We start from the raw sequence: 72,089 nt of genomic DNA, 5'->3' as shown, positions 1-72,089 counted from the left end.
GCATAGGGCATCTGTTTGAGGCCCTTGATCCTCTTGGTGAGGTACTTTTGGGGTCTCTCCAGTTGCTGCAGGTGTCGGGTAAGGTACATCCCAAAGGGGGCATTGTATTCAATTATGGGCTTGATGAGTGATGAGTAGAGGGGCACAATGACCTCTCTTAATCTAGATGTGAACCCTTTCATGATAAGGTGGGCTATATAGAAGGTCTTTCTAACCACTTTGGCAACGTGATTGTCAAAGGAGAGATTACTATCTTGGGTCCCCAAATCCCTAATTACTTCTTCCGTACTTAATGGATTACCATCTATGTGGTAATTTGTGGGCACTTTGTTTTTCCCAAAAGGGATGACTATGCATTTTTTGGCATTTAGCTTGAGTCCATGGATCTTGCACCAGGTATCCATCTCTGTGAGACCTTTTTGGAGGATGTTTGTGTCAGCCAGAGAGTCGATTATGGCTCCCAGTTTGCAGTCATCTGCGAACTTGGTCAGCCATAGTCCTCCCGTGTTAGCCTGTACCTCAGAGAAGTATATACCGAACAAGAGAGGTCCCAGGACTGAGCCTTGTGGGACTCCACTCAAATTACTAATTCTGCCTCATCTGTAGATGGATGACCTAGAACAATTTTGTAAATATTTCATTGAGCAGAGGACAACACAATGAACCACAAATATAAAAATATTTTGTAGAAGGTCTCAACAGTATGCACCTTTAACCCTTTTAGGAGGTAATTTCACGGCTCTTTTATCTCAGATGTTTCCTTACAATGAACCCTCACAAATGTTTCTATAAGTATTCAGTGTCTGTCAATACTCTAATTGGAAATGCCTTTAGAGTCAATGATTAGAGGCACTCATATTGGTTATGAATGCCCTTTCAAATCCAACACTTTTATCAACAACAAGAGTACAATGCCACTTGTGCCTAGTCAGGCTGGTGAAAAACAATGCACAACTGTTTTCAGGATAACCTAATTTTTATAAAGCAAACTAAGAGATCGCACATTTCTCTAAATGCCAATTACAGTGTAAGGTGAATCAGACAGATTTTGTTTTACATTAATATTAGCTTCGCCATGCCAAACAATGTCACAGATCTAGACTACCATTCAAGTCTGATGTCCAGCAAGCTCCAATCACCACTGAATGATTTCAGTAAATATATTTAGCTCTTTATTATAAACAGAGTCAGTGTATGTAGAAAAAAGGTCCAGAAAGAAGACTAATGGTGCATGAGATAAAAGTAGAAGACAGTCAGGTAATGTTATGAAAAAAGAATAATAATTCTGAGTAGTAGAAATGAAAGAATATCATTCAAATTTGTGAAAATTAATGTTGTGACAATAACAGGAAGACAGTAAAAATATCAGTATGGGATGCAAAAGAATGGAAGCACTTGGCAACCAGAAGAGAAATGAACTAAAATAAGAATGATAATTTGAAGTTGCCAAAACATTTGGAGAAGGGATAGGTTGCAGTTAGGGGAGAACTAGCTCTGCCAAATGCTTTCTAAAATTGTGTTGGGTTCCAGCGACAGAACATCTTATGCCAGCACATTTGTATGCCAACATGTTCTCTGTTGACCATCATTAGAGGAAATAAGATGAATAACCCATAGCAGGAAAGTGTTTACTACAGCATACATGAATATATCAGCTGATAGGTCTTGGATGGGAAATAAAATAATTCTAAAGGCTATGTTGCAGAATTGGATTTTGTAATTAATATTACAGTGATTAAAGTGAAAGAAATTCCAAAGTGTAGAAGGTAAGTATGTCTGAAAATGTCATAAAGACAATGGAAATGAAAAATAATTTAAAGGAACTAATGAATAAGAGAGTATTGAATCTAGAAATTAATGCCAAGGATTAAAGACAAGTAATACTGTGTAAAGATGGATGGGGATTTAGAAATATGCTAATATGCTGTAAACAGAGATGAGGTATGTAAGGTTAAAATAACACAAATTTTCCAAATAAAGTCTGTTATCGATAATAAAGCATACAGACAGCATTTTCTCAATTCATTTCTTAACTGACTTCTTCCCAGGTCCAGCAACTTATGACACGTGCTTTGTCTCTTAAATAGCCAATGCCTATGGCATCTGAGATAAAAAAAAAAAAATCAGCAAATGACTTGTGATTGCCTGATCATGGAATTTCACATAGATGTACTATTTTTGTATTAAGTTGATTAGGCAACAAGCCATGCATGCATGCCTGTAAAATTACGAAGTAACACGTTACTAATTTTTCTATTAAGGCAACATTGAAGACTGTTAAATGCTTTATAACCTCACCCTGTTTTTAACTAAATTCAAGTGTGGGTGTTTAGATAATTAGACCATTTGACTGAGCTGTTGCTACATATATTGGTATGCAATTCTTGCAAGTTATCTGTTAATGTATTTTTTATTTTATATCTTAGTTGTTTCATTATATTAAGAATGTCCATTTCATAAACCTTTCTGGTAAGCAAGTATATTTTGATAAAAATGGAGATGTACCAACTTTGTATGATATTGTTAACTGGCAGCTGACTTCTGAAAAATCCATGAGAAGTGTAACAGTTGGAAGGTTTGAATTACTCAGTGACCCAAGCCACGGCCTTATAATAAACTACAGTGCCATCATGTGGAGTGGAGGATATAGTGAGGTAAGACATGATAAGTGGTATCATGCAAATCAGTATCTTTATTGTTGAAGTATTTGAAACAGTACTCAAAAATATTATCCTGGAGATATATTCATCTGAACTTTAAAACACACACAAATTATATATTGTTTCATTCATACTGTGATTATGTCTCCAATCTTTCCTCATAATAGTCTCCATGTATTGTATGGAAGCCATCTGATACAATGGCAGTAATCTGAGGCAAAGTCCACTAGTGATTAAAACTTAGGCAGGAACCATATTGTGTGTGACCTATGAGAATTAAGTAACATTTCAGGTGTACAAAAGTTTCCAGAAAATGAGTGTATATCAGTTTAAAATCCTACTGTTGCCATATTTTCATAAAGGCAGTTCTTGTACTGGTTTTCTTGAAATACTGTGCTAATGATTTTGAACTGGTGGCAGGCATGGATGTCCAATTGCTACATAGGCTTTGCCCTTACCAAATGTATAGTGCATGGAGCACAGTGATTACTCTCTGACATCTGGATAAAGGCAAATCAGTTAGGTGCTGTTATAACACGAGACATGATCTAAACAAATGATAAGCACTTCTTGCTTAAATTGTTAAGATCAGGTCTCACACTAGTTAGTCACATCTGCCAGTATTGATACAAAAGGACCGTGGAAGAATAGAAAGATGTTTCCCTGCCTGATGTCTGTACCTGTAACATGTCCTCGACTTCCTTTTTAAGTAGTTAGAATTATAGGATGTGTGTTAACCTGTATTTTCTGAAGGATACAAAGTTTGAAACTCAAAGGTTTGCCTGTATGTCATTATTTTGTGAATTAAGTCCTTGGTAATTTGTCTGAAAAGCATATATTTTTTGAGGAACAAACCAAACATATGAGGCAAAAATGTGGACATTCTGTGAAAATCTGGACAGTTGACAAGTGTGCAAGGTGAGTATAAACATACAAGTCTATGTTACACTATCTTTCAGACAAGCACACTGCTTAAAAGTGAAATTTAGAATGCCACATACATTGATTGCATATAGGTTCATAGGTTCATACTAGGCTATCTGCCCGAGGGCATTTACAAGCCTAGCCCATAGTTTTGTGGCTTACGCCACCCCTTTAGTTTGGAGAAACTATGCCCATTATTTTGCTGTGCCTCTGTCGAGCAGTGACACTGAGGTAACCCCTGGGGTGTATCTGCGATCTCCCATCCATTGGTCAGGATTCCTCTTGAACAAGGCCAGCGAGGTGCTCTGCCTCACATAAACCGGGATTTTGTTCCACAGCATGGGGAGTCTCTGGGTGATGAATCTATCCCTCCAGCACGTCCTATTAATAACCGTGTTGAGGTTTAAGTCTCCCGCCCTTGTGGCTCTCAGGGATCTAGATTTTTTGAGATGAAGCATGTTCATCAAATCTGGGTTTGACATGGCCTTGTATGTCAGGCACAGGTCACCTCTGAGCAAGCGGTAAGCAACTGAATATAACTGGAGTTTTTTTAGTCGGGCAGCATAAGACAGATTTTTGAGACCCTTTATCCTTTTGGTGAGGAACTTTTGTGGCCTCTCCAGCTGCTGTAAGTGTCGGGTCAGATACATTCCGAATGGGGCATTGTACTCAATCATTGGTCTGATGAGTGATGAGTATAGGGAGACTATGACCTCCCTTGATCTAGATGTGAATCCCTTCATGATAAGGTTGGCAATGTAGAAGGTCTTCCTAACTACTTTAGCAATATGAGTGTCGAATGAAAGGCTACTGTCAACCTGGGTTCCCAGGTCCCTGATGACTTCTTCTGTGATCAGGGGATTGCCACCTATATGGTAGCTAGGGGTAACCTTGTTTTTCTCGAAGGGTATGACTATGCATTTCTTGGCATTTAACTTTAAGCCATGGCTCTGGCACCAGTTATCCGTTTCTGTGAGACCCTTCTGAAGGATATCTGTGTCAGATGTGTTTTCGACTACGGCACCCAGTTTGCAGTCATCTGCAAACTTTGTCAGCCATAACCCTCCTGTGTTTGCTTGTACTTCAGAAAAGTAGATGCCAAACAAGAGTGGGCCCAGGACTGAGCCCTGTGGGACACCACTTGTGACAGGCTTTGAGTCTGACATGGCGCCAGCAACTCTGACCCTGTGGGTTCTGTCACTCAGCCAGTTTGCAACCCATCTTGTAATGTATGGGTTTACATTTAAGTTGATGAGTTTTTCAATGATACCCGAGTGGGGTATTGTATCGAAAGCCTTCGCCAGGTCTAGGTAGGCTGTATGGACTGCCTTTCCCTCATCAATGGCCTTGGTGACTGTTTTGAAGAAGACAACCAAGTTTAAAAGGCATGATCTGCCTTTGACAAAGCCAAACTGGGTTGGATCCAAAGTCTGCAAATTCCCTGTGTCTTTATTTATGAGATCCATTATGATCCTCTCCATGGCTTTACAGATAAGGCTTGTCAAGCTAATGGGATGGTAATTTCCAGGGTCGGTGGAGGCACCGCCTTTGTGGAGAGGAACCACAGTCGCTGTGCACCACTCCCTGGGTACGTATCCGGAGGTGAGACTAAGATTAAACAGCTGTCCTAACTGTGGGTTTAATTCCTCGTTGAGTTCGTGGAGCACACAGCCGGGGACACCATCAGGTCCCATGGATGCTGTGTTCTTTGCCTTGGAGAGAGCAGTTCTCACCTGGGCATTAGAGATGTTTGGGGGGCTACAATCATTTGGTATAGATATCTCTCCTTTAGGGGGGGGAGAAGTTTGCACTGAACCTGTCAGCCAGTATGTTGGCAATGTCTGTAGGATCAGTAATCTTCACATCATTTTGAACTAATTCTGAGCATATCTGGGAGTTTCCTCCTAGGTTTCTGACATAGCTAAAGAACGCCTTATGGTTGTCTTTAGAGTCTTTAGCTATTTTTTTCTCAAAATTAGCTTTGGATGATTTTATGAGAGCTCTTAGCTTTTTACTTATAGTGATCAGCGGTGTATGAAAAGCTGCATTTTATTTTAACTTACTTACTTTTCTCCTCAGAAGTTCGGTATTAATTTATACTTACTTCTGAGTCCTGCAGGATTCGTGTGGCAATCTTGGTTATATTCCTTAAACTTGTGGATTTGTATATTTGCATCCTCAGGGACATTTTGACCCTCACAGGCAGTGTCATTGGTTTTTAAGAAAGCAGGAATTTGAAGGAATCTTGTGGAGCCAGTGGTTTTCAGCATGATCTTACTTGATTAAAATAATTTTTGGCTTACTCTTAATCTTATGCATCTTAGATTATTTTGTAACAGTACTTCACACGGGTTATTTTTTCTACTGTAATGTTTTCAGAAAATATAAGTTTGATTAATTTATTAATTCTCGGCTTATGGTATTTATTATCTGTTGCAAGTGGGTCTTATAGATCACTTTTTGATTGTAAACATTGAATGGCTAACTATACAACCACTACAATCACTACAATAACAAATAACACAAAAACAACAGAATTATACACAATGGTATATCAGCTTACACACAACAATTTAAGCTACATTGCAGTAAACTGTAGAAAGTTAATGCAAAGGAAAAGGCATTTTTTAAAAGATTTTCAAAATAATATTGATGTGCTATAACAGTAACATTCTTAAACATATGAAATTGATAGAAGTCTAAGAAAATCTTTTGCATAGGTGCATACAAATTTGTATAAAATTGTCCTTGAGAGTAAACTGGCATATTTCCATTGAGAAGCAATACACAGTTTTAGTCACAGCTGAAATGACAAAAATGAATCCTTGACTAGAGAGTGTAGTAATGCAGATTCTGTTGATTGGACAGTTAACCAGTTTAACAGGGTTAGAGAATATTGTTTACTACTAGCATATTTGGTTACATGCACTGTTTTTTGCAATAGCAGTCATAATGTAGGGACATTCCAAATACTTCTGAAAATTATCATATATTAAATGACAACAATTTGCAGAGGAGCTTTCTGTATTAAAGCCTAATTCCTTGGTCCTTGTCAGTGGCCATTACCTAGTATAAAGGAATTTAAATTGATGATCCAACAGGGAAGTAAAGTAGGATAAGAAACTGATAGACACAACATTAAGAACTGAACATATACTGAAAAATAACATCTATATGCATTTATTATTTTCTCTCATTGCAATACATTGTTATATACTACAGAGGCCTTCAAGCAAAGAGTACTGCACTGTGACGGATGTAGGTATGTTGAATGTATCACAGCTGAATGCAGCTTTGTCTCAGGCAAACTTTTTTTAGTTCATCCAGCACCACCTTGTAAACCACATAAACCAGTTAATCTGTTTGGTGCTCAGCTGCTTTTATTCTCACTACAGTACATCTAGCTGGTAATTTCGTATATATAGGTTCATAGGTTCATAGGTTCGTACTAGGCTATCTGCCCTAGGGCATTTATAAGCCTAGCCAGAGTGTATGTGGCTTATACCACCCCTTAGGATGAGAATACTACGCCCTTTTAGGGTTTAGTTTACTATGCCTCTGTCTAGTAGTGACACAGAGATGACCCACGGGGTAAACCTACGATCTCCCATCCACTCGTCGAGATTTCTCTTGAATAGAGTCAGTGAGGGGCTCTGCCTAACATGGACTGGGATTCTGTTCCAGAGTGTAGGGAGCCTCTGGGTTATGAATCTGTCCCTCCAGCATGTTATATTTATTTCTGTGTTGAGGTTTAAGTCACTTGTTCTCATGGCTCTGATGGATTTGGATTTTCTGAGGTGTCCATTAATTCAGGATTGGACATGGCCTTGTACGTCAGGCACAGATCACCTCTGAGTAGGCGGTATGCGACTGAATAGAGATGGAGTTTTTTCAGTCGGGCAGCATATGACATATGTTTAAGACCCTTTAACCTCTTGGTGAGGAACTTTTGGGGTCTTTCCAACTGCTGCAGGTGTCGGGTGAGATACATCCCAAATGGGGCATTGTACTCAATCATTGGCCTGATAAGAGAAGAGTACAGGGGCACAATGACCTCTCTTGATCTAGATGTGAAACCCTTCATGATAAGGTGGGCAATATAGAAGGTCTTCCTAACCACTTTGGCAATGTGAGTGTCAAATGAGAGGTTACTGTCAACCTGGGTCCCTAGGTCCCTGATTACCTCTTCCGTACTTAATGGATTACTGCCTATGTGGTAATTTGTTGGTACCTTGTTTTTCCCAAAGGGTATGACTATACATTTTTTGGCGTTCAGCTTAAGGCCATGGCTCTGGCACCAATTATCCATTTCTATGAGGCCTCTCTGAAGGATTTTTGTGTCCGCTGGAGTATCAATTATGGCGCCCAGTTTGCAGTCATCTGGGAACTTAGTCAGCCACAATCCTCCTATGTTTGCCTGTACCTCAGAAAAATAAATGCCGAACAAGAGGGGTCCCAGGACTGAGCCCTGTGGGACACCGCTTGTGACTGGCTTAGAGTCTGACATAGCTCCAGCAACTCTGACCCTGTGGGTTCTGTCCTTGAGCCAGTTTGCAACCCATCTTGTGACATATGGGTTTACATTTAAGCTGGTGAGTTTGTCTATGATGCCCGAGTGGGGTATTGTGTCAAAGGCTTTTGCAAGGTCAAGGTAGGCTGTGTGAACTGCCTTACCCTCATCAATGGCCTTAGTGACTGTTTCAAAAAAGTTGACCAAGTTCAAAAGGCAGGATCTGCCCTTGACAAAGCCAAATTGGGTAGGATCCAATGTGTGTAGGTCCCCAATGTCTTCGTTTATGAGTTCCATAATGATCCTCTCCATAGCTTTGTAGACCAGGCTCATCAAGCTTATGGGGCGGTAATTTCCAGGGTCCATAGAAGCACCGCCTTTGTGAAGTGGGACCACTGTTGCCATACGCCTCTCTTTGGGTACGTATCCTGTAGTAAGGCTAAGATTAAACAGCAACCTTATGTGTAGGTTTAGTTCCTCTTGGAGTTCATGTAGCACACAGCCCGGGACACCATCCGGTCCCATTGATGCTGTGTTTTTAGCTTTAGAGAGGGCGGCTCTCACCTGGGTATCTGAGATGTTAGGGAGGCTACACTCTGCTGGGATAGTTATTTCTCCTTTTGGGGGGGAGGGGAAATTTGCACTGAACCTGTCTGCCAGTATGTTGGCAATGTCAGTGGGTTCAGTGTATTTTGTGTCATTTTGGACTAACTCTGAGCATATCTGGGAGTTTCCACACAGGTTTCTAACATAGCTAAAGAAGGCCTTGTGATTGTCTTTTGTGTCTGTTGTGATTTTTCTCTCAAAGTTGGCCTTGGATGATTTTATGAGTAATCATAGATTTCTGCTAGTACTGATCAGAGATGCCTTCCCTTTTAGGGATTTTGCTCTGTCATGTAGTAGCTTCCTCCTCCTGTTGTAAAGTTTGTTTATGGCTGGGGTCCACCAGACCGGGCACCTGCCTTTGGGGGAATGGGTCTTGGTTTTATTTGGGATTGCATGATCCATGCATACTTGAAGGTACCCATAGAAGGCATTTGCAAAGGATTCAGCAGTGTGGGTTGTGGTTTCCACTGGCCCAGGGGCCTTGAAAGATACCACTTCAGTCTTAAGAAGTATGAAGTTTGCTTTTGAGAAGTTCTTCACTGTGGTCTTTTGTGCAGGGGGTGGGGGCGGGATGTGGATTTCCAGTGAGATTAATTTATGGTCTGATCTTACCAAAGAGAGATGTACTTCCGGTGTGGAGCATTTTGTCCCCATGTTTGTGATGATCAGGTCTAGTATATTGTCTCCTCTTGTGGGAATGGTGACTAGCTGTTCCATTGCATTTGAGTTTATGAATTCTAGGAACCTTTGGGCTAGGGTGTTGGGGCTTGAGTAATGTTCCCAGTCTATGTTTGGGTAGTTGAAGTCTCCCAAAATGATGGTATTTGGAGAGACATTCATACTCTCCAGTGTCTTCAGGAAGGCTGTGTGGGGTTCCTGAGTTTGAGAGGGTGGTCTGTAGCATGCTACAAACTGTAAGGCAGTTTTGCCTACGGTTAGTTGCACCTGGATAGTCTCCGATGCTTCGTTCGTTGCCACTAACTTGGAGGTGTGGGTATCTTTGATGAAAATGGATACTCCCCCTCCTTTTGTGGTTCGGTCCAAGTTTTGGGTCCGGAAAGCATGATATGAGGTAAAACCTGATAGTGCTGGGGTGCTCTCAGGAGCCTTGAACCAGGTTTCAGGCACTGCACAGACATCGATGTTCTCCATACTGAGGAGGGCTTCGAGGGCATGCATCTTGAGGTTTAGACTTCTGGCATTGAGCAGCATTACCCTTAGTTTTTTTCCACTTGTGTTTTCTAGGGAGGTAGGTTTGTCATTTGAGCCTTGCCTAAAAAAAGCACTATGGGGGTGGCAAGAGCCTTGGCCAATATCCGGAAGCCCAGGGGTGACAGGTGCAAGCCATCCCTTGCGAAGCAGCATGGCTTGTCAAGCATGTCATCCCAAGCAGACAGACATTGGATCCCCTTAGAATGACACCAGTAATTAAGCCAATTGTTAAAACTGATCATTTTATCTTTGTACTGTGGCATCATTCTTGGTGAGGGTAAGATGCTGCTCAGGGTCAGGGTCATACCGGCCTGGGCTACATAATCAGAGAGCTCCTCTATGTCTCTTTTCATGTAGTCCAGGGAGGTACGTCTCAGGTCATTCACACCGGCATGTACAATGACTGAGTCATATTTGTACTTGCTGTGGAGTGACATGAGTGCTTGTGTTATGTGGCGGATTCTAGCTCCCGACAGGCAGCTTACTGTGACCCTCTCCTTGTTCAGTCTGGTGAGCGGGACGTCAGTGTGCCTCACTATGGAGTCACCTATTACAAGTGTGTCTGGCATGTTATTTGGCCTTAAGGGCTGTGACTGTTTAGCACACTGACTTTGTGAACTATGTGTTGCATGTGCTATGTCTTGAGGTGGTGGTTGCTTGGTTGTCTGCTTTGGAGGCCTCTGTTGTTTTGGTAGATTTTTAATCAGCGCCTCCGAGTATGTTTTTGTGTGTTTATGTGTTTGGTTTGCAGTTGTGATAGTTCTATGTGAGACTGGGTTTGTGGTGTGCGTGGTTACCTTTTCCTCCTGACTGGTCTTGCAGGTACTGAATTGAGAGAGCTCAGCCTCCAGTTTGGCTATATAGTTGCATCTCTCGCATATATTTGTATTTGTTGGGAGGAGGAGAGGGTTGTCTGTGTACATGAGGCAATTGTAACATTGCCTCAAGATTCCCAGATTCACCAGCTGAACAGGAGAGGACGCCAGCAACTGACCCTTCGACATGCTAGAAATAGTGAAAAAGATTGCTGTCTAACTGAGTCAGAAAGGACCTATAGGGAAATGGGTACTCAACAGAATTTAGGTGGATGAAGTACTTTTGTTTGTTTAAGAGTGCTTTACCTGTATACAAAATGCTTTAGGAGCAAGTGCTGAGCTTTTCAGATAGAGTATAGGCTGTTTAGATTGCAAGTAGAACAGTTCTAAGGGAAAAATTGAAGAGCAGACTTGGCGGAGCCAGAAAAAGTTTAACCTTGTTTAACCAAGTTTAACCGGTGCTGCGCTATGCACACGACCGCGCAAAGCCGTGCAAACGTGGATTTTAAGCAGAGAACTAGAAAAGAGCTAGGAATGGTCCCACACAACCAATTACTAACAGCTTCTTGTGCTGAGGTCACTTCCCCCACGGACAGGTAGGCTGCTCAAGGCTCCCCACTCCCACTGGTGAGCAAAGAAACTTTCTTCTATCCAAGTAAGGTAATGGACAACACAGGAACTACACCACAGCCCAGAATACAGCAATGCCTGTATACTGGTCTAAACTAGTCGAGAAAGGCGGGAAAACAAGGATTATTTTTTTGTTTTTTTGGTTTTTTTTGTAGAAATACACAGAAAATGCAGAGACACTGATAAATTAGTTACACAGGCTAGCACACTTTAGTGGGCAGCCTCCACAGTTCAATTAAACAAATAAACAAGCAAACTTTCGACCAAATTCGACTAAATGTAACTTTAAGTGCAGATTTTAAAATAAATGCAGTAATCAGTAAAAAATACAGTTTGGGCTAGTTCAAAGTAAGCAGCAGAAGCTATTTTCAGTGAAAAAAAGCAAAGATACTTAAATCCAGAAGGTAGTCGCTTTTTCGAGTTCCTTGCTGCTAGGACCACTCTGTAAACCCACGTGGAGCTTGTCTGAGCAGTATAGCCAGAAGAAAATGCCCAGAGGTGGATTTTAAGCAGAGAACTTTAAAAGAGCTAGGAATGGTCCCAAACAACCAATTACTAACAGCTTCTTGTGCTGAGGTCACTTCTCCCAAGGACAGGTAGGCTGCTCAAGGCTCCCCACTCCCACTGGTGAGCAAAGAAACTTCCTTCTATCCAAGTAAGGTAATGGACAACACAGGAACTACACCACAGCCCAGAATACAGCAATGCCTGTATACTGGTCTAAACTAGTCGAGAAAGGCGGGAAAACAAGGATTATTTTTTTGTTTTTTTGTTTTTTTTGTAGAAATACACAGATAATGCAGAGACAGTGATAAGTTAGTTACACAGGCTAGCACACTTTAGTGAGCAGCCTCCACAGTTCAATTAAACAAACAAGCAAACTTTCGACTAAATTCAACTAAATGTAACTTTAAGTGCAGATTTTAAAATAAATGCAGTAATCAGTAAAAAAAAAACAGTTCAGGCTAGTTCAAAGTAAGCAGCACAAGCTATTTTCATTGAAAAAAAAAAGCAAAGATACTTAAATCCAGAAGGTAGTCACTTTTTCGAGTTCCTTGCTGCTAGGACCACTCTGTAAACCCACGTGGAGCTTGTCTGAGCAGTATAGCCAGAAAAAAATGCCCAGAGGTGGATTTTAAGCAGAGAACTACAAAAGAGCTAGGAATGGTCCCAAACAACCAATTACTAACAGCTTCTTATGCTGACGTCACTTCCCCCAAGGACAGGTAGGCTGCTCAAGGCTCCCCACTCCCACTGGTGAGCAAAGAAACTTCCTTCTATCCAAGTAAGGTAATGGACAACACAGGAACTACACCATAGCCCAGAATACAGCAATGCCTGTATACTGGTCTAAACTAGTCGAGAAAGGTGGGAAAACAAGGATTATTTTTTTTGTTTTTTTTTTTTTTTTTTTTGTAGAAATACACAGAAAATGCAGAGACAGTGATAAATTAGTTACACAGGCTAGCACATATATATATATATATATATATATATATATATATACACTATTACACTATTATATTATATTATATTTGTATTTGTTGTGATCTATTTTGACTATAATAATGAGGCTTTTCAATACTAGAAATCTCTGTCTGCTTCGTTCCCTATTGCATTCCTTGCATCTTGACCCAAAAGTGTCCCTCAAGTGTAGAGGGATACATATAGTGATGAACTATATGGCAGGGCTAGTAGGTGCCTCCATCGTACTTGCTCTGGTGAGGACTGGGGTTACTCAGTGCTGCCAAAGGTTGAAATGGGAAAAGGATCTGGTTCCTATTTGCTTTGTAATACTTCATCAGGTGCTAGATTTACATTTTGGGCCTGTAAGCAAACCTGCTCTATAAGCAAACTGCCTAGAGTTGCATTATGTAATGTGATATTTATCAGGAGTAAGGTGAGGATTTTTAGAGTTGTTGGCAGAGACTGAGATAGATGAGAATGCTGGGTAATCCCTATTTTGTTACATTTGTGGTAAACTAGTAACTAGTAATTCATACTTCCAAGCAAGAAACTTATATGATGGGATGGTTCTCTGTTTTCCATCTGTCCAGTTGTTGGCCATGTTTGCGTATTGTGCTACTCCTTTGAATTTTTCCTCGGCACAGTTATATGTAGATTTCTCTTCATATACCATCCATTAGGTTACAATAGATGTCTTCAGAAAAACCTTTAAAACTCCTACTTGATCTAGTTCATGGATGCCATAGCAGGTTAATTCTAGGATATTTTATTGCCTGTGCTAGTGACACCTGTAGATCAATATGTATCTCACATTCATAATGAAGATTATCAGCTTCATTTAATTTGTTTCTCTTGCAACCCACTAGTTTATACATTAATTTGACTCAATTTTCAGATAGGTGAAGAAACCATGGATTTGCTGGTGAATGCTGTCTCTTTCTCATATTATTATCTTCTCCACTACAGGCCTAGCCTTTCTCCACCCCAGTACCAAATATTGTACTGGAAATTTTACAGGCAAGGGAGTAGCTGGAGGCATCCTTTGATAGATTTCTGATTGGTTACTTGAGGGAATCAGTGCAGACGATCTGGTCTATGCTGTATTATGATCTGGCATCAAATGGTTTGTTAGATCATTGTCAGTCTGATTTCAGATCTAGGGATTGTATAGAGAAACACATTTTCATGTCATCAGTGGCATATTTTTGGCAAAAGATCAAAGTAAACAGTTAGTCTTAGTTCATTCTGCTCTCTCAAAAGCCTTTGATATCATCAATCTTTGATCTTTTTCAAATTTGTTCTTTATGAAATCTCTGAAGTTATACCGTAACTTAATTGGTAAGATCCTTGATTGTTTTTGGTCTTATTTTTCAGCTTATCCTCAGTGTGTGGTTTGTGTGCCAAGTTCCTCAGGCTCCTACATGGTGGACTGTTGCGTACCTCAGGGCTCAGTCTTGTCTGCTTTGTTACTCATGATGTACATGCTGCCACTAAGGAAAGGCATTGTTATTTTGTTGTTGTAACTAGAAGCTTGCTTTAATTCTGTCCTTTTCAGAATGATGCTTTACCAACTGAATCTCAACATGTCCAGGACTGAGGCAATGCTGCTTCATTCTACTATCCATCAATCCAAACAGTCCTTTGCTCTGCAGTCAATCAGATAAATTAGTTTCTCACATTCATAACTTGGACATTGTTCTCAGTGTCAGGTTGACACTTGGAGACAAAGTGTCAGTTATCCCCAAAACAATTTACTTACACCTGAGAGAGTAATAAATGCTTGACACCATCTTGATTACTGCAATGGTCTCTGCCTTGGCTTTCATATGATGACCTGGCCAACAGCAGCAGAGATTACAAAACTTTGTAACAATGTTGTTGACTGGTGTACCTACAGCATACAATATTACATGCATGCTGTTGGAACTAGACTGATTACCCACTGTGGTCAGATGTGTATTTACGGTTGTCACCATCCAGGACCAACATGATCATAGTCTTGCACGTCTAAAGGGGATACTGAGGCATTATTTCCATATTACACAGCTCAGGTCATCAGATGTGAGGCTACTAGCTATTCTGAAGGCCAATCAAAGGATATCTGGTGGGATTTAATTTCCTCTAGAGGACAGAAATTCTTTGGTAGCAGAACATCACCAACTAGCAGGTTCTGCTTTGTTGCAGTGGAGGTTCAAATTTAATTCACAGGTTTTTGTGGAATTACTGGCTTTGTGAACAAGGAGGGGATTATATGTGGTCTTATAAGGTTAGATAGAGGTTATACCATGTGAGTGTTTAAGACATTAAAGAGAGAGAGGGAGATTTAAAGTGTTCTGCTTAGCTAATGGAACTCAGACCACAGATTTTCTTAGTGTGGATACACTAGAATTTGTCAAATCAGATCACATTTTGGAAAGGTACACAGCACAGAAAAGTAGAGAGGTATGGTAACATCCTTAGACCTAGAAGATATACCTTTGGTAAGCAGTTGAGGAAGTTAGAAGGATTTTCTAAAGACAAAAGACAACACATATATAATGATCAAATTAGAGTTTATTATCAACAAAAATGTCCAAGTCCTTAATAAACATGCCAGCTCAGGCAGGTGGGGGGTACAATTTATGTGGCAGGTACAAGGATATTCATCTTTTCTAACTGAGGGCACTACACATTTTGGCACTTAGCTTTAGACCATGGCTCTGGAATGATTTTTTAGACAGCAACCCATTTTGTAGGATCTGGAAGTCCTCTGAGTAGCTGATGAAAGATCCAAGTTTTCAATCATTCGCAAACTTGGTCAGCTAAACATCCTTGATATTAGCATTGACAATACAGAAGTGAATACCAAACAGGAGAATCTTGCTACCAGTGCCTGGGGACACCACTAATAAAGACCTTGATAGATGGCAGAGTATCCCCAAACCTAGTTAGTTGGGCTCTGCCTTTGACATAATTTGCTATCCAGATGTTGCATATGGTTGTGCATTCAGTGTTTTAGTGTGGTATGGTATCAAAGATCTTAGCCAGGTTATTACAAGCTATGTGTACCCATTTGCTCTCATCTAGTGCCTCATTATCTTTCCAATGTCTACCAAGTCAAGCAGGCAGGCTCTTCCCTTTACTCAACCCAAATAATTCTGGTTGGGAGGCACTGAACTGCCAATATCTTTATGGTTTCCACACTACCACTTTCTATTATCTTACAACTAGGGCTACTAGCCTTATCTGTCTATATTTCCAGGATTAATGGTGGGGTCACCCTGGGGTAGCAGGAATGTCCACAAATGTTCTCCACACTTGCAGCACAAATGCAGTTAAGAGGCCAGAGGTGAATAAATTCAAAAGTGGGTTAGTAAGATAATTCTATAGATTGACAAGAGAGAAGCCAAAAACATTATCAGGGTCTACAGATCTGGTGCCTGTAAGATTATCTTTAGAACTTGCTGAGAGGTGCTCTTTGGAAGTGATGCGGATATAATGTTTGTGGCATACAGGATGAGGCATTTGAACTATGCTTACCTGCTAATATGTTGAGTATATCCTCAGGGTGGTAGTTTGTGGTGTGTATCATTTGCATGTAGTGCTACGTGCTGTTTCTAAGGATTCTGACTCAGATAAAGAAGGATATATGGTTGTTTTTGACAAAGGTGGTGATTTTCTTTCCATAGTCAACCTTGGGAGATTTGATTGTATTCCCATGTTCTCGGTTTTAATTCCTGAGTTCAGTTTTGATATTTGGATATTTCAGTTAATCCCTGTGGGGAGTATTGTTTTTCTTTGGCTATATAGCTTGCTTATACCATGGCTTTCATTGGGGTTTATTCCCAAACCTGATGTGATATTTATACTGTATTGAGACAAATGACTCAATGCAGGTGTTGTCATTTCAGCAGAAGGATGATGCAAATGCAGTGGCGCTGCCTACTGTTACCTGGCGGGGGGGGGCTTTTAAAAGGTATCAGGTAATCAGCTATTTGTAATAGCTTTGCACGCATTTTGGGTTGGTTCCTGAAATTGAAAAGACACAGAATGGTGATCAGATCTGATCACTGATGGGTGACTATAAGAGCAGTGCATATAATGTTATGTTGAGTAGACCAAGTTAAAAATTTAACTTCTGGTACTGGTGTTAAATATGCGTAATGCATAGTTTGCATTTATTTTTTTTCAATAATCCGTCTTTTATTCTTTTCAAATATACTAATACAACACTATTACATATATACAATATGTACATGAATGCTTCCAACAGTTACACAAAACATTGTAAATTAACATAAGTTATTGAATAGGTAATACAACAGGAAAAACATCAATCTGTAATATTAATACAACCTATATCTAATCTAAAATTGAATCTATACTACAAATATGCATCCTGAGAAAAAGTGGATAGGAACCTCTAGGCCAACACAATGTTAAAGATTTGCTCCCATATTTTTGTGTTATTTATACTTTTCTTGTGGTCCTTAATTAATAATTTGTGTGCTAGAATATGTCTTATTGCTAGTGTTTTAAAATTTTCCCAAGAAGTCTGGGCTGGGTTCAACCAGTTTGTTGCTATGTAAAGTTTCATTAATAAGCAAATATTTATAAGTATGATCCTTTGTGATTTATCTAAATTATTCAGGGGAATATGAAGGATCATAAATTCCCAAGAAAGTGTCGAGTGTTGGTAGCCCATTTTTTGTAATTGAAGCTTTAAAGAATTCCAAAGTTTAAAAATGCATTTACAACTCCAGAACATGTGTAAAAGGTCTGCCATCTGATCTATAAAGTACGGACATTTAGGAGAGTTCTTTGAGTTAAAATTATGAAGAGTAAGATGGGTATAATACGCATTATTAAAAATCATCAAATGAGTGAATAATAATTTTTATAGGGATACTGACTTTAGTGTTAAGTTAATTGCTTTCAAAATCCTACTGTCATCAACCAATATTAATTTTTCCTTCCAGTAATTAGATAGGAGAATGTGTTTGTTATATTTCATCTCTTTTATCAATTTATATGAGGCAGTTATATATTTACTGTCCTGTATCAGAGTTTGCCATAAATTGCGGCAAATGTTTAGGTCTTCTTCTCTAACTTTAAAGTTACTGAAATAACTTATAGCAAGATTTTTTAATTGCCTCATGATAATTAGATATTAAATAGGAAGATTTGTTTCTCTTAAAATATCTTGTATTGACACACCAAGAAAGAGGTATAAATCAAGTATAGTTAAATCATTTATTAGTGGGAATTTCTTTAAATCTATCAGTTGATTACCAATTGTTAAATTTGGGTTCTTGTGGAGTGGTTGAAATGTCATCATATACTGTAACAGGTTTAAAGAAGTAAAGAGATTTTGAACTGAAGTTACATATACCTTAACATGTTCCATCAAGTCGTATTTACTAAGAGTTCCTTTATTTAAAAAGGGTAATGCTTTACAATTAATTTCCACTCCAGTTACATGTTTATGAGTCAGGATCAACCACTTGGGTGACCATCTCAGACTGGATCTATCAAAGTGAATCACTCTTAAAATTCTGTTTGCATTTATTATTAAATAATAGGTTTCAAAATCCGGTAATTCTAAACCTCCCCTACTTTTCGGAGTCATCAGTTTCTCATACGTTATTCTTGTTTTCCTAGGTTCCCAAAGAAATCTCCCTAGTCCTATATGAAGTTGTTTAAAAAACTTCCTCGTAATTCTAAGTTGCGTAGCTCTGAAAATGTATAATATTCTGGGAAGAACATTCATTTTGATAATTGCGGTTCTTGCCATTATTGGTAATTTCCAGTTACTCCATCGTTTTAAGTCAGATGTTATCTGATCCCAAATTATTTTAACATTGTTCACAAAAAAGTCCCTATTGTCAGTTGAAAAAACAATGCCCAAGTATTTTGTTCTTTCCTCAGACTTTACCTGTCCTATCAGTGGTAACAATGAAAAAGGTGTAGGCATCTTTAACAGAAATATTTTGGTTTTTTTTAAATCAATTTTATAATTAGATATTTTCGCAAAGTCTTCCACTGCTTTTAATATTTTCTTAGTATCTGAAACAGGTGTGGTACAATATATATTTAAATCATCTGCAAAGGCAGCCATATTTATCCTCGTACCATATAATACCGGGGGATTATAATAAATATTTTGTTTGATGTGTAAAAATAATGGTTCCAAATATAGGTTAAATAAAATAAGAGATAACGGGCATCCTTGACGGGTACTGTTTTTAATTTGTATTCTTTTAGAGAAGTCTTTATTGATAAATAAATTAGTATAAGCGTTGTTGTATATTTTCCTTAATGTTAGAATGAAATCTTGAGGTATATTAAAGTATACTAAAATATCAAATAAATATTCCAAATTAACTCTATCAAATGCTTTTTGCGCATCAATTATAAGTGCATACATGTTAAGATTTTTATAATTGGCGTAGGAGATTAATGTGTGCAGTGTTAACGTATTATCAGTAGTCTGTCTCCCATTTATAAACCCAGCCTGTTCATCTGAGATTATTAAATTGACTACCCTCTTCAGTCTATTTGCCAGGATGGATGTCATAATTTTCATGTCCATATTCAAGAGTGAAATGGGTCTATAGTTGTCTGGGTTTTTACAATCAACATTCTCTTTAGGTATAAGAATTGTCTTTGAAGCATTAAAGTGGGGATCATTAATTTTATTCTGAATTATGTAGTTAAATATCTGTGGAAGTATTCTACTCAAAATCTCACTAAAAGTTTTGTAAAATTCAAAGGTCAAACCGTCCGGCCCTGGAGCTTTGTGGGGTTTCCAGTTCTTAATTATCTCTGTTATCTCCTCCGATGAAATTGGTTTAGTTAAATCCATATGGAACTCATTATCAATTCTCGGGAATGTAATCTTCTGTAAGTAATCCTTCTTAACTTTATTTAGTAAAAGTTCCTGCTGTTCACCATAGATATGATTAAATATTGTTTCAAAGGTATTCATGATGTCTTCCTTATTAGTATATGTTCTATTATTATGGTGTATTTCAGAGGTTAATAACAGTGTTTTCATTTGATTAATAATGCGTGCTAATGCTTTTGAGGGGGTCTGTATATGATTTGCATATTTTACTAAAGTTTTCTGTTCATAAAATGACAATTTACTATTATGTAATAAAAACAGATCTTTTTGATATTTTAATTATTCTGTTTCGGTTTGTTTATTATAGTTCCCCATTAACTTCTGATCTAGTAATTTAATTTTGGTTTCCAATTCTTGTATTTCCCTGATTTGTATTTTTTTATAGTAAGTAGCTTTTTGAAGAAAAATTCCTCTTATTTGCGCTTTAGTCGTAGCCCATTCAATATCAGCGGGGTGTCGGTGTTTGGGGAGATTATGAAGTAATTGTTTAAGCGTCTCTTTGACTTCTTTAAGTATATCTTCTTTGCTTAGTAAATATGGGTTTAGGGACCAATTGTACCCTCGAAGCCTCCTATTGTTCCTGTTACTCTTATTTAGTGATAATGTGATTTTAGAGTGATCCGACAACTGTCGAGCCTGAATGGAAACACATGGCTCAGATTACATCAATACATCTGAGATTAGAAAAAAGTAAATTCTGGACCACATTTTGTGACAACTTGAGTAAAAAGTAAAATTATCTGCATTCATTTGGTTATTTGTATGCTTAAATGGGTCATATAGTTTAATATCGGTTTTAAGTTCCTGTAATGCTATCACTGCCTGCTTATTAAAAAACTTATATGAACTTGATTTATCCAACTTGGGATCTTGATACGAATTCCAGTCACCTCCCATTATTATATAACAATTATTATATATGTGTAAGATGGAATAAAGTGAAGTTATAAAATAATGTTGGTTAGTACATGGGGCGTATATATTAATAAGTAACACAGGTTTGTCATAAGAATTGGATATAAGAATCACCAGACACCACCGTCCCTCTTTGTCTATTTTACAATCTAAAATTTTCTCTTGGTATTGTTTTTTAACAATAATTGCCACCCCTGCACTGTTTGTCGTCCCTTCCGCCGCCACTACCTCCCTAATCCATTTCTTGTCTTTCAATACAACCCACTGATCATTGGTCAAATGAGTTTCTTGTAATAAAATGAAACATGCTTTTGACTGGAAAAACAAATGTAAAAACAGTTTCCTTTTTTCATGTTCTGGAGTCCTTTAGTATTGCAAGATTCTATTATCCACATATTAAGATTCTCAAACGTATACCTATACTTCCGAAATTAAAAGACAACCTTAGATTGAAGTATATTAGCACAGTATACGTTGTTTGGAGGCAAACCTGACATCCCATCCCTAACCAGTGCCTATCCACTATTCCTCTGGACCAGGATGTACATAGGTTTTTCACATTCTTTAAACTTTTCTGGGTACCTAAACTTGCTCTAACTCTACCAATTAACACAAAAACCTCATGCAAAAAACCTACAACAACTATATCTAATTCTACAAAGCTTAATCCAAACATTCCCTAATAAACACTGCTAACTAACTACAGCTCTAGACATATTTTTATTTAGTCAAACAAATGTACTAATTGTCCTATTAGAATCCAGATTAACTGATACCTGACAAAATTCTTATTCAACAGTAACATTGATACATTTTAACTTATTTATCATATGAAATATTAATTAACAGAGAAAGGAAACACCTATTTAACATTGCAGAACAACATTAAGTCTGTTTTTAATTAACTGCTCTAACTGATTTAGTTATATATCATTATCAAAAGGCAAATGAAGATAACACTCTACTAAAGCTTGAGAAATAATGTAACTAACCTTATAAACTGTAATTACACAAAGCATTTCACTTAAGAGCTATAACCATATGAAAGTACATAGAAAGATAATCTTCAGATTTCAATAAAAAGGCGAGAGAAAGAAAAAAGAAAAGGGAAAAAATGTCACACATTAAACATTTCAGGACCATAGTCTATTATGTATCCTCACCTTAAAACCCCTTATTGTCTAAGCCCTTACAATGCTATTAGCACCATGTTACTATAATAAACAGAGCTCAACCATACATTGTTTTAATTAAGAAAGGGAAAACATGATACTTATCCTACCTGTATAACTGTATAGATCCCTTAACTAAACTGAAGCCATTTACCATTAAATAAGTCCAGGAAGCTTCGTTTTTGAGTCCAGTTAGTTTCTTCTAGTTCCCTGGTGTTCTTCCTGTTTGTTGAGCCTGATTTCTTCTTTTCGAGTTTGCGACGGGGGAACGAATACACGGACGGACCTCCGGATGTGCTACCTTGAAATCGGTCCCTCTGCATCCCCCAAAGGACTTCCTGCTACTTCGTGACTTGATTGAGTTCGTTGGAGCAATAAAACATCGGAAAATCCTCGTGGACGAACTGGAACTTCAAAAAAAAAGGTAAACAAGCAGTTTCCAAGGGCCTGTTGAAGAAAAAAGAACAAACAAAGGGTTATAAAGCCTCGGGTCGTCGTAAGTATGGGATCCCAGTCTGTCTGTTGTTGAAAAGAGCCTGGGTGCTCTGATCAAGCTTCCGAAGGTGGCAGGGACTTGAAAATCTTCAGAAAGGTAAGTCTTGCTTCTTTTTTTGTATTTACTGAGTATTTGGTGCCATCAACTGTGAAGATTAACGTATTAGGAAATTTCATTTGGAACTTGATGCTTTTTTCAATCAGAAACTTACAGTATGGAGCTAACATTTGCCTGGCTTGTCTTATTTGTATTGGCAAGTCCTGTACCATGGATATTCTGTTATCCTGCCACATAATATATCCACCCTTCTTTTTAATAGTTAGAAGTATTTTTCTTACATCTTGAGAATTCAATATTTTGGCATAGATTGGTCTAGGTGCATTTGAGGCTTGTGATTCTCTGAGTGCTCTATGGGCTCTTTCTATAACAATTTGTTTGATACCGTCAGAGTCCTTAAACATTATTTTGAGTATTTGTAAAATGGAAGTACTTAGATCATTGTATTGAATTGTTTCTGGAATTCCTCTAATAATTATATTATTCTGTCTGGATCTTGCTTCCAAGTCTAGAATTTTGTTTTGCATAGCTTGAATGTCCGCACCATGAGAGTCTGTTTTTTTAGTGAGCATTGTTGTTTTGTCCTCATTTTCAGATATTCTGGTTTCTGTCTTGTCCATCCTTTCCAGAATTTGATTGCATGTGGCACCAAATGTAAGCACCTGAGTTGATAAATCTTTTAAGGCTTCTTGAATGGGTAACAGCGCAGATTTAATTTCCTTCATGCTAGCTGGTTGATCCGGTTTGTTTGTCATTTCTGCTTTTGCGGGTTCCTGTTGTTTAAAAGTTTTCTGTCTTTTAATTAAAGATTCTTTTTCCGGAGACTGCAATGCAGATAATTTAGTTTTGGTAGTTGAGGTTTCCATATTTTTGTCTTCTCTTGACATTATAAGGCAAAATAAAACAGATTTATACCAAGGCTGAAACTTCAAATGACAGTTAGATAAATCCTTTGTTTGATGCTCTGTTCAGAGTCAGGCAGACAATCAATTCCAGTCCTGCTTTTTCTGTTTATTTTTTTCAGGTTCTTTCTCCTCAGAAGTGAAGTTTACTTCTAGTACCTTAGTTATTGCTGCCAATTAGTGTATTAAATCTTATAGTATATCCACAGGGTTGATTTTTAATTCTGGTATCTGGAGAGCTGTAGAACTGCAGTGATTATAGAATGGCGGCCATCTTTTCCAGATCATAGTTTGCATTTATGAACCTGAGCAGGCTTTGTGTTACTCAGTTTAATTAGTGTAGGCCTTCAAATGTGTGGATGGATGACTGACATACCCAAGAATAGTAGTGTCTTGTTTCTTGGATGAAGAATTCAAGCTTGTTTAGATATGGCTTCTGGGTTTTTGATGTTGTGGGTTCTGTAACTGGATAAGATATGATAATAGATCTTAATGATATTACTATACAAGACTGGATATGATGGAACTGCAGAAGAATATGAACAAACCACGACAAATAAGAGATAGAGATACCTCTTCCGGTAGAATGTGTGAGAGAGTAGTATACATTGAATCCAAGCAGGTAGTGAGTGTCGTCATGGCATTTGAACCATGTTTCAGTGATGACACTGCTGCCAATACTTAGCAGAGTCAGTATAGCTCCCATGGATGGTAGTTTCTAATCGAGTCTTCAAGCATTGAGAAGTTCTACTCTTATACAGTCCAGAGTTGGTATGGCAAGGTCGGTATATTAAGCAGACTGCCATTGCCTAAAAAGGTGCTTTGGGGTAGAGAATGTTTTGGCCAATACATGAAAGAAGAAGGGTGCAAGCCATCCATGGCAAAACATCTAGAACTGTTAAATCTCGCTTTGCAAACTGACACATATTGAACCCCCATAGAAAATACTCATTAGCAACCAGTTATTAAAGTACGCTATCTTTTGATTATCTCGTGGCATCATTTTTAAAGGAGGTATGGTGCAGTTCAAGATTCATTCCACCCACAGCCTTTGAGGCACATTTGGAGAGCTTTAACATGTCTCTCTCTAAATAATATAAGGATGTGTGTCTTAAGTCCCGTACACTCACATGAGTAATGACTGTATCATGTGCATACCTGGGATGAAGGAATTCAAGTGATCTAGTTATCTGTCATGTGCTGCCACCTGACAGTAAGATCACTGTCACCTTTTCTTTGTAGAGTCTGATGAATGGTGCATCTGTGGATCTGTGGATCTTACTGAGGAGTTCCCTATGACTTTAGTATTCCTGTCTGCATTTGCTGGTAAAGAAGTCTTAAGGGCTTCAGCGTGTAAGCTTGGTGACATCTCTTTGTAGTGTTTCTGTTACTTGTGCAGATAATGAACTATCCTTGTGCTGCTGAGAAACTTGTGAGTCAGGCCTGTACTTCAGATGTATTTGATGCTTAGGAAGAGACGCAAGTATATCAGCATAAGAAAGCTTATTTTCTGGCAAGTGGCAAACTGGTATGAGGTAGATGTTGGTACTGACAACCTTGTGGGAACCGACTATGTGTTTTGATAAGAGACAAGTCTACAAATTTAGTAAATGTCTACATTTCTAATATGTAGATTCAGTGTTTTGTAGAAGTAAGAGGTACTCATTAAAGAGTAAGCAGTCTGTGTGATAATCATTTGAAATATCAGGACCTGGTAGAAACTGAATAGGCAAAAATGGACGTATATACTAAGTCTGAGATGGCCATTTCCTGGAATATACCCTTTTCTTAGAGGCACGGCAGTCTCAGAGTTGGTATGTATGTCTGGAGGTGGGGGGGTTTGCCCCCACCCACATCATGGAATGCAAAGGGGGTGGAGCTTGTCCAATGCAAAAAGATAAACAAGTAAAGTAAAAGAGTGATCTTTTGAAATTCACTCTTCTTTTGGGTTTTTAGTGTTTTATATTTGGCTTGTCAGCACTTCAGCAGGAACCCTGTTGGAGCATTGCCTCAGAGTCCTTAATTCTAACCAACTGTCTACAGATTATGTAAGGGTAAACTGTGGTTCCATAGATCTAGAAACTGGTATCAAGCAGATATCTGACCCCCAGTAACATCTTAATAATGGTACTAACCCTAACTCTGGCTCATCCCACAACCATTTCCCTATACCCTAGCCTCATTAAAACCTTCCCGTAACACTGCCAGTGCAGAAAATTGACTCTGACACACACACTATACTACATCTACCGCCTAACCTTACTCTTACACTAAAGTACACAAATTTGCACAAAAACACACAACACCCATCCTTCACTCATCCTCAACCCCCCCACATACACATACCCCACCTAATCCCACTTACCTGTATCAGCATTCCATACCATTGAAATATTCACTGTTCAGGCATCCATACCATAAACATTAAATCACACCCCTGCATTTGTTAAACTAACATACGTTTGGTAAAACACAAGGAACCATATATATATATATATATATATATATATATATATATATATATATACGTGCATGTGAGTTTTGGTGCGTCTTTGGTATCATTGTTAGCTATTAGACTGACTATATTTACCTGCTCTTTCTTCTGCAGGCCCCTACTTCTGCTTGCAGTGAGAGCTGCTATCTAGGATATCGCAAAGCTCCAATTCAGGGAATGCCGATCTGCTGCTATGAATGTGTGCCATGTTCTGAAGGAGAAATTGCAAACCAAACTGGTCAGAATTTTGAGTAACCCTTCTTTTTTATTATTTAATTTATTTATTATAAGTTGTTTTATATTCAAAAACAGGTCACACTGCACCTAATGTCTCAGAAGATATCATGGCATCTAACTTTTACCAAAATAGCAACATGAAAGCATCAAAAAGTTCTGAAAGGCTTCAGAAAAGAAATTAATAAAAAATAAAAATTCATAGTATAATGTATTAATATGTAGGTACAGTTTCTAGTACTACAAGCAGAAATAATGCCAAATTTGAATGGATGTAAGTTGGGCAGGCTACACTTTTTATGCTAGGAAATGTAATACAACTATGTTTAGCAGAACAATGTTTAAGAATAATCTACATTTTCAAAGTTTACTGTTTGTGTAATGTTTTAGGACAAAGTATGTGCAATTTGAGAACAGTGAAAACATAAGTGTGATTAGATGGAATATATTGTAACTCTGACATTATGATATCTGGGAGCATTCCCTCTTCTCTGGAGTACAGGGATCTGTAAGTTAATATATGCAAGTAATAAATCTGTGGAGGGCACAAGTCCCTTTGTTGTGGGTTGGGCGGGGCAATGCTTTAATGATGCAAACTTTGTTTTGAAATTCCCTGTCTTCTTAGGAATAAAGTTAAGTTTTCAAATTGTTGGAACCCAAAATACAGAACCACATGAATGAAGATATAGAATGTAATGCATTAATAGGAAATATAATATTAAGTTTACAATCTAATGCCTTCAGTGACATTTCTTGTACTTAATGATCAGGGCAGACTAAAAGACACTTACTGATAAAAGACTACATTCTTGACTGGGATTTTACTATAGCCTACCATAACCTTCAGTTTGTAGGGCTACACCAATAATGTACAAAAAGTATAGGGTTGGTCTTAGTAAAACTGGAGATTTCAAAGAATATTGACCTTCCTTTCCAACCGGACCAAGTACAAATCTCTCCACTGTATCGTCAAGTGTCTTGGGTAAATATAAAGGAATGTTTATATTGCCCCCCCTGAATTTCCCCATTATTCCATATTCATAGGGTAGTATAGTTTCTATAATTTTAGCTAATTTTTTGATCTATGCACCTGCTTATGAAGTATTGATGTAATTACTCAATAAGATAAAGGTGCTAAACAACTTGTAATCATAATCTGTTTATGACCATAACTGTAACTCCAGAAATATAAACAGTTTATGAATGCAGCACCTTTCTCAAACATTTGAATGATTTCCCCAGAGTTTGCTTTTCTATGTGATACACTTAAGTTAAATGTGAATCTAATAGGAAAATAAGGCTATAATTTGGTAACAGCATAAATTTAAAAGCAAAATTAAAACAAAAAAACAACTGCTAAGTATAAAAATGACTTTTATTCATGAGTTCTCTGCTTACTCTCCATCTTAGAGAGGAACTTCTTCAGAGCTAGCAATCAAAGCCTCATTACTGCTTACGTAGCTAGATTAGTCACATGAACAAAAACACATTATCTAATAAAAACAATAAATTACACAGAAATTATATGTTAAACAGTAAGAATAATTAAATTACAGTTAAGAAACAGTCAAGTAATAATAATAATACATTTACTTGACCAGGAGGTCTACAACTTGTTATCCAAATCGCCCCTTCCTCTGATGTTTAAACCAACATTTTCTTTCAGGATCAATTCAAATAAGCTCATAAAGAGCATCTGTGCTGCCTTTCTTTTTAATGGCATATAGAGGTGGATTGTAAATGTGTGATTGTGGTAAAAACAGTTATACACATTATTAAAATCTGTGATTTCTAAAATTTATTTCTACTCCTGTCCTCTCTAGTGATACATAATGGCTGGTATTCATGTTCACCTATGCAAATGTGATAGGGGTATTCCTGATGCTTATGGATGAGTATAGCAAAGGTGAAATTCATAGAGGTCATTTACGCTAATGTAAAATGGCTTAAAATAATGAGATGCAAATGAGAAATGTCATAAAGCATAGTATGATAATGAGATGGTTTTGTATTTCATAGTCCAGCATCCCTGCAGTACACACATCCACAGTTAAAAGCAATGCCACTGATTTTGGAGTTACAATCTGCAAAATTGCCCATAGCCATCCCTTCAGTAGTTTGCGCAAAAAAGTACAAGCTCTTTCTTGACACACAAGTTAATTAATTCCCCCAACAAACCCTTCATTAGTTTGTCTTAAGTCTGCAGAACAAGCACTAAAATGACACAATAATGTATTCCCCCAAGCAACCCCTTCAGGAGTATGTCCTAGTATGCACAAGCACCAAAAATGAACATTTCCCCAAGTGACCACTTCAGTAACATTTCCTAGTATGCACAAGCACCAAAATGAAACGTTCACCAAAGCGACCCCCATCAGTAAAATGTCCAGGTATGCACAAGCACCAACTGATCACCCCTCAAATCTCCATATTCTCCTCTAAAACTGCTGCATACAGAAATACATTTAGGGCTGTTTACATGCTTATTATGCAAATGAGCTCATTATAGTCTCAGGTCTATGAATCATACACATAGCTATACCTGTAAAGCCCCTTAACAGTGTAGTAACCCCCCCCACAGCTTATGTGTTAAGCATGTCATACTTGTGCAATGGGGGGTGTGTTTACAACTCCTTCATATGTGGGTATTGCATATACAAGCAGTGGCACTCTTCTGGGATCAGAGCTGCAAAAATGCTTAGCCCCAGAGTATGAATACCATCTGTAGACAATACATAAAACCAGAGGTCTTAATAACATCAAGCAATCTTTTTGAAAATACAGGTCCATCTCCGTATGTCGAAACATTACAAGAGATGCAAGTTTTCTTTCATCAGAAAAAGGAATAAACAAAGTAAGTTTTTGTAAATTTCTTAACTGCTAAAATATTTCCTGTTTCCTCCGCCAGTACACAGATCTTTTTGTACAAAAAATGATTCAGTGTCTTAACAAGGTTAGGAGATTTGGTAATAATCTGTTGTAATAATTAAAGAAATCAAAAATCTAAACTATGAATTTTATTCTCTATCTTTACCAGAATATAAATTATATTCATTAACATTTGCAGGAAACAGACTTTCACAATTGAATGTAAATAATATAGATCTACTAAATATCTCAAATGCTGGTCCTTAATTTTTATATATGTACCTACCTACATTCTCTTTCCGAGAATTCTAAATGAAATTCAAAATATGACTCTCCATATAGCAAACTGTCCGAATCCCTTTAAAATGCAGCAGGTACATGTGATGCCTTAGAACACAAATGGTTACCCATAAGCCTTCCTTACATGATACAGTCTTCTCTTTTTCTCTTCCTCAATGGACATGCGGCCTTCTTGTATAACTAAATGTTATAGTTTTGTCCTATACTCTTCTTTAGTTGTTGCTTTTCCTTCTTCTCACCAAATTATACTTTCACAGTTTATAGTCTCAGTTCCTGCTGGTGTACATTTTAACTTCCTTGTAACTGAGAAGGGCAGCAGTGGTCTACTTGACTTAAAAGAGAACAAATATTAATTTGTGAGTGTTCATAATGAAATACATTTGAGAATGGGCACCCAAATCACAAATTAAGAGCATGGCTATTACAAAAATAATTGAAAACAGCTGGTTCACTGTCAACAAGGAAACAATGATTGTTATCTTGAGGTAGAGGTCACTCTTCCAAAGGAGTACCAGTATATAATCTGTTTATAATCTCTAGGTTTCACTACAGTAACCAAAGAAGAGACAAACCTAACTTTATCACAGCATTTATCATATTTCAGCACTCTATTTCCTTTTCAACCTAAACATAATTTGCATAAAGAAATATCCTGTGCCTGAAGAACCAAAATTCATTGTGTAATGGAATATTTGTAGTAACTATGACCTCTACTAACTTCAGGTTATTCCTTTCATGTTATAGTAAATATCCACGTCTGCACAAAGCTTCTGTTGCAAAATATATCTGCTTTATTTCTTCCATGTTAAGTTGACTTTTTCCCAGCCTATGTCTCTGCAAAATTGCCCCATTTCTTTTAATATCCATCAAAAGAAAGGTTAGTCTCTCTGAAAGCAACATTTACAATACGTTGTGCTATATTTATATAGTCTCCTATGTACATTTTGAATTTCATTTGGTTGTAAAACTGCACATCCTTGCTTCTCAGTCATGCAATTTTCTGACAGTTATAATACTCATAGTATCATCCTAAACGTTTACAGGGTTCTTTTCTGTATTTGATTAAATTTCACAAACATCCTCTTTATTTTCACCTTCATGATTAAATCTTAATGCATAAATTAACTCCGGGATTCAGGAAGCCAAAACTTCCATGCAGGAACAGTGTAGGAGATCCTGCATGGAAAATGGCTGCCGAGCGATTCAGGATAGTGTCGTTTTCACGTGCACGAGTGGCCCTACACTGTTTCAGCACAGAAAACCGGCAAACATGCAAATCACCTTATTTGCTTGTGAAAAACATGCAAGTGAGATGATTTAGCGATTCAACAAGCTGCCAGGTCTCCCTGCTCGAACAGTGTCAGTGCAGAAATGTATTTGGAAAATAACTGAGTACATTTCTGCAACTGACAAAATGGAGGCATGACAGCTCATGAAAAAGCATGTGTTATGTACATTAAACATGCCAATGGCCAGGCCATTGGCATTAAAAATTGATTAATTATTATGAAAATTAAACTTTTTTTTTTTGGCTGATCTCGGTCGTTTAAGCATAGGGCAGCGGAGCACAAATGGGATCGTGCCAAAAATAAATTAAAAAAAAACTAAATTTTAAGTTAAATCTGCATTTTGCCATTATAGTCAATGGCATGCAGAAAGTAAACAATACCAGGGAGTACTGGTTGTCAAGGTGAAAGGGTCCGTTTTAGTGCAGCAACTAACGACCTACACACTGGTGTATGCAAATGAGGGGGGTTATACTTAATCACATATGTCTTCAAAGTGTCAGCTTGTACCTAACCGTGTAGGTGCAGCAATACAACAGTGCAGGAGCTCCTTCACTGTTCCTGCATGGAAGTTTTGGCTTCATAAGGGGGTGTGCCATGCTTGCTGTAAGCTCATTGGAGCTCTGTGGCCCATGTTTGCCCTTAGCTAAGCACAACTAAGGAAGGGGGGGGGTTGTCAGATGTGCCTGAGCACTATGTACACAGTCTAAATGGGTGTGCACGCCATGCACCAGGTTTTAAACATAAACAGTAAAAAAAAAAAAAAAAAAGAGGAAATGGCTGCACTGTTTACATTTCAGCACTGGGTATGTGCTGCACACCTCAGGGCTTAAATAGGGAGGAAGTGGGAAGGGGAAACAGCAGTTGAAAGGCAATCAATGAGAACTAGCATAGCTGGCAGGTGGAATGTATCAGAATCAGCCAATTACACATGCAGCAGCCCAGCACACTACTATAAACTATGCAAACACCCTTTAGACTGTTTCTTTCCCACACACTCTACACAACCGGTGTACACAGACAGGGAATTTTTAACTGGTAAAATTAACTAAAAATGTTAGAGGCTGCTGCTGCTTTACTCCATCAATATGTGCTAGAGACTGAGGGTGGTGAGCAGGAGAATGCTGACAACTGACCCACAGTGAGGAGGAGGAGAAGAGTGTACAAACTCAGGGTAACCTACCAGGGCCTACATGAGCTGGAGACAGTGGAGCACTATAGAGTGGGCAGGGACATTCTACAGCAAATCATCCAGCTGTGCCATTCCTCCCTCACACACAGAGCCAACAGAGGGGATCCCATCCCAGTGTATACCAAGGTATGTGTAGGCTTAAGAATACTAGCCACAGGTACCTTCCAAAGAACAAATGGGAATATCATGGGGGTCTCACAGGCATCAGCATCCAGGGTACTCCACCAGTTCCTGGATGCCATGACACCATATGCCAATGAGCACATATATTTTCCCAACACCAAGGAATGCCCTGGGCATTATCTTGGACATGTGTGCTGGCAGCCCTGGAAGCTATCACGACTCCCACATCTGGCATTCCTCACAGCTGTATCAGGGGTATGCCAGGGGGCTGATCCCATATGGCAATCTAGTGGGGGATGCTGGCTACACACTGGAGCCAGGGCTGATGACACCCATCAGAAATGCACACACAGCTGAACAAGAACACCATAATGAGGCACACGCACCAATCAGGATCATTACAGAGTGTGTGTTTGGGATGCTCAAGTCACAGTTCTGCTGTCTTCACATATCTGGTGGAACCTTGCAGTACTTTCCAGCTACATGTATACAAATGGTCATAGTATGTGCCTTGCTACACAATATGATCCTGCAGAACCAGCTGCTGCAGAAACAGCACAGGGCAGGGCCACACAGCCCCCCACCATTGCCAAGTCCAGCACAGACACAGAGGGAATTGGAGGAGGAACTTCCTGAGCCTGCCCCTGTAAGCAGACGGAGGCATGCCCAGTATCCCCAGGCCTTGGCAAAGAGTCAACACATAGCAGACACACTGACACTGTAGGCACCCAGGGACTGATTCCTGTCTGACTCACACATACAGTAAAAGGGATAAACATGACATTCCCTGTGCTTGACCATGTATAGGGAGTGTACTACATGCATTTGACATAATCAGCCCTCCAGCACCATCCTCAATACTGGCCCAGCAACAAGATAAGTCACCCTTCCTATCAATTACTGAATGGAGTAATATGTTCTGATAGTTGTATGCATGGTATGAATGCAAGCATGCAAGGGAATTGGGTGTCTGAATAGGATAGCAGTAGACAGCTGACAGCTATATGGAACAGCAGGAAATCCATAACAAATAATGGTGTCAACATACTAGGCAGTACTACACAAGGTGACAACTCCCACCGCAGTACATGTGATGACCCAAATAACTGCGGACATCAATATGTCACACACATGGATGTCAATGAGGGTTACATACCCACCACCAGCCTCACCCAGTAGGACAGGTGTAGCTGACCATAAAGAAAGGCCGGGCTAAGGCTTCCATATGATGGTGATGGTGAGCAGCCCCCCTCCAGACCTACACATACATACTGCAACAGTCTGGCAGTTACATTTTAGTTCTGAAGGGTAAGAAGTCTGAAACTGAAATGTATGCCATTAAAATCTAACATGTGTACTCTACTGATATGCCTCCTTTCTGCATGATAGGTCACAATACAATATGAAATGGAATCCAACAGAGTACCTGAAATACCAGTACAGTCAGTGCAGATGTATAAAGTCTACCGGTGTGCACTCCCCCACAATTGCATGAAGAAATGCAGTGACCTGTAAGTTTGAGGAGTAATATCACCGGAGCACAGATTGCCAGAGCTGTCCCAATCTGCATCATAGATTGTTGCATGTTTACAATATGCAGGGGTCAGTGTGGTAAGTTTGTTGTGTGTTTAATATTGCCTGGAAGTGGTCAGCATGTAGGCCTGGATGGTTGTGTCTCAGTGGCCTAGGTACAGTAAAGTGGTCAACAGGGCCATGTTCCAACAGCTACAGTGCCAACCTCACTGCTTCTCAGCTACACCCATGTCAGCAGTTGTACATACTCACTGTCCAGATGTCAATATCTGTCACTGTCAGAAAGCTGGACATGCCATGAATGGGGGCCCACATATAGAAACAGTACACAGGTGGAAGTACCCTACACAGAGTGCATATAAAATAACTGTCAACTGCACACAACTTTGGAATTATACATAGAGGTTAGCATCACATTAGTTGTCCCTCTAGTATGGAATACTGGTAATCTGGCCACTCACTGGCAGTCTACAAAAGGCACAGTTATAAAGTAATGACAGGCTGCCAATGTCCACACACAAGGCAGCATAAGGGGAATGTCCTAGTCATATGCCAGTAGCTTCCATGTCACACATGCTTCCAGCTCACCCCACCATCAGCCATAGGTTTATCACAGGTAATATCTTTTCTGTAGGGAGTGAGTACAGCATGAACCAATCTCTGTATGGGAATACATACATGATGCTGCATGCTGAATAGGTGTCCCATGCAGGTGTGTCCCTAGCTGTAAACAGCAACATGCCCACATCCAGACTCGTGGATCAGTTTTAACAGGAAGGATTGACAGGAACACCTCAACCACTTACCACTTTTACTCCAGGGTAATCCATTGGCTTGTAGACTGGGAACGGTTGAGTGACAGAATGTACTGGCCTGCTACAGATGGCACTCTCAAATGGCCGACAGTCCTCTGGCAAAGGCCCATGCCTCACCCATACTGCCAATGTACGGTATGTCAGGGGGGTCCTAACTAACCACCTAACACAGTAAACAGAAAACAAATGCAAGGCCATGCTGACAAATACCAGTAGCATGCCTTCCCATGTCCTACTGCAAAAACTGTGGATCAGGCCATAAATACTACTGGGATAAAGGCCCAAATATATTTTGACCTTTCTGTAAGTTTATGGTATGATTATAACCATTTAGTATAAATCCTTGCCTGGAATGTATGTACTTTTTGTTTTGGAGCTTTTCTCCCCGGGCCTTCACTGAAAATGGACCTCTGTCCAGTTGGACTTTCTCGGTCAACAAATGTAAAATAATAAATAAATAAATAAACAAACACATAAATAAATAAATAAATAAATATATGAATATATCTGAGATATTGCTTTCATAATGTTAGGAAGATGAGAGAATAACAGAGGAGGGGGGTGTAGAAGCATGGGTGTCATGGAGTGTGTGAAGTCTGAAACTCTAATGTCTGGCCATACTACCCCCTGACTGCAAACCCATGAATGAATAGCCACAAAACTGCTTGTAAGCCACAATGTGAAGGTAAACTGACCAGATATATGAGACCTGCCTCTGAATAACCTGGGTGTATCTGTACAGCTGAGAGGTATGGCCCCAGCAGGATATGGCCATTCCATTAAGTTGAGAAAAGCACAAGAAGGGGATCCCCAGCCAGCATACTACCAAGGTGCTGGACCATTTACACAGAACCAGCAGTCTATTGTCTGCAGCTACCCCTCCGCAATGGCAGGAGTGTGCCAGAATGTGTAGTCTATGCCTCAGAATATTGGTCTCAGCTTCATTCATCTTGTATTTCCCTAGTAAATAACTGTGAGCAAAGAATTATATCTGTCAGTAGTTGATGACATGATACATCACAGTGTAAAACAGTACATATGTCAGAAAATCTATGCTACAACCAACCATGTTACACAAGCAGCACAGACAGTAATAGTTACAGAATCCCGCGTATGTTACACCCATTGTCTCCATATTGGCAACCTATCCACAGATATCCTGCAGAAACAGGTTGCTAGGTGTGGCTGCAGTACATAAAACTCTGAACTGGAGTCCAACTCTCCCTGGAATGGATGTACACACACAATATAGAAGGTCATACTGGGCATGCTCCTACACGTAGTGTCTAACAACATAGTGGACTATAGATATCTGTTATTTGCACATGTCTGTGCAGACACACAAAATTGTACACCATTTACACCACACACACACACACACACACACACACACACACACACACACACACACACATTCGATAGGAATACTCACACATATCAAAGGCCAACATAATATAATATGTCAAAGATACACAGACAGAGACATGGGGAAGTGAGAGAGACAGACAGTGACAGAGAGAATCCCATTATGAGGCCTTTCCTACCCAGTACACATCCCATTGGCATATATGCATTATGTGCTGATGTCATTCACTGTAGAAATTCCTTTTGTTAGCCCTCTGCCCTATATTCTCTGTAGTGCTTGTGATAACTGTGTAATAATGTAGTACAAATAAGTATTCATGTAACATTTGTAATCTCAGTCCTGTCAAATGTAAAGTTGTGTGTGTGTGTGTGTGTGTGTGTGTGTGTGTGTGTGTGTGTGTGTGTGTGTGTGTGTGTGTGTGTGTGTGTGTGTGTGTGTGTTACTAGATGAATGAGTTTGAGGTCATTCACACTCATTACACTTCCCATTGCCCTACTTTAGTGCTCCTGCTGATGTCAGTCACCATGAAATAACCCTTTAGGCAGCTTGTAGCACTATAAGCTGCAAAGCACTCATGATAGCTGTGTAATACTGTAGTGTAGCAAACTAGGTAAGAATTTTAATCCCAGTCCTGAAAACTGTGAGTTTGTGTGCGAGAGTGTGTTTGTCTTTGCAGTGATGTGATTTTTGAGGCCATTAACACTTATTTCACTTCCCTTACCCTCCTTTAGCACTGCTGCTGATGTCACTCACCTATAAAGATACTTTTGGACAGATTACCAATGTATAAGCTCTGTGGCACTTGTGATAACTGCGTAATACTATAGTGTAACAAACTAGTTAGGTAGGAGTTCCAATCCCCATCCTGGCAACAGTAAAAATGTGTGTGTTTGTAGACACATGATTTTGAGGTCATTCACACTCACTACACTTCCCTTACCCCCTCCTTTAGTACTGCTGCTGATGTCACTCACCTTCAAAGATACATTTGGACAGCTCACCAAAATGTAAGCTCTGTGGTGTTTGCTATAACTGTGTAATACAATATTATAGCAATCTAGTTAGGTAGGAGTTCTAATCCCGGTCCTGGTAACTGTGAAAATGTGTGTGTTTGTGTGAGAGAGTGTGTATGTCTTTGTAGAGACATGATTTTGAGGCCATTCACACTCACTAGACTCCCCTTACCCCTACTTTAGCACTGCTGCTGATGTCACTCACCTTCAAAGATACCGTTGGACATCTCTCCAACATATAAGTTCTGTGGTGCATATGGTACTGTAGTGCAAAGCAGTTCTTAGGTAGGAGTTCTAATCTCAGTTCTGGCAATTGTAAAAGTGTGTCTGTTTGTGTGTGTGTATATCTGTAGGTTGAAGTATTGTGTGTCCATACACAGCCAGTACATTTCAAAGTGTAATACTTTACAATGACTGCTGATGTCACTCAGCTTAGAGGTATGTTTGGACACTGTTCTACCTTTAAGCTCCGTGGCATGTGTGTTAAATGGGTAACAATGTAGTAGCAATAACTACATAGGTAAAGGTTTGAATCTCATTCCTGACAAGTGTTTGTGTGTGTGTGTGTTTGTGTGTGTGTGTGTGTGTGTGTGTGTGTGTGTGTGTGTGTGTGTGTGTGTGTGTGTGTGTGTGTGTGTGTGTGTGTGTGTGTGTGTGTGTGTATATATATATATATATATATATATATATATATATATATATATATATTCATACATTAAATATTTTGGCTCCATTTACACCCAGTACACTTCTCAGTGCCCTACTTTAGCTGTTCTGTAGATATCATTCACCTTAGAAGTACCTGTTGGCAAATCTAAACCTTGTAAGGTTAGTGATGCGTATGGTAAATGTATAACATAAAGGTCTGTAAACATCATTAGGTAGAGGTTTGAACCTCACTCCTGGTATCCTGTGTGGGTGTTGGTGTGATTGTGTAATAACAGGATCCACTGGGGGTGGGTTTTGCTAAATTATTATATTGATGACCTAGTATATGTCCCAATGTCCACATTACAAGGCCAACAGTTGTCAAACACTGTAGAGGATGGTGTAGACAATCCACAGCCCTAAATGTGTAATGCCATGTACAATTACTATGTGACAGTATGGAATAGTTAACAATATAGGCAACTCTTCTAATACTCAGAGACCACTCTCCACCCAGGAATCATGCACAAGCACAAGTGGCTATGCATCAACCACTATATCAGTATTTCTCCTGCAAACTGCCTCACAGATAGTGCCCACAGTGTGATTGCAGTGGACTCCATGTCAAACTGATGACCAGACATGACTGGCGTCATACAGGGTACGGATCCATGTCCTCTCATGTTTGGGATCTACCCTTCTGAGGTGTAGGAGAACACACAGGCACCCTGGCTGAAAATGTTTGCATACAACAGTAAGGTGGGTGATATCATTCCCAACTCATGTGATGTTGACATCATGCACAAAGGCCACTTGACACCTATGACTGTTGTCAGAACCCTGGACATTACCTCAATGCCAAGAGATATGTCGCCATTACCTTTGGGAACACCATGGCTCACATGAAGTAATACATTGGTGGCAGTCCACTGAACAGTGACGTTGTTATAATGGTTGACAGTCACCTGTCTGTTGACCACAACAGTGCCACTGACATGAGAAAGTACTTTGATGTGTTACATCTCTTGACTAAGTACGTGTTATCCAGCAAGCAAAAGGACATGGTCACCCTGTACCACCCCCTCAGTAGCCCAATCAATGTGTACAGTGGCCCTTTTGCCATGTTCCACATTGGACACTTGCAACAACTGTAGAGTCTACAAACATATCCAACAAAGGGAATACCATGCCTTAGACACATGGCGTGTATGGACAGCCTCCAATAACTTCAATGAATCTCCATATCATATTGTCTATGCAGGTGCAATCACTACTTCAGTTACACAGCCATGTCTTACCAAAGTAGATCAAGAATGCTACATCTAAAGATACCAAGCTGTCCACACAGCATGCCCCAGAGACCTCAATCACATTTCCACACTTCAAAGGACATACATGTGGGACAGGTACACAACCCAGACACTGTCCATGTTATGGAATAAAAATCACATACATGTGAAACAGTGCACATCACTGACCACCCACAAAAGGAATCTGGATGAGTGGATGGTGAATACAATACCCACCCCTAGGGACCACTCCAGTGACTATATTCCTGAGCCACACTGGGGACTATTGTCATGTGGCCTGATGACAGGGTATTCCCTTGGGGCTATCCTTGTAGAGCCTTCAGGCCCATTTGCCTACTACACACCAATGAAGCAATGAACATATGGATCTCAGTACTGACAAGTGTGTGTGTGTGTGTGTGTGTGTGTGTGTGTGTGTGTGTGTGTGTGTGTGTGTGTGTGTGTGTGTGTGTGTGTGTGTGTGTGAATAGTAATCTCAGTGAGTTTGGTTGATGAATAGCCCCTGTGGCTGTGGATATTAACAACTGAAGTTGTGTCCAAACCACAACACATACCATTCTCCACTCTACAACAGATGTAGTAAATCAACATATATCTATGTACAACCCTCAGCCCAATAATCTGTGAGGCATATGCATTCACTGTGTTACAGACCTGGGAAATCCATGCAAATACAGCTGTACCCTGCCTAAGACATGGTGGAAGTGTTACCACACTGCCATACTCCTTGGTCTTGCTGCAGGGCCACATCCTGGTGACACACAGATGCCAAAAACAGAAACAGGATACAACATGTGAGAACACATTCACTCAGCACTTCACTTGTGGGGGAGATAAGGGTACAGCTGGCACTGAAAGTGTTGCCAAGACTGCAGCCAATATCTGTTGCTTCAGGATATGTATTATCATTGTGCAGTAACTCACAGCACTTGCGTTTAATGTTGCTGATGTATCTATCAAAGGCCATTGTGATTGTTGTCAGTGTCTGCTGCATGTTGGCCTTCATAGATACCTGTAGGGGATTCCATGAGGGATCCAAGTTGTGTTTGAGGCTAATAAGGGAGTTCAACAGTCACAGGACACCACCTTTCTCTCCAACAGTATCCTCCTTCTGTTGTACACTTTAGTAATGGCAGGGGACCATCACATTGTCTCCCAGTGTTTGGAGAACAGTGTCTGAGTTCTTTTGGCTCTGGCTAGTACCATGTATTCCTGCACCTGTTTTTACAGTGCATATGTGTATGATTTGACAGTCATGCAGCTATTTACCATTGCCATGTGTGCAGTGAAGTCATCCACCACTGTTTTCATGGCTGCAAAGTCAGCTTTGGAGAGGTATTGCAAGGTGGTTACCTTTGTGGGGGGTGTGGCTGACATGTTGAGTTCCATGTTGATTACAGCCTATGTGGATCTCACCATGCAGAGACTGACAACTGTGGATGAGCAACAGTCCCATATTTAAGTAGTCAACACAGGTCAAGGTTGTTGCTTCCTCTACTGGGGGTCAGTATGAGCTGGTCCAGTGCATTGGAAATAAATCCCAGGAAGTGCTGGGCCACTGTACTGGTGCTTGGCTACTTTCCCCAGGTGCTAGAGGGGTAGTTGAAGTCTCATACTATGTGAGTGTTGTGCTGGACCATCACAGATGGCAGGGTGTTGAGGAATGTGCATTAACAGTCTAGAGACATAGATGTGGACCCATAGTAGGCTATGGCCTGTATTGCACTATTACCCCAAGGAAGTTGTATCCAAAGTATCTCCAATGCATTATGCTGGGATACTAGTCTGGAGGTGTTCCTATCCATAATGAATATGGAGACACCACCTTTGGTGGTGTGGTGTGGTCCATGTTTGGGGGCTGACAGCTGTGGAATGCATTATAGCCTGATACTGCAGGGCTGCTGTCCGCTGCTGTGAACCACCTATCCATTACACCAGACATTTTAATGTCCTCCACTCCAACGAGTTCTTTGAGTGACTGCATCCTGATAGTTAAATGTCTACTATTGAGCAGCATGACCCTCAGATCGCATGCATGTCTAGCTGTTATGGTGGTAACACTACCTAATAAGGCATCATAGGGGTAGCAAGATACTTAGCCAGTACCTGAAAACCCAGCTCTGACAGATGTAGGACATCTGTGGCAAGTCATAGGGTTCTGTCTATCATGTCATCCAAAGCAGAGAGATACTGGATCCCCTGAGAATGAAACAAAACACGTAAGCCAATGTTGCAGTCAATCATCGGTTAATAGTACCGTGGAATCATTCTGGGTGATGGCAGTACCCTGCTCAGATCTACTGTCACACCTGCCTGGACCACATAATCAGAGATGTCAACCATGTCTCTTGTTATGTAGTCCAGGGAGGTTGTCCAAAGCACGTCACACCCCCATCAGAGTGACACTCATAGTTGTTGTGGAGTGCCATGACTTGCTGTGTCATGTATTGGATGCTGGCATGTGATAGATATTTAGCTGTTACTTGCACCATATTCAACTTAGTGAGTGGGATATGTGTATGCCTCAGTAATGAGTTACCCATGATCACTGTATTGTGCAAGGTGGTTAACCTTACGAGCTTAGGTTGAGGGGCACACTATGTAAGTTAAATTTGTCACTTGGTATGTGCCATGTCGTGGTGTCTGAGTTGGTGTCTGTCTTGCTGGTCTGTGCTGTTTGGATATATGTTCATTGAGTGCCTCTGTAAAAATGGAGGTGTGGCTTTTCATTGCATGTCATGGTTGTCAAAGTAGGTGTCATGGTGAGCTATGTGTTCCTCATGGTGTGGTGCAGGTGTTGATCTTATCCTCTTGACCTGCTAGTCCAGTCATTGCTGGAGAGTGCATATGTCTGCATTCAGTGATATATGGGAAACTCTCATATATCTGAGTGTTTGGAGTTTAGAGGGGTGCATTGTCTGTGTACATGAGACACTTGCAACAGTACCTCAGAATGGACAAGTGCACCAAGTTAATGAGTGGAATTACAGAAAACTGCCTTTCAATCATGCCAGGAGGGGTGGACATAACTAGTATGTACTGGGACTACTTCTGTGGTGAACAATTATTTCTGATGGCTCCAGGGTGTGCCACACTTCTTGATACAATAACCTGGTAAAGTGAATAGCAATAATGCTATTTGAAGTGCAAGACAGAGACAGAAAGAACTAGCATGATGTAAGGGTGGAACTGAATTCAGACTTTCTGCCACCTGTAATACTTTGCCTCAGCTGTGCAGTTATCATCAGTTTTGGCCATGTGAAAGTTCAGTAAGCTCTGTAGCATGTGCGGTAACTGCATAACATTATAGTAGACATAACTAGAGAGGCAGGTGTTCTAAGAATCATGTAGTATGTGGGTTACACTATTTTTGACCTGTGTACTACTCTTTACACTTCTCCTCTCCAATTTAGTACTCCTGTTAATGTCATCCACCTTAGAAGTACCTCTGGAGTAGGTGGAAATGTATAAGTGCTGTGGCGTGTTTGATAACAATGCAGCACTATAGTAAAAACACCTAGATAGGCAGGAGTTCTAATCCAAATGCTGGCAACTATTTGTAGGTGTGTGTGAGTGAGGATCATAACTTGTGTGGCTTATACCATTTTGATGTGTGTACCATGCACAGCTGGTGACCACCTCCCACTGCCATTACTTTATATAGTGTGGTAACAGCATCTGCCTCACATGTAGCAAGTTAAATCAATGTGCACTCCTCTGTACAGATGTGTCTGGAATATCCAGATGTTTGCAACCTATACATGGTTGGAAGTGGTCTGTGTGCCTTAACAATGACCATGTATGTGTTATTGTAGACAAATAGGCCACAGTGAGTTTACTGACACATATGCCAGCATGAGGTATCATTCCTGACTGAAACAACATGCTGATACAACATCTGCCCCCCTCACAGGTGGCCATCCTTGTAGGTGCAATACATGAGTCCAGATTGGTTTTACAAGTGAACTGTTCATGTTATGGGTCACATTAAAGGCTGAAAAAGGTGTGGACTGACATATTGTGGTCCTAATTTGTATGTAACAGGAACACCTTGCATCTTAACAGGAGTGTGTACACAATTTATATCCATTGTATACCACTAATGTGTTACACATGTCCCTACCTTAGGCCATTTGTCCAGCCCATTTTGCTGGCCTCAGTCCAGACATCTTGACACTGACAAGTTGTGAGGTATGCTACAGGAATGTTGAACTCATGTCAGGTCCCAGGGGTGACCACTGTGATGCAATGTGTTAACCCCACCACAAGTGGCCATGCACATAAAGCAATATAGCTATTACATAAAGCAATATAGCCATTACTGATAGTTGTGTGCATGGTAAATTGCATGCCCTTAGCATGCCTGGGGTATTGCCAGGCAACAACAGAACAATGTCATACTCACCAGCTTCAGGCTGCTGTCCCATATGCAGACCAGAGTGTCCTAGGAAGTTTTGAGAGGGAGTTATTGTCAGCAGACTCACATGTGGCCTTGGTATAGGATGGCTGCAGCATGTCTGCACATACAGTACTAACCCCAATAATACACAATTTTTTGTCCTCACCACAGATGTGCACCTCTGTGCATTAGAAAACCCCATCCACAACTGCAATCATATTTGACACATGGGTATAGATACAATATAGATACATGTATATCTGTTACATTGGTGTACTAATCCCCACTGGGCACTTACCTGCACGCTCCTCGTCCAGTACCTGGACGCGTGTGTGTGTGTGTGTGTGTGTGTGTGTGTGTGTGTGTGTGTGTGTGTGTGTGTGTGTGTGTGTGTGTGTGTGTGTGTGTGTGTGTGTGTGTGCAACCCACCTCCACAATGCTTTCTTCAGCTTCATAGCTTGTGCATTGGGCGGGTGACCCAAGATTGGTGAGGATCTCCTCAGTGAGTGTCAGTAGGGGCTTGATGGCTGGGCCCCCACCTGTGGCTAGCTGGTCCCTCGCTAGAGCAGCAGTTTGTTAAGGGGCATAGTGGATCAGGTCAGTGGCTCAATGATGCACCTGCTCATAAGTTCTGCTGAGCAGCCTGGCATCATTTACCCCATGGACCAGATTGTTCAACAGGGTGGTCCTTTCCCACAAATCTTCTGCTCTCCATCCAAATAACAGGGCATAATGTTCGATCACATATTGGGTGATGATGTCAGTTTCCCCAACAGAGAATGCTGATAGGTGAGTCCTCTGTATGTTACCTGGAAGACATAAACAGGAAAAAGGTCACAGGACCTCATACAGTTGTCAAATTGCACATCAACAGTGGATATTACTTTCAAACAATCCAAACTACACCATAACCCTCCAATTTATCATGGCTATAGCAGTTTACATTACACTCCTGGCCCTGAGCTATATTATTCCCCCAATGTTGGCACTTAATTTCATAATCTTCTATTCTCCATTAATTTCTGTGTAGAGGGCTGACAGTGTCCATCTTCCATGTGGATGGTGTGTGGATGGTGGCAGGTCTGTTTTTGACTGTGGTGTGTGATGGAGTTGTGAGCTCATGCCTGAGTTCATGTAGGAGGCCGACAGTGATGTTATTATGCCCCATGGAGATTTGCTGTTGTTGCCATCAGTAGGGAATATGTGCATGCTCACCATTGCTGAGGAGAGGAGTGTGGTTGATGTGCATATCCTCCTATACAACTGGGGTGGATAGGGTAGCGATGTTCCCACCTAACCTGTCTGATGCAGGTTGCTTATATCAATGGCACGTGTGTATGAGGTGTTCTTTACCCCCAGTACAGGGTGAATTGTGTTGTTTCCTCTGAGACTGAGAGCATATGTGGAGACACTGTTGCAATTATCCTTGGTGGTGTGGATATGTCTGATTTGTAGTCATAGTCAGCCTTACAGGAAGTCACCTGTGAACTTACATGCTTGCTCAGATAGAGGAGGACTTGCTTCCAAGTTGTTGCCTGCACCTACATGTCCCTGTACAGCCAATATAGCAACCTGTTATGTGGTTTGTGTATTGGTGCTGTCCACCAAAGGGGATTAATCTATCTTGGTGGAGGCCGGTTATACAGGTCAGGTACTGCTGAGTCTATATAGCTACAGTGGATATAAGGGGTACATACCCCTGTTACAGTGCCTGGCATTTATGTAATTGAGACATGACACCACAATAACTCATTTCAAAACAATTCCCACCTTTAATGTGACCTATAGCCCATACAATTCAAATGAAAACATAACAATCTAGTCTGTGAAAACATACGGAAATAATAATCAGTACAATAACCAGTTGAATGAGTGTGCACACCCTTAAACTGATATGTTGCGTATGCACCTCTTGAGATGGTTGCAGCATTCCTTCGGCTTGGTATGAATTCTAACATCATGGCACATCATCACTTGGCAATAGTTGCTCACCTTTGATTGTTTCTCAATGGAATTGTACAGGTTAGGGGGTCACATTCAAGATACGAAACATGAAATTATTTTCTATGGTCTCATTGTCATACAGTACACAAACCTGGCATTCCAACAAGGGTGTGTACACTTGTGTTATCCACTGTATATAGGTGTTGATATAGCTGTTAGTGGTAGGCATGGACAGAGGGTCATAACATAATTGGATACTTCTTTGATTACTATCTGATACTCATGCCTACTCTAGTACCCATATCAGTGTCAGGGCAATGCAACAACCAGTAGCTGTACACATTTATGTCTGTTGCATGCACTGACACTGAAATTACGCACATGTGCAACATGCACAACCTATGTACCTGACTGCTTGAAACATGTGTTTAGTTTTGTGCCTTCCAGCTGAAAATATGCATATATACATGTGCTCAGGGGATACCGGGTATACATTTCTGTTCTATGTTAGTATGACACACTGTATTTACAGTCTTGCTGCTCAATCATGCTTTTCAACCTGTTATAACAGTATGTCTGGACAATGGCACACATAAATGGGTGACAAAAGGGACATCAGTATTGATACTGTATTAATATAGCGCACCATACATTAGTAAGTTGATTGCACAGTAGGCTTTGACATCACTGTGATAACCTGGAAGATGTCCAACAGTCATAAGTAGGCTATCGTGTTACATTGTCATTGCTCACAGACTTGCCAATGGTTTGGCTGACATAATACAGGTATATGTGTATATGACTTCAGTTATCATTCACAAATGTGCTTGTTGTCCAGCAGAACACTGTACAGTTGACTGTTATTAATCCAATATATCACATGTAGTTCAACACACATCTAGAACAGTACTTTACTACGCACATGCCCTATATAGGTCTCTTAGCTTTACAAGACAAAAATGTATCATACTCATATTCACAGGTAACATATGGATATGGACAACATCCCATTAACTGGCCTAGCAGTGGCACAGTCACAAGTGTTTGACAGACAACCCAGCAGTTGTCATATGTAAGCTGTCCTTTCCCAGAGTGAGTCAGGCTCCTGAGTTGTAATCCTACTTCGCAACCTCTGAGAGCATCACATTTGGACAAAGCCTAAAATGATGGGGGGATAAATAGGGACAGACTTTAAATATTCCTGTTACAAACTTAGGAAGTTTATAGAATGATACATTTTGCATTACGGTGAATATTCTTAAGGATGTGGAGACTTAAACTCAAGTGTTTGTCATTACTTGATGACTTCAATCCTCAGCTATGTGCCAGAAAAGTACAGATTTCAGGAGGAACAGACAAAAAACTATGATGGGAAAATCTTGACATTTTGTGAAGATCTGTACAGTTGAGAGGTATGGCTGTGGTCTCTCCCACTGCAGGGAGGGCCAGATGCTAAGGCCATAGCAGCTGTTCAGCATTATATTAGTACATCAAGTCTTGTTGGGACATATATTCTTCCAAATCATATTATCCATTATTACAGACAAAGCACAACATTCACTTATGTGCTTACATGTTCCACTTACCTTATTTTTGTCTTCTCATTTCCGGTTTATGGTTTATTTGTTTTATCTCTCTCTCTCTCTCTCTCTCTCTCTCTCTTAGCACTACAGGGATAGAGATGGTTTGAATAGGTGGCAGCATGGCTTTTGTAGGTGATGCTCATGACCAGGTGATGGCCTGTGTGGACCAATTGGTGTTCCCCACTTGCTAATTGCATGCAGAGCAGCTGTGTAGTTCTTAAAATAGCCAGTGTCATGGCAACACACTCCTATAATTGAGTACTCCATGTGGGCATTGGCCCTTTCCCTTACTTGTGAGGAAAACATACTGGAGTTGTGTGAGCTAATACCTCTTAAAACAAGACTTGTGGAGACAAGCCAACTAAATGGTGGAGAAGGTTCTAGACTTAAGGGTGGAATGTGAGTATTGCTGTTATATGTTTGGAATACTGCTAGTTTAACAGGGTTTGTCTGCACATGCTACTTCTGCATGGGTTTCAGTCTGACAAAGTTCTGTCTCTGCATAGCTCTCAACTGTCAGGCTATCCATATAATGGCCACAGGTTATCCTGTTATGTTTAGTCTGTTCCCCAGACAGGTGTTGTTCTTGGCAAATCAGTAGCATACTCTGGTGATTGCAATCTGTAAATGCTAACATCCATTTGTTTTTCTGACTTTATATCCCTCAGAAAAGATATGTTACAACAAACTTTGTAACACCAGTAACTTTCTCAGTGTATAACATCAATATTTCAAGTATGGCCATGTATTTGGGCCTCTGTCCAGCAATTATGTTAAGCTTTGTCCAGATGTCATACAGTAGGAAGCTGATAGGTATAATAGTCTATCATTGTTTAGTGCTGTCACTCGTGCTGAGCGGAAAGGCTGGAAAACATGTTGAAGACTGTACATTCAAGATGTTTGTGTATAGAGCATGCTCTTAGATGCCCTTGTAACATATTTTATGTGGGGAAGAGTAGCACATGTTTTAAATCTAGGCTGTTAGAACATGTGAGACATAGTACTGATAAGAGAGATGACTGCTTTATAACCGTACATTTGAATAAATCTCACCATGGGGACAGTAGTGGGTTCCAAGGTACTGTTTTACAAAAACTCTATTCCTCAGTTCGATGAAACATTCATAAAAGGACAATTGTTATGTACAGACTCAATGTATTAATATTAAATGTGATAATTTATCCGGGTTAAATAAGGAGTGTAATTGGATGCTGCGTATTTAATTACGTAATTAAGTGTTAATTGCTTCTTGTGATTAAAGCCAGTATTTTTTGTAATGTTGTACTCCTTGAAGGCTTTGGCCAAGACATCAGAGTGTAATAAACATGTGTGAATTACTGTCTGGTTGTATTTCTCTTTGCTATGTTCAGTCATTTTAGTTGTTTTGCTAGGAGGTTGTTGTATGTCTGGCCATTGTGCATGCCCTATCATGATTTTGTAGCAGTGTACTGTTCACTTATTTATTTGGACTGTGGTGGGGGGCAGATGTGAGTGTCATGGATCATGTTGTACCCAACTGTGCATGCTGCCCCAGTTATGGGTGGTCAATCAGCAGCATATGTTTGTATGGGCATTTTATATATGTATTTATGTATCATCATCATCTTCTTTTGGCTGTTCCCATTAAGGGTCACCACAGCGGATCATATGTTTCCATTTCTTCCTGTCCTCTGCATCTTGCTCTGTCACACCAACCACCTGCATGTCCTCTCTCACCACATCTATAAACCTTATCTTAGGCCTTCCTCTTTTCCTCTTACCTGGCAGCTCCATCCTTAGCATCCTTTTCCCAATATACCCAGCATCCCTCCTCAGCACATGTCCAAACCAACGCAATCTCGCCTCTCTTGCTTTGTCTCCAAACTGTCCAACCTGAGCTGACTCTCTAATATACTGATTCCTAATCCTGTCCATCCTAGTCACACCCAGTTCAAATCTTAACATCTTTAACTCTGTCACAGCCAGCTCTGACTCCTGCCTTTTCGTCAATGCTACCGTCTCCAACCCATATAACATAGCTGGTCTCACTACCCTCTTGTAGACCTTCCCTTTCACTCTTATTGGTACCTGTCTATCACAAATCACTCCTGACACTCTTCTCCACCCATTCCACACTGCCAGTACTCTCTTCTTCACCTCTCTTCCACACTCATGATTACTCTGAACTGTTGATCCCAAGTACTTAAACTCATCCACCTTTACCAACTCTACTCCCTGCATCCTCACCATTCCTCTACCCTCCCTCTCATATACACACATATATTCTGTTTTATCCCTGCTGACCTTAATTCCTCTCCTCTCTAAAGCATATCTCCACCTCTCCAGGGTCTCCTCAACCTGGTCCCTACTCTCACTACATATCACAATGTCACCTGCAAACATCATAGTCCACGGGGCCTCCTGTCTAATCTCATCTGTCAACCTGTCCATCACCACTGCAAATAAGAAAGGGTTCAGAGCTGATCCTTGATGTAATCCCACCTCCACCTTAAACGTATCTGTCACTCCCACTGCAGTCCTCACCAGTGTCACACTACCCTTGTACATATCCTGTACCACTCTTATATACTTCTCTGCCACTCTTGACTTCCTCATACAATACCACAACTCGTCTCTAGGCACCCTGTCATATGCTTTCTCTATGTCCACAAAGACACAATGCAACTCCTTCTGACCTTCTCTGTATTTCTCCAACAACAATCTCAGAGCAAATATTGCACCTGTAGTGCTCTTTCTTGGCATGAAACCATACTGCTGATCACTAATCATCACCTCCCTTCTTAACCTAGCTTCCACTACTCTTTCCCATAACTTCAAGCTGTGACTGATCAGTTTTATCCCTCTGTAGTTACTGCAGCTCTGCACATCACCCTTATTCTTAAAGATAGGTACCAAAACACTTTTTCTCCACTCCTCAGGCATCCTCTGATTTTCCAAAATTTCATTAAACAATCTGGTTAAAAATTCCACTGCCATTTCTCCTAAGCACCTCCATGCCTCCACTGGTATGTCATCTGGGTCAACAGCCTTTCCATTCTTCATCCTCTTCATAGCACATATATGTATCTCCATACATCTCTCTCTCTCTCTCTCTCTCTCTATGTATATGTTTCTTTTCAGATATATATATATTTGTAGATACCAATCCTTCCTAATTGCACAGTGTCTCTTCCTTATTGTAAACTGGCTGTAAAGAAGAGTATGTTTGAGAAAACATCCTAAAGCCATACATCTGAGGTGGCTTGCTGGTAAATTGCTTTGACTATTGTGTGCAAGGTTCTGGATTCAAGACCGGCAAGGGCTGTTTATTTTGTTGCTAGCAGAACATGGACTGTTGGATGCAGAGTGATTAAGGCAGTTTTGAGTAGCTTTAAGCATGTTTAGGTGGGTTTCCATGATGGTAAGCAGTGGTAACGTATGGTTAAATCAATATGCCCTTACACCATGTAGGCTTTGCATACCAGTGCACAAATCTGCTTAGCATTTACATTTAAGCAATGCTTAAACCTACTAAGCATAGCTCAGCCCTGGTAACTAGTGATCACATTCCATTCTGATAAAATAGCAGGTAATGACATCTTTAATAAGTGTATTTAATTTATTGTACATAACAGGCTTCTATATGCTCTCATTACAGTAGCAAAGGGTGTGACTATATTGCATGGGACACCTGGGTATACATGGGTAGTATCACAATCTTTCTTCTTTGTATTTGTTTTATACATGGGTAGTATCCCAGGTTATATGCAGTCACACTTGCATGTTACACCAGCTACAATGCACTGGTTAACAAAAATAATTTAACACATATTGTATCATTATGTTAGTACTCTTAACAGTGCTTTTCCAAGTAAAAGTAGATTGCAGTACTAGAACCATACAGCCCTGCATGAAAAACTGGGACTCTGAGTACTGACTATCTTGTTATTGGTGTTTGAGCTGTATGTTTTTATGTATCTCCTATTGGATATTTATCTGAAATTTTGATATTAACTGTAGACTACTATGTTTTTTGGACATGTCACTGAGGCCTGCTGCCATGTAGTAATGACATACCTTCCAGTTTCAGACTTCTATCTTTCAAAACATTCATCTTAATACATAATCTGTTGGCTATCTACTTTCTGTCTGCCTCTCTTCAGATATGCAGATATCAGGTATTGCTAAGGCCATACCACTATGTAGGTGCCCACATAGTATTTTGCTGTGGGCCTGGACACTGCTCCTTAGTGTCCAACCTCTTATACAACTCTTCATATGCCTTATCCTTAGCCTTCGCCACCTCTCTCTTTGCCATGCACCTCATCTCCTTATACTCTTGTCTACTTTCTTCATCTCTTTGACAATCCCACTTCTTCTTTGCCAACCTCTTTCTCTGTATACCCCTCCTGTACTTCTTCATTCCACCACCAGGTCTCCTTGTTCTCCTTCCTCTTTCCAGATGTCACACCAAGCACCTTTTAAGCCATCTCTCTTACTAGCTCTGCTGTAGTTACCTAGCTATTCAGTAACTCTTCACTGCCACCCAATGCCTGTCTTCCCCGAACATCACCTCACAATTACCCTTTTTCAATTTCCACCATTTGATCCTTGGTGCTGCCCTCACACTCATCCTCCTCTTCTTGGTCACCAATGTCATCCTACAAACCACCATCCTATGCTGCCTAACTACACTTTCCCCTGCCACCACTTTACAGTCTCCAATCTCCTTCAGATTGGCCCTTCTACATAAGATATAATCCACCTGTTTGCATCTTCCTCCACTCTTGTATGTCACTCTATGCTCCTCCCTCTTGTTAAAATATGTATTCATCACAGCCATGTCCATCCTTTTCACAAATTCCACTTCCATCTGACCTTCGGCATTCCTTTTCTTAACACCATACCTACCCATCATTTCCACATCCCCTCTGTTCCCTTCACCAACATGCCTATTGAAATCTGCTCCAATCACCAGTTTCTCACCCTTGGGTACAGTCATCACCACTTCATCCAACTCACTCCAAAATTTTTCTTTCTCATCCATTGCACACCCAACTTGTGGAGCATATGCACTAACAACATTCATCATTACACCATCAATTTTCAGCTTCATAAAAAAATCACTCTATCTGACACTCTTTTCACCTCAAAGAAAAACTCTTATATTCTCACTTCAGGGTTGCACTGCAGTGGGGAATGGTCTATATTCCATTTTCGACCAAATGGAATTTGACCAAATGAGCTTTCAGTGAAGTGGGCTGCCTGACGTCATTTTCGACCAAATGTAATTCAACCAAAAGCATTAGACCCATATATATATATATATATATATATATATATATATATATATATATATATTTATGTATTTATATATATATATATATATATATATATATATATATAAATATATATATATATATATATATATATATATATATAAATATATATATGTGTGTGTGTGTGTGTGTGTGTGTGTATGCATTTAGATGCATATCTCTCTTTCTCTCTCTCTCTCTCTCTCTATATATATATATATATATATATATATATATATATATATATATATATATATATATATGTGTGTGTGTGTGTGTGTGTGTGTGTGTGTGTGTGTGTGTGTGTAGATTTGTCAGCATATATGCATCTCCATACATATATACATGCATATATAGAGAACATGACTGATTCTACAGACTCCTTTCCCTACTGTTGAATGACTGTACTAACTGATATGTTTGAAAAATCATCACTATTGCATAGAGCTTAGATTGTGTAATGATGCATTACTTTCGTTGTAGTTTACAGGGCCCTGGGTTTAAGGCTTGGCAGGGCTTATTGTTGTGTTGCAAGGCAGAAGAGTTGCTGCTGGGGAGTAAGGGATAAGGGCAATAATTAAAAGGGGGATATATATATATATATATATATATATATATATATATATATATATATATATATATATATATATATATGTATGTATTTATTTACTTTTATAGATATATATATATATATATATATATATATATATATATATATATAATTTTTGTGTATATTTTATAAGCATATCTCTACATATATTATGTATTAATGTTTATATATATATATATATATATATATATATATATATATATATATATATATATATATATATATATATATATATATATATATATATATATATATATATATATATATATATATATATATAAGCACTACAGAATTCTGAAAGCCCAATCTCGAAGGGCAACCAAGGGTGTGGTTTACATGGGGATCTGTGTTCTATGTTGGAGTTTTTATATAGGGAAGACAGAAAGGCCTTTAAGGCAAAGAATTTATGAAGATGTAAATGACATCTCTAAAAAGAAAGACACAAACGCCTTTTATAAGCACTATATACAGTGCCCTGACATGAAACTTAAATTTATGGTACTGGAGCAGGTTGCACAGGACCCTAGGGGAGGAGACTGGGAAACATTCCTGGAATATAGAGTACTTATATGGCAATTGAAATTAGGCGCAGCTAGATCCCCAGGTTTAAATGACAGTATTAGTATTTCAAGTGTGCTCAAACTACGTAAAGCGAAACTGTAGTGTTATATATGGTTATATATATATTATATATATTATTTTAGAATTTTATAGATAGAACATTAACATAATATGGTTGAAAGAATGTTTTTTAATAGTGAACAATGTGTTTGGAAGTATTTTGGTATTAATGTATTGTTTTTTTGTAAGTATATGGCTTGTTAAACATTTTGCAATGCAAAAATGTGGGGGAGGTTTTTAACATTCATTTTTTAAAGGAATTCAATTGAAGTAATTCTGACTGATTAATTAACTTAAATTGAAGCAATTAAAAAACACCATGTGACCAATGGTTATTGTATTTAAGGGCATTACTTTTTTATGTTTGTATCTTGATAAAGCCTAGTAGGAAACAGGTGAAAGCGCTTGAGATATTTGATGTTTTTTGGATTTTAAAGGTTATTAAAATACTTCAAACTACAGTTTGCTGCAGCCTGTTGTTTCTCTACTGTGGAATTTGCTGTTGGTGTTTGTATTAGTTTCTGAGAGACTCCTTTATATTTATTTACTATGAATACTACAAGCTAGATTGTTACTCACCAGCCTCGCAATGCAGACTTTGCAATCTGATGGCATGGGCTTCCTGGTTCGCAGCCTGCTCAGCTGGAGCTGTAAAGAAGATAGAGAAACATTTATGCATACCTATCCATCACATACACAGGCTGAACTTTGGTAAACAGTTATTGATATGAATACTTACACATGCCTGTGACATCACCCCTCTACCATGCTTCTTGGACTCACTGGCCCAAGAACTCCTGCTTCCTCTGCTTCAAGTCAACATAGTGGTGGAAGACCTGCTCACCAGTCCAAGGGATGCCAGTGGCACTGGTGATATTGTGGGTGAGACTTTCCCAGGCCTCCACTTTGTATTGGGAGCCCTGGTACTGGTCTTGAAGCAGTCTCATGTCATGGTTTTTAACAAGAAGTCCTATAATGACCTTGGACTCCTGTATTCCCCAGCACTACACCTGACAGCACATACCCTCTCCAACACCAGCCATACTGCCTACAGTGGGGAGATGCAACTGGTTATGAGCTGCATTCCCACCTGAGAAGTTTAATATGTCTGATTTCCTGCACTTTGCATGATTGGGCAGTTTTGAATATGCTGAGCTAAGCTAAGCTGACTACAGGCAAACCTGCTTAGCTAAGGTTGGCAGTGCTTAATGGGACAGGTTCAGCACTGCTTACCAATGAGCAAATCTGCTTAGCTAGACTACTCATTTTTTAGCATTTTTATTTAAGCAATGCTTACACCCAGTAAGCATAGCTGTGCAATGCTTAGCATTGCTTAAATTTTATTTTATAAACTATCAGCTGTATGGGATTGATTCATCATTCCTGACATATTATAATTTTGGTTACCTTCCCTGACATTCTCATATGCGCTTTTATTACATGTATTCTTGTGTGACTATACTCTATGGGGCACTTGTGTTTATATGGGGGTTTCACAACTTTATTACACTGACACCTCATATCTGGACTAACTGTACTAATCTGGTTAACAAATATATGTTATTTACTACCTAATTATAATATATATATATATATATATATATATATATATATATATATATATATATATATATATATATATATATATATATATATATATATATATACTGCTTACACATGTAAAATGCAAATGGGCTTTAGTGGGAACCAAACCAAGAATAACTATTTACAAAGTGAGTGCTCTAACCACTTCACTATTTCCACATTGCTACTTTTTGAAGTATATTCCTGTTTAGCTATTTTGATGTCTAAGCTAGGCTGAGCAGAGCTGCACGATGCACACACCTGCTCAGCTACACTTAAACTTTATTGTGGACTGAAAAAAAAAATAAACAGATGTGTTTTATTTTTTTAATGTAGGGGTATGCACATTGCTTTCTGCAACATTATCTGTGGGGGGCTGTGCTTTTCAAACGGTGATAACATGACAGGCTTTGCATTTGAGAGGTATGCTTCACAGACAGTAATAGTGTCTGCCATACCTCTCAACTGTACAGATTTTCACAGAATGTCCAGATTTTTGCCTTATATTTTTCATACAATTGTGGTTTTCTGGCAGATTAGTGGCAAAGCATTAAATACTGCAGTTAGAAAATAATGACAGACATTTGAGTTTTACAATTCATACCCTTTGGAAAATTCATGCTAATGTGAAGCCTGTCATTCTATCAACTTTATAAGTTTGTGAGAGCAATATTTCACATTTGTCCCTATTTGTCCCTTGTTTTTTATGTCTTTGTCCAGATTTTTTCTGAGGTTGAGTGGTAATGGTGTCCACAGACACTATCGCTAACTTCACATTGCTGCAATGCAATTATGGAGTGCAGGGGGCATGTTTATTGTGAGAGCACTGCTCTCACCCCCCCTGTGCTCATACACAGAACCATGTCCATATTAGAAGACAGAAATGCGCCTTCATGAATATGCATATCACGCTGCAGTGCTGCATGGGAACGGTCCCTTCCATGCAAGAACAAGCTATTCTTGCACGAAAGTTTGCTGAATCCTGGGAAAAATGTTTGCAATACATTCTGTATCTCCCTTCTTCATTGTCAACATTGTGTAAGGAATAAGTACTGAATTTCTCTACAGGCATTTCAACACTTAATTTCCTAAAACACACAGTTTTCATAATAAGCTCTTGCTATCTCTTGTTATGTAGCTGATTGTATCAAATACATAGCTTTTTTAGCTTGAATATACTTGTAGCTGTATTGTGTAGCTGTATTGTGTTCTTTCCAGAGACAGTGCTAGCATGCATTAACTATGACGCATTGCACTCTTCTCTGTGTATGTACTTTGCACTTTTGTTCTTGTAAACTGTTATTTGATAATGAGGATTGTCTTGCTAATATTTTGTTTACAGTTTTGTTGATGCTTACAATGTTAAAACAGTCTTCAAAGACTTTTCAAATTTTAAACAAGTTATACATCCCAATGTTCTTTGAATGTACTCATTCTTTTCAAACTCCATCTTTGCATGTTTGGTGTAATGTTTCAATAGAATTACAAACCTAAGCCAAGATTGTGAGCTTAATTATATTCATTTACATTTGTGTTAAACAATATCGCATGAGACTCAAACCTGAACCTCTAAACTCTTTCACTATTCATGGCTGACAGAATATTTTATAACTACCAAATGCAACATAATTGTATTTCAGGAATCATATATGATTTTTATTTTCACTGTTGGCAGCAGCTTCCACTTAAATAGTAAATACGGTGCGTTTTTAAAGTCTTTGCTTGTATTTTTAAATATCTGACCAGTAACTTACTGAGCTGTAGTTCCTAATCTTTCAAATTGTTGCAAGCCTTTGAAATCTTCAGCACCAGAAAACATCAGTTATATCCTGGATAGAAAGTCTATGGATGGTTGGCAAAGCTATTATGCAAACGTGTACCTTAGCTGTCTGAGCTTAAGTGCAGCAAAGGCAAGACTCATAGAAGCCACTTACACTAATGTGTGATGATCTTGAATGATCATAAGCAAATGAACAAATAATGAGATTGAAATTAGAAAAGATATAAAACAGCATATGCTAATGAGGCTTTCTCCAGCCTACTTGCAATTTATAGTCAACGTTTTCTATTTTTCCATACCGTCCACAGAATCATTATAAAAGGCAGAGTCACACCCATTCTTTGTGCTTTGGAATTTGAGATTAGGCTGTCACTTGCTGCTAGCCTACTTATTTCCTAGTGTGAACTGCTTGTCTTGGCTGAGCCAATGCTTGCACCCAGAAAGTGCTCACTGTTCAGAGTGGTCAAGGATAATATATGGGTTGTAATGAGTATATTTGGCCCCACAGAGAGTCTGGGGGGACGGATGCATGACCTTACTATCCCTGTGGAGACAAAGGTATGTATAAGCCCTCGCTATACTTTCCATGAGGATCTTCCTTAGTCAGACTGGGAAAACATTAGATATTTCACAGACTTTTGTCTCTAGGATACTTTGACAGTTCATAGATATATTCTTGGCATGTGTGGACCATTTCCCAGTATCACTATGGGATCAAGCCAGGACTATGCTTGGCTTTTATGTGGTGTCACATTTCTCTAAGGTAATCAGTGTGATAGACTGTACCCATGTTGCAGTAAGGGCCTGGTCATGTTCACAGGGGAGCAATACCACAATAGGAAGGGCTGCCATTGCATCATTTGCCAGGTAGTATTTCATGCGTGTGGTGCATCAACAGTGTCTCTGCTCAGCATCCTGATCCCATATTGGACACAATAAGTCACTCTTCCTGCATGGTAAGATGCTCAGTGGTTACCTCTTTGGTAATGGATTTTTTTTTTATTTTACATAGTTATTCATCGTAAATTGTACTGCTGTATAGTAAAACACTTTTTATTTGTTTTCTCCCAATCTCACCCCCAGCAGATTTTCTCAGATCAAAACCTGCTCACAAAAAGACATGCCACCCTGTTGGACATGAAGCATAAATAGATTATACAACAAGAGAAAGAAACTGATGTCCAGAAGTGGAGGGAACAGTTTCAGCAGAAGACCACCCTCCATAGCTTGAACAAGCAAATGAGACATACTGTAAAGTCCTGTAAAGGTAATTATGAAACTTAATTAGCATCCATAGCAATCCCAAGGCATTCTTTAGCTATGTCTATAATATGAAAGGGAAGGCCTAGCTTTGCACCAAATTCATAGTGGATGGTACCAACCATACAGAACCTGAGGATATCACCATCCTGTTAGCAGACAGGTTTGGCATTAATTTCACACCCCTGTCTCCAGCAATCATACCCCAAAGCATACCTTTCACCAGTTCTCTACCTATTATCTTCAAAGAACAGTTCATAACTGTACTCACCAAGGACAAAAGCACTGCATATGTGGGACCAGATAACATCCCAGGCTGCTTACTAAATGGAGTATAGCAAGAGATAGCATAACCACTGGGGTACTCTTTTCAACCACAGTCGTGGCTTTGTCTCAGCAGATTGGAAAACAGCAACTGTAATCCCCTTGCACGGGGGGGGGGCCCGATACCGACCCAGGGAACTATAGACACATAATCCTGACCAGCCTTGTCTGTGAGGCCATGGAGAGAATCATCTTGGACCTTATCAACAGGGACATTGGTGACCTTCAAACTCTGGATATGACACAGTTTGGCTATGTTAATGGCAGATCATGCTTGTTAAACCTAGTGGAATTCTTTAAATATCACCAAAGCCCTATATTGCCTATCTTGACTTGGCCAAGGGCTTTGATGCAATCCACCACTCAGGCATCATTGAGAAAATCATCCTGCTGGGGATTAACCCAAACATCATTAGATGGGTAGCCAACTCTCTCAGCAACAGAATGCATACAGTCATAGTTCGGGATTCCATCTCTACCAGCACACTTGTTATCAGTGGTGTTCCACAAGAGTCTGTGTTGGGCCCGTTACTGTTTGGAATCTATTTCTCAGAAATTCAGGTGATAATAGATAGCCTGTGGCTCAACAAGCTCGCTGATGACTGCAAACTGTGTGCAATCACTGTATCCACAAACAATGTCAACATACTGCAAGGTGGATTGACATATATAAATGATTATTGCAAAAGCCACAGACTTAAAGTTAACCCAAAAAATGCACTATTATCCCATTCAGCAAATGAAAAGTCCCTCCAAATTACATTATTTGTAATACCTTCCTAATTTCCAACCCAATGGTGAAGGATTTGGGAATGAAGGTTGACAGCAACCTCAACTTTGATCATCATGTGTCCATAAGGTAGGCCTTTACAATGCACACCTCATAAGTAAGGGCATCCAAGACTAAGGATGTTATCAATACACTGTACTCAGCCTTCATCAGACCAACAATAGAGTACAATGCGGACTTTTATATGTACATCACCAGACACCTGCAGCATCTGGAGAGACCTAAGAGGTTTCTCACCAAGAAAATCCAGGGATGTCAACACATGAACTACATGGACAGGCTGAAGGCCCAGTCACTATACTCTGTATCATACAGAGGACTGAGAGGTACCTTGTGCCTGACCTACAGAGTACTCTTGAATCCAAACTTAGTGGAAATGCTGCACCTCCTCACATCAAATAGGACAAGACTCACTCACTGTAGGGACCTTAACCTAGACTGCAACATCAACAGGACATGCTGAAAAGACAGATATGTCTCCCAAAGGTTGCCACTCCTATGGAACAAACTCTCAATTCACATGAAACTTAGCTCCTCAATCACCCTATTTGTGTGTAACTTGTTCAACTGGATGAGAAATCATAAATTTACCCTGGCGGGGTGTCACCTATGCCACTCTTAGACAGGGGCAACTAGTGCTGATCATGGATTCACAAATATGGACTACATATCTATAAGGGAGCAATGTTACAGCATGGCTAGGCTTGAAAAGAGCTTAGGCCCATTAGCTTGGTAACGTCTTATGCACCAAGGGCCATTATGGTAGTAGCCTCATATGAATCTATGAAATTATGCACCTATGCAGGGCTGCCAACATCTTGCCTCACACATGGCCTCTTGATGTCATGTACTGTAAATTCAGTTGCAGTCTTGCAAAAGTCAGACTTGTGTCATGGTATTTGTATTACGTAGTATGTTCTGTAGTCTGTGTACTTAGATCGGTAGAGGTTGTATTCTTACTGCAGTCAAGTGCGTGTGTGTGTGTGTGTGTGTGTGTGTGTGTGTGTGTGTGTGTGTGTGTGTGTGTGTGTATGAGCTCTTGCTTGACATTACAGATAGCCTTTTACACCAGTATGTAGGACGCTGTTGTTACTATATTCTCAACAGACAATGCTGATGTCATCAGCTATATCAGATTTTTGGGGTCTATATTAGAACATTGAATATTTAACAGTTCAAATCACTAAAGGTCGACCTTTAGTGATCGAACTGTTAAAACATTGAATGTTCTGAAAAAAAAATAAAACAACAAAAAAATAAATAAATAAATGGAGTAGACAGGGGGGCAAGCCCCCCTGCACCCCCCCACACCCCCGGCTAATTAAATATACCAACTACGAGACTGCACTACATTGAAGTAAATGGAAATCTCCCCTTATGGAGACTTTCATTTACCTGTTCGATGTTCTGCAGTTTCGCTATTCTCGTGTCTACAATGTCAGATTCGACATTGTCAGCTTTCAGAATTTAATATAGACCCAATTTTTGGATATGCAGTCATTCCACCAGGGTATGGACAGGCACTCTAGAGGCCAAGCAGACATCACCTCATCCTATATCAGAGAGATTACTGTGACATGGCTTTTACTCTATCCATGTATATCAAGGCATGGTTTGTAGGCCCTTTGTTATCTTTCTGAGAAAGCCCTGTGGTTTCTCCACCTGCTGCATGTATCTAGTGAGGTATGTGTAAAAGACAGCATTATACTGTATTACTGTTCTGATGAAATTTTACTACAGCAGTCATACAATCCTAAGATCTGAATATGATGGCATGACTTATGATGTGCACCATACTTTTGTACTGGAAAATCAAAAAAGAGAGATGTTAGAAAGTAATGACACAAACTGTAGTTTCTGACTTCACAACCCTTACAACAGCCTTCACTATAAAGTTGTAATTGTATGATGCTATCAACTGTATAACTTACTAAGGCCAATATAAGTCAAACATATAATAACCAATTCAACAACAGAAATGCAGATATACCAAACACTAAGTTAGCTATGCACCCTGAGCATCAGACATAGCCTTTGTATCCCTGAATACAAAAGATAGAAAACAGAGATATGGCACAGTTATCATCACTTTCATAGGGTGTTCTGTGGGGGGTGGTCAAGAAGCCTAGGCTGACATAAAAGGCCAGTGAGTATGTGTGAGCAAGAAAGAGAAGGCAAAAGACATTAGGATAAAACAACAAATGGCCAGTGTGACAAAATAAGTACCTGATGTGTGTGTGTGTGTGTGTGTGTGTGTGTGTGTGTGTGTGTGTGTGTGTGTGTGTGTGTGTGTGTGTGTGTAGGGGTCCTCCAGGTGAAACTGGTGTGTGAGTGTCTGCATGAACACAGCCTGTGCTAGTTCTATGTATGTCTTGGTCTGTCAGACAGGTGTGAACTATGTATGGTAGAGGTGGCACTTCATCTTTCTCATCCCCAACTACGAGAACTGGCTCTGACAGGAGTTGCACTGGCATGTCCACTCTGATGGTCTGATGCACTGCTGCTGGACTGTATATATCTCTCTATGACTTTGTTATCACTACTAAATTTCAAAATGTATTATGCCTACCTGGTGTGTGTTTCAAACTATTTTAACCTGCAAATATCTCATTAGATGATTGATATTATACTGATCTTGCATATTACCTTTTGTCTCTGTATAATACCTTTCACAAATACTGATTTTTGTGCACCACCTTTGCCTTTGTATAATCACATTGTTCTATATACATATAATATGTTAATATGAATTCCTATTGTATGTCTGTATAAAAACTCTGTTCTTTACTTTAATATTACTGTATCTAACAATTTCAAAGAGCTTTTATATACTACTATACTTACCGTTGGAGCTTTTCTCCCTGGGCCTCCACTAAAAATGGGCTTTTTTGGCCCAATGGTCTTTCCCGGTAAACAAATGTCAATGAATAAATAAATAAAATAAATGCTACCTGAATGTGACCAATGTCTGCCGAATGAGTTTCCTTCACTGGGATTCCCAGGACCACAACCCCATGGTCTGCCATATCTGGGTTTGAACAGCGCACTTACTGATGGAGCAGTGGAAGTATTGCCACTATCAAAGCGTGATCAAGAATGGCCACGTTGGCTGACAACAGATGATGTGGCTGACCTATGCCCATGAGGATGCCATTCCCCTCCCAGCAGATGTTCCATTAGAGAGACTGCCCATTCCATGACAGACACCCCTCATTCCATGACAGACACCGCTAGTTCCAATGTGTCATTCATCTTATCCACTAAGTTGGCAACACTGTGGAAGCAGTCACGCATGTCAGACTGTGCCATATTCATAACCCTCAGCATTTATCTGGAGCACCTATGGGAATGTCTCTGTGTCTCCATGATGGCCATAAGCATAAATTGAGTGGCAAGAGATGTGACACCTGCACTAGTTGAAGGAAGGACAGTAGGCTCCCTCCAAGCACCCCTATCAGTCTTCCTGTGTGACACTTCACCCACACCTTGGCTATGGCCAGACTCAACAGGCACTGAAGCCGCAGTAGCCACACTTTCCAGATCAATGTCCTCACCCTCCACCTGTCCAATATCTGTGGGGACAGTGGACTGGGTAGGTGTAAGCCTACTGGCTGTGTATGATGGAAATGCAGTTGATGGCTGTATGTCAATCTCTGTGTCAAATTCAACATCTGCACCCCCATGACTGTGCCTCAGTTTGGCCACTATCATCACCAAAGTCTGCTGATACACTGACATTAGGTGGCACAGGGCTCAACACTCTCACTGTAATGACAACCTATGATAAACCTATGATAAAAAGCAAGAAAAACAGGAATACATTAATACTTGCACTACTATAGTGCAATATATGCTAACTAACAGTGCTGTCACTATTACAGACAGTACATTAATACACATAACAGGCCTGAGATCAAAATCACACACTACAATATTTCTTTAAATTGACCTGCAGTACTGACATAAAATATCATCTGCAGAAGACATACTGTACTGCAGTCCAGATGGTCCTGGAAGAAGTTAAGCAAGAGGTACGGGCAACATCATCACAATTAACAGTAACACGGGATAATACATTTACCGCTTTTTATTTTCACCCCTTTATATGTGCATTAACTCTGCTTTCAAAAAGAACATGGCTGACAACTTTAACCTAAGCTTATTACTGTAGCAATATTCAGCCCCCTCCCAAACAAAAGACATGATGCAGAATTAACATTCATTTGTTTTACTATACAACAGTATTCAGCTGTTCAGATAACAAAGCCTACCTGGAAGCTTCTCCTGAGACGTGCTTGCATTCTCGGAAGGTGTTGCACCAACCTCCAGGACATGCATGCACTGGATGGTTACAGCCCAGGTAGAACTATCCCAAGCCTCTGATTTATATAGGGTCCCATCCAGTGTAGGTGTGCACCAACAGTGTGGCGCACAACCCTACAGAGCATCCCTGGCAGTTCAGTACAGATACACCACCTCTGCCACTGCTCCCAGAGGAAACCAATGGACTATTCACTAGGGCAGACCTATCCAAGGGAACAGGTAGTGCAGGGACAGCAGAGGTGGTACTGCCAGGTTGGCTCCCAGATGTACTGGGCAATGTTGCCAGGGCCAATGGAGTGGGAGCAGGCAGATCCTGTGGGGCCGGCCTACCCCACTGTGCTGTGAAGCATTTCATGATGTTGTATACATGATGACATGGACATATTTTGGTAACACACAATAATATAGAACAACAATTACAATTAGAAAAAAAAAAGACAGAGATAAGGATTGGGATGAGACAGAAAAAAGAGATAAGATTAGTCCTTCATATGAACAATAACATACAATGCATTAATACAATTATTTGACTTTATTAACCTGTACTCTTAAAACTATCAACCTCTAACAGGTAACTATTATTTTTAAGACTACCAACTCCTAACAGATGCATACTTTACTACAGATTGCAGAAAATACTCCTCTTCATGTGCATATATTGCACATATGTGTGGTCCAATTATACAGATTACTGTTTACAGCAGGGCATGTGTGACACTAGTGTAGAGCTTTTAATTTAAACCTTTAAGTTACACATAATTGAAGAATTAATAGTATTATATGTTTGGGAAGTGTGTTATTTGAACCCAGAACCTCTGACTAAAGTTTAATATAGTACTCTTGATTTGTCCTATCAACTAATGCATGCATACTTGCTTTTACAGATGAGACATGCATGCTCAATTTGATACAACTCTATAAAATACCAAACATGGTATCTTTAACTTTCAATGCTAGAATAGCATTGCTCTACTGCTGCATACATACCATATGCCTTCCTCATCCTCGCCAACCTAGCACCATGAGTCCTAACATTCCACTCCCTTTTCATGGTATTTGTGGAAAAAAACAGAACTGAATACCATAATCATTACCGGTCTTGCCTATATTCAACTTTTAAGCCTTACAAGTACTATCTTTTGTTGATACTTACACATCTGTGGGATGTCCTCCATCCTATATTACTCGATCCAAGCATTATGAGTACCCCCATTTCTCCTCCGGAGTTCATTGTAGTCATGCCTATACTGGTCAGCAGTGTGGGGGACAGTCCTGCTGGTGAGGATTATATTGTCACTGTCACCCCAGTTTGGTGACTATGGGATCTGGATGTCCCCACCATCAGCCCATCCATGGTGTCCATCGGCCGTTTATGTCCATCATCATCCCTGTCTCTTGTCTTGTTTGTCTTGTTTGCCTGCAACTACTTCCTCACCTACCCAACTTACCAGACCCAGACATATGTACATCTCTTCCCCAACATTCCTCTAACTCTCAAAAAAAACAAAAAAAAAAACAGGCACATTCACCTAATATTCTGGTTATATTATCAGTTTTTACTGTTGAAGAAATGAATAGCTATGGTGCTTTCCTACCGCCCTCCTGCACATTCCTGTATTGCTTTACATTTGTTCTTCCTCTTGCTTGCTCTGTATTTCACCACTGTCCTATCTTCCCCATTTCTTTTCTTTAATGCATTACTGTGTGATGGTGTGCATCACACGCCAATGTGCAGCAATGGTAATGCAAATGTATTTAAAAGGCTTAGATACAGTTGTATTCGAACCCAGTACCACCATCAAGTGTAATAATACCTGCTGCCACAGAGTCAGTTAAGTAGCAAGTGTATTCCAAAGACTCAGTACACTTTAGCAATACTGGAGAAGCAATTGATCCCTTCACTTTTGTGTTCCATGTTTTAACAGAGGTGCACATTGCACACCAATGTGTACCAACAGTAATACAAAAGTACATAAAAATATTAGATACAGCTGTATTTGAATCCAGCACCATCTTGCCCCAAAAAGGAATGTATTCCTGCATTAAGTGCATTAACACCTGCTGCTACATAGTTAAATAGTAGGTGTATTCCACATACACAATGCTAACTGTCAGAATTTAGCAATGTTGACACTGGAATGGTTACATGGCATTCCCTTATTTACTAAATATTATTAAGGTCTCCTTTTTGATTGCACACAATGCTACTCAAACAAAATAAGCATAGCAAAACTTCCAGTCATTCCTCCATTTCCCATGATTAAGCTAAGCATCACATCGTTCAAACAATTGTCAAAAAATAATAAAATAAGAATAAAAAACTGACAGAAAAAAACACAATTTGCCAACAAATGAAGATGAGGTTGGATGTTAATGAAACAAAACCTGTGAATTGTGAGCTGCTTACTTGCATTTCCAACCTTGACAGACATACATGTAACACTTTGCAAGTCTAACCTGACACACCCACCTGATGTAAGCCTTCACACTTGCCATCCATTAAACACAAACATGGAGGCAGTGCCTGTACTATGTTCACATCCTACACAGATGCAATTTTTTGGTATTCAGCAATTCTAATGAGTTCAGTACATGATGTATCCAATGGACATTGTAAGAAAATGAGAGTAATAACCAAAGTTTGGTGTAATGTGAAATTGTAAGAAATGCCATAGATAGGAGTACAGGAAGATCAAAAACAGAAGGAATGAAATATCAGAATATTAAATATGTGTATCTAAACCCACATTTTCACCTATTCCATGAATTGTACACTCTCGGAGACCTGTTGACCAGCTGCTTAGTTGATCATAAATGCAATTTATTCTTGATATGATGCCTATCCTTTTCCTGCTGCCACAATGGTTGTTGGGCATGGCCTACACTTTAGTAACATGTCTCATCTGATACCTTGATGCTGTGATGCCTGGTAACACTTTACCATACCCATCCCCTGACTTCTCACATAAGACTGCCAGCATTCTAGTCTGTGAACACAAGTCTAATCAATGTAACATGATTTCTGTGTTAAGTTATTGCTATTTCAGCACTTGCCGAAGTATCAGTCACCAAATTATCATGAATCCAGTTCAGTTAGGTAGGTTATACAAAAGAAGCAATGATAATTTGGAAAAATTAGCTTCCCTAAGATTTGCAGTTGTGTGCACAATGTGAAGTATTTTATTTTGGATTGCATCAGTTACTCTGGAAGTGGTGAAGTATTAACTCATTTGGGTAAAATAAGAAGTAAGATGTGAGATAAAGTGACTGGTACTAGTAACTGATGATGTCCTGTTACATTTTTTCTGTAGTTTTCTTTCTTGAACTGCTTACTATCCAATGAAATTAAACAATAGATGCACAAAGAATAAGTAAGCTGATTGACTAATGCTTCTTTGTTATAATTTGGTGTTTGTCAAAACAGATTCTGCAGCCTGTATGAAGTGTCCAGACGATTCCTGGCCAGATGAAATGAAGGTGATGTGCAGTCTGAAGGTTGTGGAATATTTATCCTTTGAAGAACTACTTGGAGCAGCACTGACTAGTCTCACTGTATTTCTCTCCATCATCCCTGCATTTATACTATGGACTTTTGTTAAATGCAGAGACACTCCAATAGTAAAGGCAAACAACCGCAGTCTCAGCTATTTACTACTTTTATGTCTTGTTCTTTGTTTTCTCTGCTCTTTAATGTTTATTGGAAAACCAAACATCACAATGTGCAAGCTACGACAATCTGCATTTGGTGTTATATTTGCTGTCTGCCTCTCTACTATCCTGGCAAAAACAATCACTGTAGTCATGGCATTCGGTTCAACAAGGTCAGTAGCTTTCCAACAGCAGTGTCTGGGAAACAGGACACCAAGTTTCATTGGCTGTTTCTGTGTTCTTCTACAGGTGATCATATGCATTGTTTGGTTTGCTTATATATCACCATTCCCAGAAAAAAACATTAAGTCATACAGAAACAAAATAATCCTAGAATGCAATGAAGGCTCTGTTGCCATGTTCTACTTCATGCTTGGATACCTTGGATGTTTGGCTACTGTATGTTTTGTAGTTGCTTTTTTAGTAAGAAAATTACCGGACAGATATAATGAGGCTAAATTCATCACATTTAGCATGTTGATATTTGTCAGTGTTTGGCTGTCATTCATACCAGCATATCTGAGCACCAAAGGAAAGTATGTTGTTACTGTGGAAATATTTGCAATATTGTCCTCAGGATTTGGATTATTGAGCTGTATTTTCTTTCCAAAGTGCTATATTATTTTATTGAGGCCAGATCAAAACATTAAAGAATCTATAGCTTGGAGAACACATTAGATATGTTTGCCTGAGAAGTTATTAAGGCTATAATATTTGCTTTGAGATGCAGGACCCTAAGTTGCAATGGAATGATCATTATATGTATTTTATTACTAGTCATTCCTGTAGCATAAATCTCATGTTAAGCTTGTGTAGCTGCAATTAATTAGAATTTTATGACATAGGGCTGAGAACAGAGTCAGTTTGCTCAAATCTTTTGAAGAACAAATTAATGTATTTTCTTTTTCTGTTTAACTATCAGATGTGCAGCTTGTATTAACAAAAAATGTGTAATTAGAGATAACTGTGTAACAAGCAACATGAAATTAAACATTATTTGCTTTTAAAAATTCCTCAGTACAAGAACATTCATTCCAATACTACTGTAGTCCTTTGTAACACACAGTTTAACAGTAAAGGTCAGCACTGAATAATAAAAGGAAACATAATGGGCTGGATTTACGAAGGCTTGCGCGGAGTCTAAGAGTTGTGTAAGACTCCAGAAACCAATATGTCTGCCGAGCGATCCAGGAACAGCCAGCAAGGGCATACATGAGAGCTCCTAAAACTACTCTTGCACAGACAGTGTTAGGTTATGCAAATTACCTCATTTGCTGCTGAAAGCTATGCAAATGAGGTAAATTTGCGATCCAGGAAACACTAACCTGTCCGAGTAAGAGTAGTGTTATTTGCAGAAATGTACTCGGTTGGTAACTGAGTACTGTTCTGCAAATAGCAAAATGGAGCAATGACAGCTCCAAATAAAGGATGCATCCAGTTGAGGAAGCATGCCAATGGCCAAATATAAGGCCATTGGCATTTATATGTGTTGCAAAAAATTTAAAAAATTAATAATTTTTTTCCCCGATCCCCGGTGTTTAAGCATAGCGCAGCATCATGCAAACTTGCGGCGCTCTAAAAAACAAAAAAAAAAATAAAATAAAAGCCAAAAATAGGCATTTTATTACAAATATACATCTGCCATGCAAGTGAATGGCAGGCTGAAGACAACATGGCTACTGACTAGTGGTTGCTAAGGGGAGAAGCTCAGTGTGAGAGATGTAACCAAGCATTAGTAGGCAATCCTATGCAAATGAGTATAAGGATAGTGAATCCCAATTTTCCCTGCTATGTAAACCATGTCCCTAGAGTGTAAGAGTAGGATTAGGGGAATATCAGAGTAGTAGATAGGTGACATCATGAGGGGGGTATGTATCAAAGACTGTAAGCTTATTGGAGCAGAGTGGCATGTGTTTGCTGTGAGTTACTCAGGACTGGAAGAGGCATGTCTACAGTTGTCTGAACTGAAACCCAGAAACAGAAGGCGTATGCTGTGGCTACAACCAAAGTTTCTTGCAAAGATGCTTACACTGTGTGCGCACGTGTGCGCGCCTGTAAACCCGTGTACTTCTGTGTGCGCGTGTGTGCGCCCGTGTAAGCCTGTGTAAGGCTGTGTAAGCCTGTGTGCGTGGATGTGCGCCCGCCTAAGCCTGTGTAAGCCTGTGTAAGTCTGTGTGTGTGCGTGTGCACTCGTGTGAGTGTTTGCACTTGTTTGCGTGGTGCCGCCCCCTGTGGAAAAAGAAAGGGAAAAGGAAGAAAAAGTAGTAGTAGGAAGTTAACCAAGGAGAACTAGCAGAGCTGCCAGGTGAAATCAATCAGAATCAGCCAATTACACAGGCAGTACACTAGCCCAGCCAAGCCCAGCACTTAAAACTCTGCAAACAATATTCCCCCATGTTTTACTCAGAAACACTGCAACACTGCAGTATACAAAGTGAAGTGAAAACTTAAAAAGCTTAACTGAGACAAAAAAATGTTAGGGGCTGCCATTGCTATTATAAGGCAACATGTGCAAGATGCTGAGGGTGGTGCCATTGCAGATGTTGCTGAGCAACCCACAGTGAGGAGACAGAGAAGAATTTACAGACCCAGGGTAACCTAGCAGGGGCTACATGAGCTGGAGATTGTGGAGTGCTATAGAGTGGACAGAAACCTCATGCAGCAAATTGTTGAGCTGTGCAGGCCATACCTCAAACACAGAACCAACAGAGGGGAACCCATCCCAGTGGAAACCAAGGTATGTGTTAGCCTACGAATACTAGCAACAGGTACCTTCCAGAAACCAACTGGTGATATGATGGGGATTTCACAGGCATCAGCATCCAGGATACTGCACCAGTTCCTGAATGCCGTGTCAGCACATGTCGGTGATCATGTATATTTCCCCAATTTCCTTGAGGTATTGGCCAGCAATATGCGTCTCTTCCATCAAATAATGGAATACCCTGAGGTAGTGGGTGCAATTGACTGCACGCACATACACATCAAAGCATCAGCCGGTGAGCGGGGTAGGGCCTACATCAACCGCAAGGGCTTCCACTCCGTCAACTGCCAGGATGTGTGCGATGCCCAGGACATAATACTGAATGTGTGTGCTGGCTGCCCTGGAAGCTACCACCATTCCCATATCTGGCATCTGACACAGCTGTAACAGACATTTGCCAATGGGGACATTCCTGACTGTCACCTAGTGGGGGATGCTGGATACGTGCTGGAGCCGTGGCTGATGACACCCATCAGAAATGCACACACACACCTGAACAAGAACTCCATAATGAGGCACACGCACAAACACAAAATGTCATCGAGCGTGTGTTTGGGATGCTCAAGTCATGGTTCCGGTGCCTGGACACATCTGGTGGAGCCTTGCAGTGCTCACCATCTACATGTACCCAAATTGTCATGGTATGTGCCATGGTACACAACATGATCCTGCAAAAACAGCTGCAGCAGGAACAGCATGGGGCAGGGCCAAACAGCCTCCCACCATTGCCAAGGCCTGCACAGGCACAGTGTGACTCGGAGGAGGAACAACCTGAGCCTGCCCCAGTAGGCAGAAGGAGGCGTGCTTAGTATGCCTTGGCCTTGGCAAAGAGGCAACACATAGCACATACAGTGGCTCAGTAGGAACCCTGGAAATGATACCTCTCTCTGACTTGCACATAAAATAAAAGGGATGCCTAACTTGGCACTACCTGTTTCCAAACATGTATAGGGAGTGTAGTATGTGCATCTGACATAGGCAGCCCTGCAGCACCACTGGAGGCATGATTGCCATGTTTTAAGTAATATAAACCAGTGCTAAGCAGCATTTACTAATATTTAGTATACGTAAACAAAATTTCTTGTGCTAACTAGTGCAATGTTGGGCAGCGTTGAGCAATGTTGGGCAAGGTTGGGCAATGTCGTGCAAAGTTGGGCAAAGTCAGGTAAACATGCTCATATTTGCTTTACTGTTCCTTAAGCAGTCTGCTCTGCCCAGCATGAAAATAAAAAGCAGTGACAGGGCTCAAACCCAGGATACTGTGCACTATAGTCACAGTACTGAACCACTAAGCCATGATAGCATTTCAGTGGTACAGACACAGCAGGACAATTGTATAGTAATGCAAACACAAAGAAATGCTATATCATGTCCCTAAAAGGCATATGGGTAACCTCCCCTACAGGCCTATGCAGACAGAGAACATCAGGCCAGGTGGTGTGATGTGGGTAGTGTAGGCTATGAAGTCGCAATCATATATAAGGGACATTGGACGCTAGGATCTGTAGCACAGTAGTATGCCTCAAGCCAGTACGATAGGCAACAGTACAGACTGAAATGGTGTACGGTACATAGCAGTGCAGGTATAGCAAATGTGTACAAGTGTCAGATGAAACCCTCATCCTATGTACACCCACAGTAACAATCAAGTGTGCCCCTGGGTAGAAATGTACAAAAAATAGTTGTCCCCCCTGTATGTAGAAATGTTGATGTCTATGCAAAGTGTCTCATGGAAGCCCTGCAGGCCCAGCATGATCCCTGTTAATCTGTGACACAAAGGTGAGTACTGCTGTAAAGATACAGCTTGACTTTCCATACACATATAGTATAAATGTCTATACTGGGCGTGCTCACACACTCCAACAAATGTAGTGGATTTCATTCAGCATCACACTGAAAGGTCATACTGGGCATGCTCACACACTTAGAAAATGAAGCAAATGTCAGGCAACAACATATTGAAAGGTTATACTGGGCATGCTCACACACTTATGCCAAATACGGAGGTGATAATAAGGGATCTATGGACAAATGTGGATAGACATCTCTACTTCCAGAAACACATTCACAAAGTTGTCAGAAAATCAGGCTATGTGTTCACATAAACTGCCAAGGTCTGTACATGTAGGTCAAAGGAGGTTCCCAGTACTCATCAGTCATTAGACCCGTCAGAAAGTACCACAACACACTTGCAATGAATCAGACTAAGCATGTTCAACAGCCAGAAAGACCACTGAAGTACCCAACAAGAGTATTACTGGCCTCAAACAGTTGCCCCATGCAACAAGACTGAATGTAACCCAATCTGTACTCTGCTGCATACTGTCTACTCAGGAGATCTCTGCCCAACAGACAGGTCCATGTCATGGCTACACTCAGATCTGTACTGAGTTACAGCTCAATGGCACTAAATATACAGACCCAACTGATATTGCCAACATCCTGGCAGATAGGATCACTGTTGACTGTACCCCCTCTCACCCATGAAAGAGCACATCTCTATAATGGAAGGCTGCAAAGTTGCTGTCCTCATGGCTGCACGGGTAAAAAACACTCTCCAAAGCCAGTATCACAGCAGCCAATGAACCAGATAACTTCACAGGCTGTGTTTCACACAAACCACAGAATGAACAGGCACCACACTGATGTACCATGTACAGTCATAGCCTCACCTCATGCTTTGTGCCTGTTGAATGGTGCACAGTGATGGTTATCCCACTACTCAAGG

The 72,089-nt window shown here is 39.9% G+C and overlaps 1 protein-coding gene across 1 annotated transcript; it reads left to right on the top strand.

The window, feature by feature from the left end:
* The first annotated feature begins 25,863 nt into the window (after window positions 1-25,863).
* On the top strand, window positions 25,864-67,560 carry LOC122805802 (vomeronasal type-2 receptor 26-like). Its single transcript, XM_044076065.1, has 2 exons — window positions 25,864-25,984; window positions 66,374-67,560. The coding sequence occupies exons 1-2, from the start codon at window positions 25,924-25,926 to the stop codon at window positions 67,273-67,275; spliced, it is 963 nt and encodes a 320-aa protein (XP_043932000.1). The 5' UTR covers window positions 25,864-25,923; the 3' UTR covers window positions 67,276-67,560.
* The last annotated feature ends 4,529 nt before the right edge of the window (window positions 67,561-72,089 follow it).

The sequence above is a fragment of the Protopterus annectens genome, chromosome 7.part0, assembly GCF_019279795.1.
Source record: "Protopterus annectens isolate FY-2018-M chromosome 7.part0, PAN1.0, whole genome shotgun sequence".
Lineage (NCBI taxonomy): Eukaryota > Metazoa > Chordata > Ceratodontiformes > Protopteridae > Protopterus > Protopterus annectens.
This window is presented reverse-complemented; position numbering and strand designations above follow the sequence as displayed.

What these genes read in the sequence shown, in the direction of transcription:
- LOC122805802 (XM_044076065.1), top strand. Translation starts at nt 25,924, where the DNA reads ATGCCGATCTGCTGCTATGAATGTGTGCCATGTTCTGAAGGAGAAATT. An exon ending in AGAAATTGCAAACCAAACTG is followed by an intron (nt 25,985 to 66,373) that starts GTCAGAATTTTG and finishes TTGTCAAAACAG; the next exon opens with ATTCTGCAGCCTGTATGAAG.